The sequence below is a fragment of the Saimiri boliviensis genome, chromosome 8 (genome assembly GCF_048565385.1).
Source record: "Saimiri boliviensis isolate mSaiBol1 chromosome 8, mSaiBol1.pri, whole genome shotgun sequence".
NCBI classification, from domain to species: Eukaryota; Metazoa; Chordata; class Mammalia; order Primates; family Cebidae; genus Saimiri; species Saimiri boliviensis.
In genome coordinates, this window is record NC_133456.1 from 41,280,990 (window position 1) to 41,353,078 (window position 72,089).

General features: G+C 42.4%; 2 pseudogenes; one reads left to right on the forward strand and one right to left on the reverse strand.

Annotated features, from left to right (window-relative positions):
* Positions 1-10,662: 10,662 nt before the first annotated feature.
* Positions 10,663-31,494, forward strand: LOC120367150 (eukaryotic translation initiation factor 1 pseudogene; annotated as a pseudogene).
* An 864-nt stretch (positions 31,495-32,358) lies between these two features.
* Positions 32,359-52,115, reverse strand: LOC101034345 (RNA ligase 1-like; annotated as a pseudogene).
* Between the last annotated feature and the right edge of the window lie 19,974 nt (positions 52,116-72,089).

Here is a 72,089-nt window from a genome sequence, read left to right on the forward strand (position 1 = left end):
CCAAACAAGGAAGAGAAGCAAGAGGCAGGTGGCTGGTGCACAGGAATAAGCTGTGGAAGGAGCAGGGATCAGATAAAAATGATTTTATTTAAAAAATTGGTTCATTTCAGCCATCATCTCCTCATTAACAGAGGTGCAGCTCACCTTATAAGATTCCCAGTCTACAAAGCACAAAATAGAAATATAGTGTATAGGATAACTTGGTTGCTGGATAATTTGTTCTTATATGTGGCTTCCAAAAGAGATGCATTAAATAGCAACATAAGTACTGACCAATTTTCAAACTGCTGCTATTTCATTTAGTATATATTTCAATGTCACTCTGTATATTGAAGTGTAAGACTAATTAATAAATAAACTACAGTGGGATCCATTTGAAAATATTTATTTTCTCTCAATGAATACTCCATTAGAATTACTCCACCATATCAGAAACTTTCCTGGGATTCCAATTAAGGCATATTAGATAAGCATGAATTAACATTGGCATAATAAATGCCAAATAAATTAATAACTATTGACCACTAATTATATGAAGAGACAGCAGAAAAAATGAAAAAGATTAAAATACAATTTGGGAAGAGGCAGTTCCTACCTTGTTTATTCAACCATGAAGAGCTTGGCTGTTGTTTTTATTCCTATTTTTGAAATTCCCATAAATTTATATCGCCCTAATATTCAACATTTCACCATCATTTAGTTGTCTTTTGTTTCTTCTCTACTTGATTTTTCTTTATCCTTTTTGAAATTGAAGTTTGAGACATAGCTGAATTTATAAAGATATAACCCTTCAAAAATATTTTTTAAAGTATTACATTTCTCAGACTACAAATAACTTCCCCAGCCATGATTATTTACCACTGTATTTGTCACAAGTGGCATTAAAAACAAAAACAAAATCTACATAGGAAAGTTGTCTTAGTATGACATTCCTGGGGAGTGAGTAGAGGATATACAGTAAATATCTGACTATCAAATGAGGTTTTATGACAAATAGTATATGAATTTTATGCTTTAGAAGGCAATTAATTTTGCACTTAAGATTTCAACATACGCTTCAAAACTATTTTGTTCTTGGCTGGATACAATCTCCACATACGCAAAGTCCCATGCAATATCCTAAAATACGTTTGTCCAAGGAATAGCTTATATTTATTTTCACTTTAACATAAAAGCACCCGCCGGGCGCGGTGGCTCAAGCCTGTAATCCCAGCACTTTGGGAGGCTGAGGCGGGTGGATCACGAGGTCAAGAGATCTAGACCATCCTGGTCAACATAGTGAAACCCCGTCTCTACTAAAAATACAAAAAACTAGCTGGGCGTGGTGGCGCGTGCCTGTAATCCCAGCTACTTAGGAGGCTGAGGCAGGAGAATTGCCTGAACCCAGGAGGCGGAGGTTGCGGTGAGCTGAGATCGCGCCATTGCACTCCAGCCTGGGTAACGAGAGCGAAACTCCGTCTCAAAAATAAATAAATAAATAAATAAATAAATAAATAAATAAAAGCACCCACATTTTAAGATATATCATTTTATTGGAAAAAGTTTACCAATTGTAAGAATATGAATCTGCTTAAGCACCTATACTGGGTATGACTTTATACCAAAAATTTATACTAAAGAGATTTTTTTAGGCTGGGCGCAGTGGCTCACGCCTGTAATCCCAGCACTTTGGGAGGCCGAGGCGGGTGGATCACGAGGTCAAGAGATCCAGACCATCCTGGGTCAACATGGTGAAACCCCGTCTCTACTAAAAATACAAAAAAAAATTAGCTGGGCATGGTGGCGTGTGCCTGTAATCCCAGCTACTCAGGAGGCTGAGGCAGGAGAATTGCCTGAACCCAGGAGGCAGAGGTTGCGGTGAGCTGAGATCGTGCCATTGCACTCCAGCCTGGGTAACAAGAGCGAAACTCCGTCTCAAAAAAAAAAAAAAAAAAAAAAAGATTTTTTAAATATATTTTATTGCATTTTAGGTTTTGGGGTACATGTGGAGAACATGTAAGATTGTTGCATAGGTACACACATGGCAGTGTGGTTAAAGAGATATTTTTAAGCTTCAATCTCCTCAATCCCCTAATTGCATTTGTGATAAAGCTGATGCCATCCTTTTAAAGTTGTAATTATTGCTATAAAATATATACTAATTGATCAGACTTGATAATTAAGGAGCAATTAACCACCTACAGGACACTTACAAAGTTGATCTTGTTCACAAAGAGTTTTTAAAGTTGTTTTTCAATGGGCTGCACAAAAAACAGATGTACAAATATGCGCAACAAAAATAGGGTCACTATCAGCAATATATCAAACTTAACTAGCCTTATCCAAAGTAGCATAGTATCTTTCAGCACTATATAGCAAAATATCAGTTCATTTTAAACACCTACACATATATTTTATTATAAATATGAATGCTATTTCTTTTTCTTCTCAGGTGAAATGTTTATGAATCTAGTGATAGAATTTTGAAAGAGTCACACAGAGTTTTTCAGGGATAACTGCGAATTTTGGAATGTAAAGCATACTCTTAAGAGAGGGGGAACGGAATATTAGATTGGAATGAGACATTAGAGGGGTTTCTGGGTGCTTATTAATTTTTTATGGATAGATGGTTATAAATGTATTAGTTTGTGGTAACTTATTGAGTTATATGTATATGACTTGTGTACTTTTCTCTATTATAACTGACACCTGCTTCACGGATACGTAGTGAAATGGTTACTACAATTTACGTAAATGCAGTTTTCCATTCACATTGCTATTTTCTTTTTTTTTTTTTTTTTTTTTTTTTTGTTTTGTTTTGTTTTGTTTTGTTTTGAGACGGAGTCTCGCTCTTGTTATCCAGGCTGGAGAGCAATGGCGCGATCTCGGCTCACCGCAACCTCCGCCTCCTGGGTTCAGGCAATTCTCCTGCCTCAGCCTCCTGAGTAGCTGGGATTATAGGCACGCGCCACCATGCCCAGCTAATTTTTTGTATTTTTAGTAGAGACAGGGTTTCACCATGTTGACCAGGTTGGTCTTGATCTCTCGACCTCGTGATCCACCCGCCTCGGCCTCCCAAAGTGCTGGGATTACAGGCTTGAGCCACCGCGCCCGGCCCACATTGCTATTTTCTTTTTGCCTTGTCAGAGGGAGGACAAAGTTGGATTTTAATTGAGTCTATATCCTTGTGCACTTATCCTCTTCAACTGCCAGACAGTTTAGCTCTGGCAATAGGTACTGGAGAGTGAGGACTTTTGTAGCTGGAGGATTTGGGGGATAAAATACATTATTTCATCAAAAATTCATCCTCGGGACAAACTCAGTGGGGATATTCAGTTTGTAAATTTTCGCAATTTGTATAAATTACCAAATGGGTGACACATAGTTAATGTTACATGCTGGTAACTTAAATATTAATTGTTAAAACATAAGTATATAGCTACTCCAAGGCCAGGCGCGGTGGCTCACGCCTGTAATCCCAGCACTTTGGGAGGCCGAGGCGGGTGGATCACAAGGTCAATAGATCGAGACCATCCTGGTCAACATGGTGAAACCCCGTCTCTACTAAAAATACAAAAAATTAGCTGGGCATGGTAGTGCTTGCCTGTAATCCCAGCTACTCAGGAGGCTGAGGCAGGAGAATTGTCTGAACCCAGGAGGCGGAGGTTGCGGTGAGCCGAGATCGCGCCATTGCACTCCAGCCTGGGTAACAAGAGCGAAACTCCGTCTCAAAAAAAAAAAAAAAAAAAAAAAAGTATATAGCTACTCCAAATTGCACCTAATTCTAATAAAGTTGTTAACTCCCTGCCACTTTCAGCATTGCATTAATAAACTAACAGGCAGAATTTTCATCTGATCATGGTACCTGTTATTATATTAGTGCAAACTCATGCCAATAACAGGGAAGTTTGGTGAAATGTAACTTTCGTTTTCATCGAAAGAAGATGTATTGTAGGGGTTCTGAGGAATTATAGCACACTCCCTAGCATACACATACACACACACACACACACACACACACACACACACACACTCCCCTTTCTGAATGACTTGGAAAGCAAAACATATTTTTCCTTCTTCCTTTAATAAACCCTACTTATGGCTGAGAAGCTGTGAATCTCTAGAGCCCTCTTTTCACTTGGGACCTCATGCAGCAAGGGCCAATAAGAAGGTGGACCACCATTTGATTTAAGCCAGCTGGACCCTTAGGTTACACCACATCATTTCAGATGCTATTCAGCTACTTACTGGCTATGCAATCTTGGATATGGCACTCAATCTCTATGGATCTCAGTTTCCTTCTCCTCTCTACAGAAGGAGATAATTTTAGCTACCTAATAAATATGTTATTACAATTAAATAAACTTATACATGTAAAATACTTGGCAGTAGGTAAATGATGAATAAATGGTAATTATCTTTTCTGTGTGGATACATGTATATGTTAATCTACATTTATATACAATTGCAAAAGTATGTCAATAGTGTATATTTTTAATAGATATCTATGTATCTATATAATTTATAAATATAATATATAAAGGCATATAGATACATGTGTATCTTATGTCAGCGGTCAGCAAACTTTCCTGTGAAGAGCTAGACAGTAAACATTTTAGAATCTGAAAGCCATACAGTCTCTATCACATCTACTTTAATCTGTTATTGTAGTGCAAAGATGACTATAGACCATATGCAAACAAAGAAGTTTGGCTATATTCCAATAAAACTTTATTTATAAAAACAGTGGTAAACCACATTTAACCAGTAGTTTGTCAAATACTGGTACTGACATTACATATACTGCATGTGTATACATAGTCACACATACCCCCACAAACGTATATAACTTAGATATGATATTTTTTTCTAAAGTTCACCTTAGTATATTCTTATGGCTTGCTGCATGGTACTATATGCTAGATGTTGAATTATGACTTTGATGTACATTATATAAATACTAACACCTGCCGGGCGCGGTGGCTCAAGCCTGTAATCCCAGCACTTTGGGAGGCTGAGGCGGGCGGATCACGAGGTCAAGAGATCGAGACCATCCTGGTCAACATGGTGAAACCCCGTCTCTACTAAAGATACAAAAAAATTAGCTGGGCATGGTGGCACGTGCCTGTAATCCCAGCTACTCAGGAGGCTGAGGCAGGAGAATTGCTTGAACCCAGGAGGCGGAGGTTGCGGTGAGCCCAGATCGTCCCATTGCACTCCGGCCCGGGTAACAAGAGCGAAACTCCGTCTCAATCAATCAATCAATAAATAAATAAATAAATAAATAAATAAATAAATACTAACACCTACAGTGTAAATAGGCATTGTCTCAGTTTTACAAATGGAAAACATTAGCTTGCCTAATAGTTACCCAAACTGTGCAAGAATTGATGCATGAGGCAATTCTGCTTTCTATTTACACAGTATTTTGCAGCTCTAAAGTAACTGTCTTACTCCTTAGGCCCAAATTTGCTCACTCTTCCCTCTCACCCCATTATTCCATTTCACATATGAAGAAACTGCAGCTGAGAGAGGTAAAGTGACTTGTCCAAGATTCCTCAGTTAGTGAAAAGAAAAGGTGGAACTTCAAGTTTATTGCCAGTTTTTAAAGGTAATGGCAATAGTCAAATGCAATGAATGAGGCCGGATGCAGTGGCTCACCGCCTTTAATCCTAGCACTTAGGAAGGCTGAGTTGGGCTTGAGCTCAGGAGTTCAAGACCAGCCAAAGCAACATGTGAAACCACATTGCTACAAAAAAATAGAAAAAAAATTAGCTGGGCATTGGCAGTGCTTGCCTGTAGTCCCAGTTACTTGGAGCACTGAGTTGGGAGGATTGCTTGAATCCAGGAGGTGGAGGTTGCAAGGAGCCAAGATTGCACCACTGCACTCCAGCCTGGCTAAAGAAAAAAAAAGAAAATTAATGGGAATTTTTTATTTAATATAAAAACTCAAGGTTGAATGCCTAGCTTAATTTCACATATCTAATGTCATAGAAAGTTTTTTTGTTTCTTTTTGAGATGAAGTCTTACTGGTGCCCAGGCTTGAACGCAGTGGTGCCATCTCGGCTCACTGCAAACTCTGCCTCCTGGGTTCAAGCTGCTCTTCTGCCTCAGTAGCTGGGATTACAGGTACCTGCCACCACACCCAGCTAATTTTTATATTTTTTTAGGTGGAGACAGAGTTCCACCATGTTGGCCAGGTTGGTCTCGAACTCCTGACCTCAGGTGATCCATCCACCTAAGCCTTCCAGAGTGCTGGAATTAGGGGTGTGAGCCACCACACCTGACCTAATGTTACAGAAAGTTTTAAAATGTGCAAACATATAGAAAAAAATATATACTTTTTAAATTTTAATAATTCTTTGGAAGTCACAGCAACCATCTTAGACTAAATCTAAAAGGGAAATATCCTCGAGCCCTTTTTAATGTTCCTACTGTATTTATTTCCCCATTTCTGTTCAAGCAGCTAATCTCCTCATGATTGATTCCTTGTTTAGAAGTAACTTAGCCTTTTGGTCTGACTTTAGGCACTGGCCCCTATACCCTAGCCTGAGCTTTTCCTTTTAGTTCTTACTGTCTCCTCTGAGGACCTCCCTCCCCTTTCAGTGCCTGTGTCAGCATAATGACCCCAGACCCACTTAAACAAGGTCCCTGCTCTTTGTAGCTAACCAGCCCTTGGCTAAGCCATATATCCCAACAGTGGGCATGCTGCACCTTAAGACAGTGTCTTTAGAAAATAGTAGCAGAGAAAGAAACATCACCATGTTAAAGAAGTTGGAGGCCGGGCGCGGTGGCTCAAGCCTGTAATCCCAGCACTTTGGGAGGCCGAGGCGGGTGGATCACGAGGTCGAGAGATCGAGACCATCCTCGTCAACATAGTGAAACCCCGTCTCTACTAAAAATACAAAAAATTAGCTGGGCATGGTGGCGCGTGCCTGTGATCCCAGCTACTCAGGAGGCTGAGGCAGGAGAATTGCCTGAACCCAGGAGGCGGAGGTTGCGGCGAGCCGAGATCGCGCCATTGCACTCCAGCCTGGGTAACAAGAGCGAAACTCCGTCTCAAAAAAAAAAAAAAAAAAAAAAAAGAAGTTGGAATACTGACTTTGTTTATTCTTTCCTTGTCTAGTGATCAAGTTACTCATTACCTTGATTTTCATTGTACTATTATTAATTCAAGTATATACTAAATCATTTAAAATTGTTAGAGCCCATATGATACAATGAATGAACTAAGGCATTATTATTTAGTAGAAAATAAATATTTCGGCTGGTCCGAGTGCAGTGGTGTTTACAACTAATTGATCACAACCAGTTATAGATTTCTTTGTTCCTTCTCCACTCGCACTGCTTCACTTGACTATTAAAAAAAAAAACAAATTTTAAAAAAGAAAATAAATATTTCCATAAGAATTTCAACGGCCGGGCGTGGTGGCTCAAGCCTGTAATCCCAGCACTTTGGGAGGCCGAGGCGGGTGGATCACGAGGTCGAGAGATCGAGACCATCCTGGTCAACATGGTGAAACCCCGTCTCTACTAAAAATATAAAAAATTAGCTGGGCATGGTGGCGCGTGCCTATAATCCCAGCTACTCAGGAGGCTGAGGCAGGAGAATGGCCTGAGCCCAGGAGGCAGAGGTTGCGGTGAGCCGAGATCGCGCCATTGCACTCCAGCCTGGGTAACAAGAGCGAAACTCCGTCTCAAAAAAAAAAAAAAAAAAAAAAAAGAATTTCAAGATGTTTAGCTACTAATTGTACTACTGCATGAAGAAACACGCGAAAATCTTATAGTCTTGAACTTTAAAATAACTATTATTTGCAATTATATTTAACAATATTTGTAAAATTTTATGTTTCATGTATATTAAAAAACAAATTCAACTTTGTATTTTTCCCCTAAAATAGCTCTCTTTTTGTTAGATGTTCTTGCTGTAGAGAAGAGAAGAGAAGGTTAAGTTATCTGAGAGCTAGGGCCTGGAATGAGGAACCTCATAACTCTGCCTGATGACTTGTCCCACCGTGGCTGAACTGGTTTCTATGTTGCAGGACAAAGCCCTCTTCACTCTTCCCTCTCCTCTCCTTAAGTGAAAGGAAGGGGTCACTTTTGGAGCTGTGAGCTGTGCTGCCCGGGGCTGAGGGGAGGGGTGATGCAAGTACTCTCTTACCCACTCAAGTTTGTGACTCACAAGCTGGGTGTCCCCCAAGTCCACTGGCTCCAAGCCTAGCACAGCACTGAAGCTTGCCTAGGAATTTTAATCTTGCCTGGAATTACAGCCTAGACTGCCTTTAAAGTTTATTTGAGACCCCAGAGCCTCTTAGCCCAGTGGCAATGCTTGCTGAAACTCAAGTTCTAACTACTGGAATGGGCAATTCCCCTCTGGCTAGGGCTGGTCTAAATGCTTCCTCTGTGGGTTTTGGCAGAGTTCTGCCTGGCATTGGCAGCCCTGAGTTCCAATGCAATGTCCCACAATTTCTGCAGTCTTCCTCTACCAAGCACACCTCATGTGACACCCAGCTTTGTGCCACATTCTACTGCCAAGAGATGAGGAAGGGGTTATATAGGCAATTCAAGACTGTCTTTCCTTCCTTCTTCAGTGCCTTTCAGTGATATGATGTTAAAATCATTTGCCTGATTGTTGGTTCTTACAAAGGTGTTTTTTTGTGGAGACAGTTGTTAAATTTGGTGTTTTTGTCAGGAGGATAATCAGTGGAGGCTTCTGTGCAGCCATCTTGCTCCACCTCCTTGGCCAATAGTATGGTTTTTTATAAATAATTATCTTTATAATTAAATTTTTGTCTGAGATTTGTTTTAAAATTATTTAGTCATGAGTTGGTAAGTAATGAAATTGAAGAATAGATATATGAGTCATCTTGTAGGCCAGGTATGGTGGCTCATGCCTGTAATCCCAGCACTTTGGGAGGCTGAGGCGGGTGGATCACAAGGTCAGGAGTTTGAGACCAGTCTGGCAAGCATGGTAAAATCCCATCTCTACTAAAAATATAAAAAATTAGCCAGGCATGGTGGTGCATACCTATAATCCCAGCTACTCAGAAGGCTGAGGCAGAAAAATTGTTTGAACCTGGGAAGCGGAGGTTGCAGTGAGCTAAGATTGCACCACGGCACTCTAGCCTACGCAACAGAGCAAGACTCTGTCTCAAAAAAAAAAAAAGAGGGGATCATCTGTGTAGCTTATATGTGGGTTTGTATATGGTTAATATATTAGAAATAAAAATGTTTTAATAAATTATCTACTTGTCTAAAAGTATTTTTGACATCTTCCCAACCAAAGATAATTTAAAAAATTAGAAAAGTTGAACCTAGAGAGAAAAACTAAAAGAATTAGTATCAGCTTTGCCCAGATGCAAGTGAAAGTCAATCTGATCAAATACCTGAAATGGTTTCATAACAAACAAACTTTGTTTTCTTTGTCATTCCCCAAGTAACTGAAGACAAGAAAACTTTTCTTCATTGTAGGAATTTACGTAGTAGAATAGAATAGGTAATAGAATTAATTATAACTTCAATAGAAGATTGAATCGATTATAATAGAATTATTACTTCTAATTTTTCAGAATAAAATATAGAAGTAACAATAATACATTTTTGTTACTGTGAATAAAAAAAAAAAATCTTTTTTGAAGTAACCCTTCTCTTCTGAGCAATGCTTCATAGACAAGGCACAGAGAAATCCCCATGTTTAGCTATTTTCATCACTGCCTAGCAGGGAAATCTCAAAGCACCTAAATCATGTGTGCACCCTGATAATGATGATTGATAATGAATTAGTGCCTTTCACCCAGAGGAATCCATGCTGAGCCTTTCTAGAGGAATTAAATCAACTTTGTGAGCATGATAATGGAGTTTCTTGGGGCTTTAGTGTTCTGTGAATCATAGACCTTTCTAAGGAAACACACAGATTCCTGCATCCTCAGGAGTATGTGGTAAATGAATATTAGTTTTTCTACACAATATCCCATTTTCTCTTCTTCTGGAAAAACAGCTCAATTTTTCATTAGGCAAAACACTCTGTCTTCATAATTAAGTAAGGATAAACTTGCTCCCCTCCTCAACTCAGGCAGCCAAATACAGTCTGAGATTGCAGACTGACTACAGAAGAAGCTTAAAAATATAAACTCTGGGCCGGGCGCGGTGGCTCAAGCCTGTAATCCCAGCACTTTGGGAGGCCGAGGCGGGTGGATCACGAGGTCAAGAGATCGAGACCATCCTGGTCAACATGGTGAAACCCCGTCTCTACTAAAAATACAAAAAATTAGCTGGGCATGGTGGTGCGTGCCTGTAATCCCAGCTACTCAGGAGGCTGAGGCAGGAGAATTGCCTGAACCCAGGAGGCGGAGGTTGCGGTGAGCCGAGATCGCGCCACTGCACTCCAGCCTGGGTAACAAGAGCGAAACTCCGTCTCAAAAAAAAAAAAAAAAAAAAAAAATATAAACTCTGTCAAAGAGAGTCATCCCTGAAACTTTTGAGAGTGGAGCACTGATGGAATTTTAGGTCAATTTTTTTTTCACTTTGAAGGAAAATCTTGCCTGAAAAGGAGACCAACACAAAGGAATACAAAGCTGAGACAGAGGGAGCCCTAGTGGTGTCACTTGCGGCTCTAAACTAAATGTGCTCTTTTCTTGTTTAAATTATACTTGACGTGGCTAGGCATAACAATTGTCCTCAGAGATGCCCACTTCTGCATCCCCAGAACCTATGAAGGTTACTTTACATGGTAAAAGGAACTGTGCAGATGTGATTAAGCTAAGCATCATGGCAGGGAGAGGTTAGCGTGGATTATCCAGGCGGCCCAATGTAATCACAAGGATTCTTAAAAGACAGGAAAGAGGTCGAACTCTGAGATAAGAAGTGACACCAGAAATAGAGGTCAGAGTGATGCAGAGAAAGGGGCAGGAACCAAGGAATACGGGCAGCCAACAGAAGATGGAAAAGACAAGGAAAGAAATTCTCCCCCAGAGCCTCAAAAAGGAACATGGCCCTGCTGACTTTAGCCTACCCAGCTTGATTTTTGGACTTTTGACTTCCAGAATTCAAAGAGAATAAACTTGTGTTGCTGTTTTGTGTTGCACTGAGCAACTCAGTTCATGATATTTTGTTACAACAGCAGTAGGAAAGGAAGCAGTTGTCATTCTGGCACTTATAACTGCTTATGATTATTGGTCCTAATGATTGTGGTTCACATGAGCAATTCAAAACTAGTTATGAACACGAAGCTCAACCTCCTAAATGGATCTCCACACATAATAAAAAAATGCAAAGCTTCAGGAGTGAAGTTATTGAAAACATGAATCCAATCGCAGATTTGATTCTAAAGCAGAGCCAAAATTAACTTTTAATGGTGTAATTACTTTGAGTATATTTTACCACCAGAGAGCAATGGCTTATCCAGACAAAATAAAGGTGTTCTTACTGGAATAAACATAGATTTTCTGTAAATCTTGTTTAATGTCTACATTGACAATTACCCCAAAGCTGAAAAGTACAAAAGAAAATTCCTATAGGGACATTTCTCCAAAATGTCAAGTTGCTTAAAAGAATGTGACAAGAACATGATGTGAATAAAGCAGGACATACAGTTGACAACCCATGACATCAAGGTTGACTTTTAGTTTTCTTTTATGTTGACCTGCTCATCAAAGAAAAGTGAGCCAAAATTATAGAGTAGAAGGAGAAAGATAACGAGAGTTTGGAAATAACCTTAAAATGTAAGAAACACAAATAAAGGGGAAAGTCATCTGTGGATTCATAGCTTGATGGGAACAGAAAGGAAATTAAAGAAAAAAGAACTAAAATTATAAGCCTCAAAACACTAACCATCTATCTGTTTCCTTCCTTATCTCCTACCTCAAACTTAATGGGGAAAATAAGAAAAAAGACTGTGTCAGCCAGTTCAGCCCACTATAACAAAATACCTTAGACTTGGTAATTTGTAAACAATAGAAATTGATTTTTCCTAGTTCTGAAGCCAGGGAAGTCCAAGATCAAGTTGCCAAAGATTTGATGTCAGGTGAAAGAGTTAATAGGGAATTGTCTTGCCTTTTCTGCCATGTATAGACACCTCTTGCTGTGTCCATACATGGCAGAAAAGGCAAGGCAATTCCCTATTAACTCTTTTAAAAGGGTACCAATCCCATTCATGAGAGCTGAGGCTTTACTACTTCACCGTTTCCCAAAAGGACCCAACTCTTAAAACTATCACACTGGGTATTATGTTCCAATGTAGGAATTTCTGGAGGACACCAACATTCAGACCATAGCAAAGACCAAAAGGGGAAGAAAGAAGAAAATGGGATGATGAAAGGGCAGCTCTATTATAATTTTCAGCCACTCCAGTTTGGACACCTGAAGTACTCAATCGGTTGAAGGAAAAAAGGCAACAAAACAAAAATGACTGTAGAAGCATTTTAAAAATCTAGAAGCAATCTAAAAGGAAAAATTCAGAAAGATTTTATTTGGAGTTTTGTTTTTGTTTTATTTTAGTAATGCTCACTAGATGCTAGCTCAGGTGCTGAGGACACAGGCTACTGGAGGATTGTGAAAGGGAATAGGCTAATTCCTCCTGCAAGGGGTTTACATTCAAGTAAAATTATGGAGAACTAAAGAAGAAAGGTTATTCCTTTTTTCTCTCCCCCTGCTCCACCATTCATCTTTTCCCCTCTCCTATATACCTAATTTAAACTGAGGAGCCCCCCGCTACCAGGAGGCTGAGACAGGAATATCACCTGAGCCCAGATGTTCAAGGCTACAGTGATCTATAATCACAACACTACACTCCAGCCTGGGTGACAAAGCAAGACCTTGTCTCTAAAAAAATAAAATAAAATAAACTGAGAGCCCTTTTAAAGTAGTCAAGGTCAATGCCTGATAGAAACAGAATTTGTAGACAGTGATAATTCTTTTTTTTTTTTTTTTTTTTTTTTTGAGACGGAGTTTCGCTCTTGTTACCCAGGCTGGAGTGCAATGGCACGATCTCGGCTCACCGCAACCTCCGCCTCCTGGGTTCAGGCAATTCTCCTGCCTCAGCCTCCTGAGTAGCTGGGATTATAGGCACGCACCACCATGCCCAGCTAATTTTTTGCATTTTTTTAGTGGAGACAGGGTTTCACCATGTTGACCAGGTTGGTCTCGATCTCTCGACCTCGTGATCCACCCGCCTCGGCCTCCCAAAGTGCTGGGATTACAGGCTTGAGCCACCGTGCCCGGCCCACAGTGACAATTCTTAATCAACAATTTTTTAGTTATTTTTAGGTAAACACACTAAAACCTTACCATAATTGTTTTCAAGTGATTTTTACATAATTATGTATTAAGGTAATTTCAGTGAGATCAGTGTTATTCACTGCTGCATATCCACCACCAAGACACTGCCTGATACATAGCAGATGCTCAATAAACATGTGCTAAATCAAGGAGAAACACAAAGAAGCCATGGGCTATTAATTCTTGTCATGGAGAAAAGACAGAAAAAGAGCTGAAAAAACACGATACTAATCAAATTAGTAATGCAGCTACAGATCAGTGATATAGTTTACTTTGGTGTAAGAGAGGAGAGAATTCTGTGGTTTTACATCTGAAATACAAGTATTCAGTACCTACTGCTCTGCAATGCATGTCAAACTAGCAATTTTTTTTCACTTGTGCTTAGAAATGGAGCATTTATTGTACAACGACTAGAACTGCACTGGCCAATATAACAGCCATTTGCCACGTGTGGTTCTCTTCATTGAAATTAAATTAAAAATTATATAACTCATGGCCGGGTGCGGTGGCTCAAGCCTGTAATCCCAGCACTTTGGGAGGCCGAGGCGGGTGGATCACGAGGTCAAAAGATCGAGACCATCCTGGTCAACATGGTGAAACCCCGTCTCTACTAAAAATACAAAAAAAAAAAATTAGCTGGGCATGGTGGCGTGTGCCTGTAATCCCAGCTACTCAGGAGGCTGAGGCAGGAGAATTGCCTGAACCCAGGGGGCGGAGGTTGCGGTGAGCCGAGATCGTGCCATTGCACTCCAGCCTGGGTAACAAGAGCGAAACTCCGTCTCAAAAAAAAAAAAAAAAATTATATAACTCATTTGCATTAGCCACATTTCAAGTGCTCAACAGCTACATGAATCTACTGGCTATTATATTAGACAGTGCAGAGTAGAACATTTCCATTATCACAGAAAATCCTATTTTACAGCTCTGGTCCATACCATGATGTATTATAACATAAAAGTGGCCAGAATTTTACAAATTAGAGAAATAAGACACAAGGTCACACACACACAAAGTTATATGGAGTGTTGTTCTATACAACCCAGCATCGAGAGTAACGGAAGCAATATTTTCTCTCATCTCACTTTCTCTCAAATATTTGCATTTAAATAGTAGAGATAATTGTATTTAATGTCTAGCAACAATTGAGAAACCCCAGCACCATTTGACATAATCAGCCACTTTTGTTTATTCAATCCTTCAAAGACCAAGACTAATCTTTTCATTTATATCTGTGAACTCCTGGCATTTGTGGATTTGTGCATTCCTCTGGTGGGCACTGGTTGAAAGCCTTGCCTCTAGTTGACAATTCACCTTTAGAACTGTGTACTAGACATCAGTAACACATCTGCCAAGCCACAAAGCCAGATAAATATGCATCTTATTTCTAAAGACCCACAGAAGCATGTGTACCCAAACTGATAAGTCTCTGGTATTATGTTATTCCCTAGACTTTGCACTTCAGGAAGATGTCTAATAGATATAGACTGATTCACCAATTAAATAAAATCTGCATTTTCCTAAATCAAAAACAAGCTTACTGAGGCTATTTAGCTAGAAATCCCTTGTTAAATTATTTTTTAAAAGTAAGACATAAACAGGGCAAACACCATTGCATGATGAGTAATTAGAAAAATGAATGACTTTTTGACCAAATTAGAGGTTGAAGTGAAAACTCACCACTACCTGGGGATTAAAAATAAAACAAAGAGGTAGGGAGTTGGGGAGAGAGAGCATGGGGAGAAATACCAGATATAGGTGATGGGGAGGAAGGCAGCAAATCACACTGCCATGTGTGTATCTATGCAACAATCTTGCATGTTCTCCGTTTGTACCCCAAAACCTAAAATGCAATTTAAAAAAAGAAAAAGAAATAAAACAATGCTTAAATTAAAAGGAATATTATACATCAGTTTATATATGTGTTCCTAGGTGTGTTAGAACATCTAAGACTTCATGGCTATATTTTTTGAATACAAAAGGAAAAGATGATTAGATATGAATAAATTTGGAAATACTTGCATACATTTTTTGTCTTAACTTATTCCTACTGAATTAGAGATTTCCCTCTTCTAGATAGGAGTAATATAAAATGAAGAAAATAAACTTGGAAAAGAATATGACCTTTGGTAAAAACAGCACTAAATTATTTACAAACTGCCCAAGTTATAAAGAGTAAAAGAGAAAGAGTTCAATAATGGGACTGCCAAAATGCAAGAAGTCTATTGTTCCTTCAAAAACACAAACACTGCTTGGCATGATCGCTCACACCCATAATCCCGACACTTTGGGAAGCCAAGGTGGGCAGACTACTTGAGCCGAGGAGTCTAAACCCAGCCTGGGCAACATGGCGAAACCCCATCTCTATAAAAAACACAAAATTTAACCAGTGTGGTGGTGCACAGCCATAGTCCCAGCTACTCAAGAAACTGAGATGGGAGGACCACCTGAGCCCAGGAGGTAGAGGCTGCAGTGAGCCATGACAGCACAAATGCACTCCGGCCTGGGCAACAGAGTGAGACCCCATCTCAAACAAAACAAAAGAAAACAAAAAAATTAAATGACCTTCATAGGAATTAGCAAACCCTGGTCTGCGTAGCAACATCCTGAAAATCTGAAACCCTCAGTTTGCAGAGGGAGCACTCTTACAAAGGCACATGAGATCATATTTTCAAACAGGCAATGTAATGAATGATCTCATAAAAGTTTTTCATGCCCTACTAATTTTCATGATAGAAGTCACATTTGATTAGCCTGCTTAAACATCCATTGTCAAGAGCAGCTTAGGTAGATAGAAATGTCCTCTCTTACTACCAAACTGCCCCTTAGACTTATTTAGAATCTTATCCATGTTTAAGGTTTTTCTCTCAGGTTATAACTTATCTTTTTTATAACGGCAGTCCCAAAAATGCTTTATATACTTGAAGAGAGCTCCAATATATAGTTATTGGAGGAAAAAAGACAATTTTAGCATTTATTTTCCAAAAATCTGACTTTGCCTCTCTGTGGAGAGGAAGCAGCCAGAATTTTCCTTCAAAGATTTGTTAAAATAAGGAAGATGCCACTTTCTGGCAATGCACCTGGCTAGATGGCTAGGGAAAAAAAATAGCTAGTGGTCTCTCCATCCAATACTTGAGGCTGACTTACATAAACGTGACTGACATACAATAAAACAATTATTTTTATGCTCATGCACTAAAACAACTTAAAATTATAATCGCTACCATTCACTGAGCAATTTGTTTCTGGCAGGCACTGGCTTCAGCACATTAAAAATATAATTAACAACTCTATTAAATAGGTATTATTAATGTAATGTTCAGATGAAAAAATTGAAACTCAGATTGTTTAAAAGATATGTCAGGTTTAAATAGGAACCAGCAGAGATGGGATTTATACTACAGTCAAATCCTGACTGTAAAATTTTAGTGTTTCCGTAGTGCTTCTCAAATTGTCCACATTATAAATTTACACAGTTGCCGGGCGCGGTGGCTCAAGCCTGTAATCCCAGCACTTTGGGAAGCCGAGGCGGGTGGATCACGAGGTCAAGAGATCAAGACCATCCAGGCCAACATGGTGAAACCCCGTCTCTACCAAAAATACAAAAAATTAGCTGGCCATGGTGGCACGTGCCTGTAATCCCAGCTACTCAGGAGGCTGAGGCAGGAGAATTGCCTGAACCCAGGAGGCGGAGGTTGCGGTGAGCCGAGATCGCGCCATTGCACTCCAGCCTGGGTAACAAGAGCGAAACTCTGCCTAAAAAAAAAAAAAATTTACACAGTTTTCTTATTTAGAAGAAAAACAAATTTTTATTTCCCATTCTGCTTACTTTTAAAATGGCATTGGTACTGTCTTCTTCAATTGATTCATATTGTTGCTGTCAGATACAATTAAAGTAGAGGGTGCAGTGGCTCAAGCCTGTGAACCCAGCACTTTGGAAGGCTGAGGTTGAGAGGATCACTTGAGGCCAAGAATTCGAGACCAGCCTAAGCAACATAGCAAGACACCATCTCTACAGAAAAATTTTGTTAATTAGCCAGGCATGGTGCATGCACCTGAAGTGAGCTTCCTGGGAGGCTGGGGCAGGAGAACTGCTTGACCCCAGGAGTATGAAGCTGCAGTAAGTTAGGATCACAACACTTCACTCCAGCCTGGACAACAGAGTAAGACTCCATCTCTAAAAAAACAAAGACAGACGGTCTTCTCACCTCAATTCTCCAGTAGAAACTGATAATGCTAGCCAGCCTCAGAAGGCAACCAGTGTAGTTTCAGGAAGGGAAAGGGAGGGAAAATTTTCACTACATGCCCCTTTTACTTTTTTAGCCATGTAACTACATTAACTGATCAATGAAATAAATTTTTAAAAATAATTTTCTAAAGTCTACATATAAGTGAAATCATACAGTATTTGTTTTTCTTTTCTTTTTTTTTTTTTTTTTGAGACTGAGTTTCGCTCTTGTTACCCAGGCTGGAGTGCAATGGCACGATCTCGGCTCACCGCAACCTCCGCCTCCCGGGTTCAGACAATTCTTCTGCCTCAGTCTCCTGAGTAGCTAGGATTACAGGCACGTGCCACCATGCCCAGCTAATTTTTTGTATTTTTAGTAGAGACGGGGTTTCACCATGTTGACCAGGATGGTCTCGATCTCTTGACCTCGTGATCCACCCGCCTCGGCCTCCCAAAGTGCTGGGATTACAGGCTTGAGCCACTGCGCCTGGCCTAGTATTTGTTTTTCTGTGTCTGGCTTATTTCATTTAACATAAACTCCTCCAGCTTCATCCATGTTGTTACAAGTAGCAGAATTTTCTTGTTTTAGAGCTGAATGATACTTCATTGTATCCATACAGCACATTTTCTATAAAGACTCATCTGTTCATAGGCACTTAGGTTGTTTCCATATCTTGGCTATGGTGAATAACGCTGCAATGAAAGTGGGTGTGGAGAAGCTAAAGAGATGTTGGTCAAAGGGTACAAATTTTCAGTTATAAAGTGAATAAGTTCTGAGGATCTAATGTACAGGAAAGTTACTATGGTTAATAGTACCGTGTTGTTTACTTAAAATTTGATAAAAGTATAGGTTTTCAGTGTCTTCTCCATACAAACATACACACACAGCACTTACACAGAAAATAGTAACTATGGATGATGATAAATGTGTTAATTTGGCTGTAGTAATGATTATACAATGTATACACATATCATCATGTTGCAAATCTAGAATACATACATTTTTATTTGTAGTTATATTTCAATAAAACTAGAAAAAAATCAAGTATGACCTATGTAGTAATAATGAATTTGACTTCTATCTATCAATATAAATTAATGTTTAGCGTAATATAAATACAGACATGTATAGATACCTGTATATGCATGGGCTAGTATATGCATACACTTTTTGCTCTGCAGCTGAGAAGGCCTAATATCCCACAGCAACAAACACATTAGGGTCCAGAACTTGGGTGTTTTTTTTTTTTTTTTGAGATGGAGTCTTGCTTCCACTGCTCAGGCTGGAGTGCAATGGCTCAGTCTTGGCTCACTGCAACCTCTGCCTCCTGGGTTCAAGCGATTCTCCCGCCTCAGCTTCCCAAGCAGCTGGGATCACGGGCATGCATCAACCATTCTTCACCAAAAGGAATAAGGGATCTTTGAAGAAATGGCTGGCTTAAGTCTCAGGGAGGAAATATACAAGGTCAGCCTTCAGCATCTTGTGTCAAAAAGTAAGGAAGAGCAAAAAATAAAAACAAAAAGCCACATTACTATAGACACAGTAAGACAAGCAGGGGCTCCCTTTTTAGCAGCCTGCAAATCTCAAGCATGAAGATAAAGGAAAATCCTGAAATTCCTTCAAGGGAAATTCCAGCCATCTAGTTAGCCCCAGAAGTAAGTAAGTAACTTGTGAAGCAAGAAGCAAATCATAGCCTAAAATAGCCAAGGAAATTAAAGTTCCAGAAATGTTTGCCTTCCCTATAGAAACTAAGAAAAACAAATGTTACCAAGTTGTCTTTCAGAAGCTTGTACTCCCACTTAGAACCCCAATGAAATGGATCCACTGGCACATACACCCCTAGTAAAGAGGAATTGAAGACTAAATTTTATTCATCCTTTATTCTGTTTCTTTCAGAGGGGCTTGGAGAAAAAAAAGTCCCCCTGGCCAGCTACCATTTTTCCACTGTCCCCAAATTTTTAAACAAATCTTCTCTTCCTTACCCAATGGCTAATCAGAAGCTCTTGCATCTACCTACAACCTGCAAACCCCCAATGCAAAATATCCTGCCCTTTTAAGCTCAAACCAACATGTAACCACCACACAGATTTATGATTTTGCCTGTAACTTCTGCTTTTCTGAAATTTGCCCTTGCCTGTAAAAACTCATTGGGAAGTCTAGACTTGAGCATTTAGCTGTCTTCTCTTCCTTGTGTAGTACCATGCAATAAACGTCTTCCTTTCTAGCACTGCAAAAACCTCATTGTAGACATCTGTTTTTATTGTGCCAGGCAAGTAGACCCCAGTTCAGTTCTATAACAACAGGAGCCACTGAAAGAGCTCTCAGCAGCCAAAAGTGGAAGGAGTTAAGCAAAAAAAATAAAGTAGTATTGGATTATAACTCAAAGTATAAAATAAATATCCTAGTGCCTGCAAACACAAAGGAGATTTTGATGAACATCAGCAACCATAAACCGTGTTTATATTATGTATCCTTGATATGATGAGATGAAAATAGCAATTTGCCTCTGTGGTCTTCCTCCCAATAACTCACAAACCTCTCTTATCATGAGGAAAACATCAGTCGAATTCAGATAGCAGGGGCTAGAGAGGATCATGGCAGACAGGATGCAGGACTAGATTGCAGCTCCCACTCGGACAGACAGAGCACCAGGTGGAGGCTCACACCATGAACTTTTGCTCCAGAACTAATGCAGGAATAAATCAGGGAAGTCGAGAGAACCCACAGACCCACTGAAGGAAGTGAATTGCTCCTGCGGGACCCAGGAGACACCCCAAACACTGTGAACGCCCAAACTGTGGAAATAGGAAAGGGAGATTGTCTGCCTTCGAACAGACACCCTCACTGGGAACCCGAAGGTCTAGCACATGGGAGAAAAGTCTGAACTCACCTTGAGCTGAGTCGGCTTAGAGAGCTTAGTGAAACACAGGGGTACAAGAAGCAGCAGGAAATGTCCTGTGGGCTCTCTGGGTCTCCTAAGAAACCATTTCTGCTTTGCCTCATAGGGGTACTTGAAGCAGGCTGCGTGAGCTACCAGGGAAAAGGCCACGGGGAGAAGGAAACATCCAGCTGAACTTTGTAACAATTCCAACCTAATGAGAAGTCTCCTGGCCAGAACTCAGGGAAGGATGTGAATCTGGTGTGCACACTCCACAGGTGGGGAAGCAGGAAAGCCCTACTTGCTTTCACAACTGGGAGGCTGATAGCCTGGAGCAAGTTCTCGGCCTTGCTTCCCCACTGCCTGGAAACAGACTCAGTGTTGTTGTGGGGGGACAGGGGAATGGTGGAAGTTCGACTGGCCTTCTGGGTTGCAAGTGAACAGGTGAGGCCTGCGACTGCTGGCTTTCCCCCGACTTCCCTGACAACCTGCATGTCACAGCAGAGCCAGCCATAAGCCTCCTGAGAACATAACTCCATTGACCAGGGAACCACCTTAGCAGCTGAAGACAAAAGGCATATACTCTTGGAAGTTCTAGGGCCCTGCCCACCACCTGATCCTCCCCATACTACCACAGCTAATGCTCCATTGAATGCACCACCTCCTGGCAGGAGCCCCATCCAGCACAAAAATAGTGAATTTAAAACAAAACTAAGGACCCTCACAGAGTCCATTTCACCCCCCATGTCACCTCCACCAGAGCAGGTGCTGGTATCCACAGCTGAGAGACCCAAAGATGGGTCACATAACAGGACTCTATACAGGCAACCCCCAGTACCAGCCCAGAGCCTGGTAGACCTGCTGGGTGGCTAGATCCAGAAGAGAGATGACAGAATCTAAGAAGGCACATCCCTAGGAAAAGAAGGAGAGTACTATATCAAGGGAACACCCCGTGGAACAAAAGAATCTGAACAACAGCCTTCAGCCGTCTGACAGAACCTACCAAAATGAGAAGAAACCAGAAAACCAGCTCTGGTAATATGACAAAATAAGGTTCGTTAACACCCCAAGAAAATCACACTTGCTTACCAACAATGGATTCAAACCAATAAGAAATCCCTGATTTACCTAAAAAGAATTCCGGAGGGCAATTATCAAGCTAATCAAGGAGGCACCAGAGAAAGGCAAAGCCCAATGTAAGGAAATTTTTTTAATAATACAGGAAATGAGAGGAGAAATCTTCAATGACATAGATAGCATAAATTTAAAAAATCAAAACTTCAGAAAACAATGGACAAACTTATAGAAATGCAAAATGCTCGGTAAAGTCTCAGCAATAGAAAAACAAGCAGAAGAAAACTTCAGAACCTGAAGACAAGGTTTTTAAATTAATTCAATCCAACAATGACAAGGAAAAAAAGAAAACATGAATGAAGCCTATAAGAAGTCTGGGATTATGTTAAATAACCAAATCTAAGAAATCTAAAAGTTTGGAAAACTTATTTGGGGCAATAATCCAGGAGAACTTTCCCAGCCTTGCTAGAAACCTAGACATCCAAATACAAGAAGCACAAAGAACACCTGGGAAATTCATCTCAAAAAAATCATCACCTAGGCACATTGTCAAAGTTAAGAAAGAATCTTAAAAACTGTGAGACAATAGCACCAGATAAAGAAAAACCTATCAGATTAACAGCAGATTTCTCAGCAGAAACCCTGCAAGCTAGAAGGGATTGGGGCCCTATTCAGCCTCCTCCTCAAACAAAACAATTATCAGACAATAATTTTGTATCCAGCAAAACAAAGTTGAATAAATGAAAGAAAGATAGTCTTTTTCAGACAGACAAACGCTAACAGAATTTGCCACTACCAAGCCAACATTACAACAACTACTAAAAGGAACTCTAAATCTTAAAATGAATCCTGGAAACATACTGAAACAGAACCTCTTTAAAGCATAAACTTCCCAGGACCTATAAAACAAAAATACAATTAAAAAAAAAAAGTATACAGGCAACAAATAGTATGATGAATGGAATAGTACCTCACATCCTAATACTAACATTGAATGTAAATGGCCTAAATGCTCCACTTAAAAGATACAGAATTACAGAATGGGTAAGAATTCACCAACCATCTGCTGCCTTCAAGAGACTAACCTAACACATAAGGACTCACATAACTGAAGATAAGGGTGGGAAAAAATATTTCATGCAAATGGACACCAAAAGTAAGGAGGAGTAGCTATTCTTATATTAAACAGAACAAACTAAAGCAACAGCAGTTAAAAAAGACAAAGAGGGACATTATATAACAATAAAAGGCCTTGTCCAACAGGAAAATGTTACTATCCTAAATCTATATGCACCTAACACTGGAGCTCTCAAATTTATAAAACAATTCCTACTAGACCTAAGAAATGAGATAGATGGCAACACAATAATAGCTCAATACTTCACTGACAGCACTAGACAGGTCATCAAGACAGAAAGTCAACAAAGAAGCAATGGATTTAAGTTATATGCTAGAATAAATGGACTTAACATATTTACAGAACATCCTACCTCACAACCACAGAATATACATTCTATTCATCAGCTCATGGAACTTTCTCCAAGATAGACCGTATGACAGGCCACAAAACAAGCCTCAATAAATTTAAGAAAATTGAAATTATCTCAAGCATTCTCTCAGACCACAGTTGGAATAAAACTAGAAATCAACGCCAAAAGGAACCTTCAAAACCATGCAAATACATGGAAATTAAATAACATGCTTTTGAATGATCATTGGGTCAACAATGAAATCAAGATGGAAATTTAAAAATCTTTTTTTTTTTTTTTTTGAGATGGAGTCTTGCTCTGTTGCCCAAGCTGGAATGCAGTAGCATGCTCTTGGCTTACTGCAACCTCTGCCTCCCAGGAACAAGCAATTCTCCCTGCCTCAGTCTCCTGGGTAGCTGGGATTACAGGCACCTGCCACCATACCTGGCTAATTTTTGTAGTTTTAGCAGATACAGGGTTTCATCATGTTGGCCAGGCTAGTCTTGAACTCCTGACCTCAGGTGGTCTGCCTGCCTTGTCCTCCCAAAGTGCTAGGATTACAGGTGTAAGCCACTGCACCCCCGGAAAATTTAAAAATTCTTTGAAACTGAATGACAATAGTCACACAACCTTGCAAAGCTGGGATACCACGAAGGCAATGCTAAAAGAAAAGTTCATAGCCCTAAATGCCTGCATCAAAAATCTCAAAGACCACAGACAATCTAAAGTCACACCTCAAGGAACTAGAGAAACATGAACAAACCAAACCCAACCCAGCAGAAGAAAGGAAGTAACCAAGATCAGAGCAGAACTAAATGAAACTGAAACCAGAAAAAAAAAAAAAAAAAAAAAAAAAGCACAAGATAAATGAAACAAAAGCTGGTTCTTTGAAAAGATAAATAAAATTGATAGACCATTAGCAAAACTAACTAGCAAAACCAACAAAGAAGAGAGAAAATTCAAATAAGCTCAATTAGAAATGAAACAGGGGATATTACAACTGAGAGCACATAAATACAAAAGATTATTCAAAACTACTGTGAACACCTTTATGCCCACAAACAACAAAACATAGAGGAGATGGATAAATTCCAGGAAAGATACAACCCTTCTAGCTTAAATCAGGAAAATGACCATACTGCCAAAAGCAATCTACATATTCAGTGCAATTTCCATCAAAATACCACCATCATTCTTCACAGAACTAGAAAAAAGATCCTAAAATTCTTATGGAACCAAAAAAAAAAAAAAAAAAAAAAGCCTGCACAGCCAAATCAAGACTAAGCAAAAAGAACAAATCTGAAGGCATCACATTACCTGATTTCAAACTACACTATGAAGACATAGTCACCAAAACATCATAGTACTGGCATAAAATTAGGCACATAGACCAATGGAACAGAGTAGAGAACCCAGAAATAAAGCCAAACACTTACAGCTAACTGATTTTCAACAAAGTAAACAAAAACATAAAATGAGGAAAAGAGACCACATTCAACAAACGGTGCTGGGATAATTGGCAAGCCACATGAAGGAGAATGAAACCTATACATGTACCCTCTGAAAATAAAATAATAGTTGAAATGATTAAAAATATACATATGAAGAAAATTATAAGGCATATTCACTTTAAACCAGTGTATATGTTATCTATCACAGCATATCATTTTATCGAAAACTTAGTAGCTAAAAACAACAAATATTTATGATTCCACATAGTTTATGAGGGTCAGGAATCTAGGAGTGGCTTAGTTGGGTGGTTTTGGTTTAGGGTTTCTCATAGGGTTTCAGATAAACTGTTAGTCTGGGATGTAGTTATCTGGGATTGGAGGATCTATTTCCAAACTGACTTCACCAAAATCAAAAACCTTTGCTCTTCCAATAATACTATTAAAAAAATAAAAAGGCAGGAGTGAAGAAAATCTTTGCAAAACACACAATCTGACAAATTACTTACTTCTAGAATATACAAAAAATTCTTACAACTCAATTGACCCAGTAAAAACGGGTAGATCTGAAATGATTCTTTACTGAAGATGATGCATGAATGGTAAACAAGTACACTAAAAAATGTTTAACATCATTAGTTATTGGGAAAATGCAAATCAAAACCATAAAGTAGTACCACTATACCCACTGTATAATGGATAAAACTAAAGACAATGACCATACCAAATACTGGTGAAGACATCAAACAATGAACATAGCCAGGCACAGGTGCTCACATGTGGAATCCCAACACTTTGGCAGGCCAAGGAGGGTGGATCACCTAAGGTCAGAAGTTCAGGACCAGCCTGGCCAACATGGTGAAACCCTGTCTCTGCTAAAAAATACAAAAAATTAGCCAGGCATGGTGGCAGGCACCTGTAATCCCAGCTACTCAGGAGGCTGAGACAGGGGAATTGCTTGAACCCAGGGGTCAGAGGTTGCAGTGAGCCAAGACAACACCGTTGCACTCCAGTTCGAGTGACAAGAGCGAAACTCCATCTCAAAAAAAAAAAAAAAAATGAACGTGTTCATATATTGCTGGAGAGATTCTAAAGTGGTACAAACACTTTGATAATTTAGCAGTTTCATAAAAGTTCAACATAGATCTACTGTATAATCCAGTCATTCCAACTTTAGATATTTTACCAAGAGAATTAAAGAACATATCCATACAAAGACACAGACATAGACTTGTACAGAGACTTCTACTGGCTCATAGCAATTTCATTAGTAAGAGTCAAGAACCAAAAAAAACGTAAGTGCCCAATAAACTAGTGAATGGGTGAACACACTGCGGTAAATCAATACACAATGGAGTACTAGTCAGCAATAAAAATAAGAAGCTTTTCTTTTTTTTTTTTTTTTTTGAGACAAAGCTCACTCTGTAACCCACACTGGAGTACAATGGCATGATCTTGGCTCACTGCAACCTCCTCCTCCCAGGTTCAAGTGATTCTCCTGCCTCAGCCTCCTGAGTAGCTGGGATTACAGGCGCGTGCTACCACGCCAGCTAATTTTTGTATTTTTAGTAGAGACAAGCTTTCACCATGTTGGTCAGGCTGGTCTCAAACTTCTGACCTTGTGACTTGCCCACCTCATACTCCCTAAGTGCTGGAATTACAGGTGTAAGCCACCCCCCAGCTAAAAATAAGAAACTATTGATAGATTGAACAACATAGATTAATCTCAAAATAATTACATCAAGTGAAAGAAGCCAGAACCCTTGCTCCAAAAATGCACACTGTAGAATTCCACTGCTATAAAATTCTAGAGAAAATGAAAATTAATCTACAGTGTCAGAAATCACTTAGTGCTTTCCTGAGAATGGAGAGAGAGGAAGGAAGATTGGATTACTAAGAAGGAAAATGAAACTTTTGGGGATTGATGAAAATGTTTATTTCATTGATTACATGACAACTAACTACAATGCCAATCACTTGAGGTCAGGAGTTTGTCAGACCAGCCTGACAAACATGATGAAACCCTGTCTCTACTTAAAATACAAAAATTAGCCAGCCATGGTGGCACACACCTGCAGTCCCAGCTACTCCGGAGGCTAAGGCAGGAGAATTACTCGAACCAGGGAGGTGGAGGTTGCATGAAATAATATTGTACCACTGCAGTCCAGCCTGAAGGACAGAGAGACTCCATCTCAAAAAGAAAAAAGGGAGAGAGAGAGAGAGAGAACAATGAAAACAATCTCTCTCCCCCTCCACATGAACTGTGGGGGAAAGGCCATGTGAAGACACAATCAGAAGGCAGCCATCTGCATGCCAGGAGGAGCATCCTCACCAAAACCTAGCCATGCAGGTACCACAACCTCTAGAACTGTAAGAAAATACATTCCTGAGGCTGGGCACTGTGGCTCACACCTGTAATTCCAGCACTTTGGGAGGCTGAGGCAGGTGGATCACCTGAGGTCAGGAGTTCAAGACCAGTCTGACCAATACGGTGAAACCCCATCTCTACTGAAAACACAAAAATTAGCCAGGCATCGTGGTGTGCACCTATAATCCCAGCTATTCAGGAGGCTGAGGTAGGAGAATCTCCCTGGGAGGTGGAGGTAGCAGCAAGCCAAGATCATGCCACTGTACTCCAGCCTGGGCAATAGAGCAAGACTCCATCTCAAAAAAAAAAAAAAAATACACATCTGTTGTTTAAGCCACCCAGTGTTTGGTATTTTATTATTAGAGTTCAAGCTAAGACATTCCCTTTCCCTCATTTCCTTTCTTCTTCAAGTTCTAATTCAGGATCAAGTGTCATATTTATTTTTCATGTTTGTTGCAAGAATGTCTCTCTGTCACCATTATGAACACATAAATGAACTAGAGAGGAAGTGGCTATGACAGTTGTATTATTTTAAAAAGTGTTTTTCTTCCAACTACAACACAATGATAGTAATAAGAACAATACAAGGTGATTTTTTTTTAAAGCACTTAGCACTCAGGCCTGTAATCCTAGCTCTTTGAGAGGCCAAGTGGGGTGGATCACCTGAGGTCAGGAGTTTGAGACCAGCCTGACCAACATGGAGAAACCCCATCTCTACTAAAAATACAAAAAAATTAGCTGTGCGTGGTGGCACATGCCTGTAATCCCAGCTACTTTGGAGGCTGAGGCAGGAGAATCGCTTGAACCCGGGAGGCGGAGGTTGCAGTGAGCTGAGATAGTGCCATTTCACTCCAGCCTGGGCAACAAGAGTGAAACTCTGTCTCAAAATAAATAAATAAAAATGAAAATTACAAAGTAAAAAGCACTTAGCAGCTAGTATGTTAAGGGCTTTAGAAGGTTTGTCTCACTAAATCCTCCCAACAAATATGAGGTGAGTTCTACTATTATTCCCACACCATCCATTTGTTAATGACTTAGAGAAGTGAAGTTTGTTTCTCAATGTCATGGCAGTATTTAACTGGTAGAACTAAGGAGAATTCTGCAGAATACAGCTTCTTAAATGCACATATTCCATACAAATTTCACCACAGGATCTTGTTAAAATGCAGAAACTGATCCTCTATGTCTGGAGGAGGACTAAGACTCTGCATTTCTAATAAGCTCCCAGATGATGCGGAGACTGTGTTTCACTACTCTTTGAATAACAAGGCTGTAGACGTACATGACAGCTAAGTGTGCCCGGCACTAAGCCCTCACTAGGTATTTCCTGAATTATTTAACAATGGCAGAAATGAGGAGAGAGAAAAAAAAGATTTTTTTTAACCTGTTGTTGACCTTACTGAGGTTAGCAAGTCATGATTATTTTAACTTTTCTTCACATGAACCTTGTAAAATCAAATGTCCTATGGGAGAGTTGGAAGATTTCCAGGCAGAAGACACTGCACAATTACAGATGAGAATACAGTACTAGAAAGCTGAGAACAGATCATCAACAGGCAGTGAACGCTTTACTGCTATGTGTTTCTACTTAGAGCATAATTTCAGCAAGACTCCATTCCTTGTCCATACTTGTTTCCATTGACCCAGTTAGTGAGACTATGAGTTAATACTAAATGTCTTACCCTCTAAATGTCATATAAGGTTGTTGGGGCTGCAAAAATCCTGTCAGGAAGAGAAGAGTCACTCGAAGCAAAGCTGAAGGCAAATGCTAGCTAACATTCCTAAGGGTCTGTGGGTAGAACTACCCATCAAAGCAAGTTACTGACAGAACCACTGCATATTACTGTTTCCAAGTATAAAGTAAATTACAGGTCGGTGTGTGGCAACCTCCAGAAAAGATCAGTTTTGAGACAGATTTTTTTTTTTTTTTTTTTTTTTTTTTGAGACGGAGTTTCGCTCTTGTTACCCAGGCTGGAGTGCAATGGCACGATCTCGGCTCACCGCAACCTCCGCCTCCTGGGTTCAGGCAATTCTCCTGCCTCAGCCTCCTGAGTAGTTGGGATTACAGGCACGTGCCACCATGCCCAGCTAATTTTTTGTATTTATAGTAGAGACGGGGTTTCACCATGTTGACCAGGATGGTCTCGATCTCTCAACCTCGTGATCCACCCGCCTCGGCCTCCCAAAGTGCTGGGATTACAAGGTTGAGCCACCGCGCCCGGCCTGAGACAGATTTTAAATACTCCTTAAATACTCCTGTCAATCATTATTTAAAAAAAAAAAAAAACAGCTTTACTGATTGACATGCCATAAGCTGCACATCACATAAAGTGTACAATTTTATAAGTTTTGACAGATGTATGTATATACATGAAACCATCATCACAATCCAGATAATGAACAAATCCATCATCCTCTGAAAAGTTTCTCATAACCCCTTGTAATCCCTACCCACTCCTACCTCCAGGCAACTACTCATCTACTTTCTATCACTGTAGATGAATTGGCATTTTATGTTCTCCTTTTGCCTGGTTTCTTTCACTCAGCATACGACACACACTCATGTTGTGTGTCGACGGTTTGCCCCTTCTATTGCTGAGTAATATTTCACTGTACAGATATACCACAGTTTACCAGTCACCTGTTTGTGGTATATAGATTATTTTCTTTTTTTTTTTTTTTTCAATTACAAATAAAGCCGTTGTGAGGGCACTGCCACTTTTACCTGTAGAAACTCACTTTAGGTCTTTGCAAAAAAAAATCTTTTTGAGCATATGATACAGAGTTATAATAACTGGCTTTAATGTCCTTTACTTGTACTTCCAACATTTATATCACTTCTTTTTTTTTTTTTTGGACAGAGTTTCACTATTGTCACTAGGCTGGAGTGCAATGGATGTCACAATCTCTGCTCAATGCAACCTCCACCTTCCATGTTCAAGTGATCCTCCTGCCTCAGCTTCCTGAGTAGCTGGGATTACAGACACCCACCACCATGCCCAGTACTAATTTTTGTATTTTTAGTAGAGACAGTTTCACCATGTTGGCCAGAGTGCTCTCAGACAAACTCCTGACTTCAGGTGATTCGCCTACCTCAGCTTCCCAAAGCACTCGGATTATAGGCATGAGCCACTGCACCTGACCTCTGTATCACTTCTTGATCCAATTCAGTTGATCGATTTTCTCTTCATTATGCATCAGTTTTTTCTGCTTTTTTTCATGCCTAGTAAAAGTGTGAATTTCACCTTCATGAGTTCTGCATCTTTTTGTATCTCAATAAATATTCTTGAGCTTTGTTCTCAGATATAAAGTTACTTGGAAACGGCTGGATCCTCTTTTGGTCTTGCTTTTAAGACATTAGTAATGGGTGGGGCGTGGTGGCTCCCACCTGAAGGACAAGGCAGGGATATAGATCACTTGAAGTCAAGAGTTTGAGACCAGCCTGGCCAACATGGTGAAACTGCATGTCTACTAAAAAATACTAAAATTAGCCAGAGGTGGTGGCACATGCCTGTAATCCCAGCTATTCGGGAGGCTGAGGCACAAGAATCACTTGAACCCAGGAGGCAGAGGCTGCAGTGAGCTGAAATCATGCCACTACACAGCAGCCTGGGCAACAGAGTATGACTCTAAAAAGAAAAAAGAAGCCGGGCGCGGTGGCTCAAGCCTGTAATCCCAGCACTTTGGGAGGCCGAGGCGGGTGGATCATGAGGTCAAGAGATCGAGACCATCCTGGTCAACATGGTGAAACCCCGTCTCTACTAAAAATACTAAAAATTAGCTGGGCATAGTGGCGCGTGCCTGTAATCCCAGCTACTCAGGAGGCTGAGGCAGGAGAATTGCCTGAACCCAGGAGGCGGAGGTTGCGGTGAGCCGAGATCGCGCCATTGCACTCTAGCCTGGGTAACAAGAGTGAAACTCCGTCTCAAAAAAAAAAAAAAAAAAGAAAGAAAAAAAGAAAAAAGAAAAAAAAAAAAAAGGCATTAGGAAAGACCAGAGCCATAATTAGTCTTGGGTTAACTATTCCACACTACTGAGTCAAGGCCGTTCTCAGTCTTGTCCCCGTCGTCCCATGAACTGTGAGCTTCCCTAGTCGAGCAAGTAAGACAGCAGTTTCTCTCGCCTTGTGTGTTATATGCTCTTCTCTCTAATCCTCTCAGTGGTTTTTTCCCCAGCTTTGTGTCAGCTTTCCTCTCACAGATGTGCTGACCAGCTTTCTCCTCAACACTAAGGGACACCCTCTACAGATCTCCAGATCTTTCTGGGGCAGCTCCTTCCCTTCTGGCACTCTGTCCTGAGAACCCTAGCTGCCTCAGTTTCCCCAGACTTTCAACTCTGTCTTCTTAACATACAGAGTCTACCAGACCCTGCCTGGGTTCCCTAGAGCCCCCTCACTTCCCGACCTTCCCCCGGCCCGCCTTCTCCCGCCACCACTGCCTTCTGCAGGCCATTTCCACCCAGAAAAAGGAATCATATCGTGTGTCCACTATCCAGAACCTCCACTCTTTCTACCCCTTTGCTGATGCAGGTAAGGGTGATAACTGTTTCCTGCTGGCGCTGAGGATTATATCCACCTAAGAATTCAACAGAGAAACGGCAGGAAGACTCTTACTACTGTCCAAGGGATTACGATAAGTAGAAACTCGCGGAGGCCTTTAAGAAGTTTGCCTGCAATGAAGTAATTCAGCTACAGGGTGACCAACTCAAGAACATACACCAGTTCCTCGTAGAGATTGGACTGGCTAAGGACTATCAGCTGAAGGTTGATGGGTTTTAAGTGCTTGTGGCTCACCGAAGCACTTAAGGATTTCCTTGCAATGAGTAGAATTTCCCTTCTGTCCCTTGTCACAAGTTTAAAAATCTGACAGCTTGTATAATGTAACCATTTGGGGTCCCCTTTTAACTTGGACTAGTGTAACTTCTTCATGCAATAAACTGAAAACAGCCCAAAAAAAAACCACACAACACAACCTGGGGTCTCTCTCAGGTAAGCAGGCTGTGTGAGCACAGGGCTCAACCCATGTGTTTCCCATTTTCCAAGATTACGGCCCTTCATTGCTTGATGTCTTAAAAACTGGTTTTATAGATTTCTGTCTATTATTTGTGTTTTTTTCTTTGTTTTTTTCAGAGAAGACAGTAAACTCTAGTACCTCGTATTCCATCTTGGTAGTAAGCTATTTGTCTCTTAAATTTGTGCTGTGGTATTGGTTTCCGAGCTCGGAGGTACACGCACCAGACCAACTTCCCCTTTTTCTCAAAGGTCTGAGTATTAGATCCGCAGGGCCCTTATTGTAAGCCTTCAAGGCTTGGTCATTTCAAATTCTTCCCTTTGTTTCTCCACCCTTATGGCGCGTCATGGGCTGAGTTGTGCTCCTTCAAAATTCCTATGTTGAATCTCTAACCTCGAGTCCCTCACAAGGTGACTGTATTTGGAGACGGGGTCTTTAGGAAGTTAAAATAATGGCTTTAGAGTGGACCTTCATTCAATATGAATACACATTCTTCTCAGCACCACGTAGAACTTATTCTAAAATTGGCCACATAATTGGAAGTACAACACTCCTCAGCAAACGCCAAAACACAGAAAGCCTAAGTCTCCCAGAACACAGTGCAATCAAATTAGAACTCAAGATTAAGAAACTCACCGAAGGTTTTCCCAGCCACTCTTCGACGTCAGCACCTCCTCTCTCTCTCTCTCTCGAGCTCTCTCTCTCGAGCTCCACCCAAAATAAAGCGGGGTAAGTAAGGAGGTCTGGAGGTCTGCATGTCGTGGCTCCCACCAAGCACGCTGCGGCAGATTTACCTGACATAAAGCGCTCCGGAAGCAACTACCTAGAAAAGCCCCTCTAGCTAAAAAAGCCACTCCCAAGAGTGAGCCCCCTACTGGAGGGGTGGAAAAACTTCATGGTTGCCGGCCTGGTACTGCGGCTACCCTTCCACAGCATCCGGAGCGACAAAAAAAAAAAAAAAAACCAGGACAACAGATCGTTGTGCCTCAGTGCAGGCAGGTTTCTTTTTTTTGGACTCGGCTTCTCACTCTAAAACCCAGGCTGGAGTGTGCAGTACACTCATGCAACTCTGCTCTCTGCAGCCTCCACCTTCTGGGTTCAAAAAATTCTCCTGGCTCAGCCTACTGAGTAGCTAGGGTTACAGGTGCCCACCACCATGCCCAGCTAATTTTTGTATTTTTAGTAGAGATGGGGTTTTGCCCTGTTGGTCAAGTCAATCTCAAACTCCTGACCTCAGGTGATCCTCCGACCTCAGCCTCCCAAAGTACTGGGATTACAGGCATGAGCCGCCACACCTCGCCTGATGTAGGCAGGTTTCTTCTTTCAAACGGTCCACGTCGTATAAGATACCATGGGTGCTTCTTCCTTCCTAACCCATGTGGATTTCCACTGATATTTGTTCCTATAAGCTCCAGTATTTGTTCTAAGAGATCTAATAATGGCACTGCACTAATTTCCAAAAGCCTAGGATCCTCAGGATGATGCTTTAGTACCAGAGCAACTGCAAACTCATAAAGAAAAATGCCAGTAATGCTATTTGTTATTTTTCTCTACTGGTGCCCAACCAGAAATGTGTCCATGTTTCATCATGGACCAGATTCCTATTTAATTGTTCTGTTTCTTTTGCTGCTATCCAGCACTCTGGAGCATCTTTGAAGTACTCCTCACTATTCCAAGAAAATTCTTTGATGTTTTCTTTTGAATGTAGAACATTTTTAAATCTTTTGTCAGCTTGTTTGTTAGGTTTTCTATCTAATCAAGCCCAAAGGTATCTCTGTAAGTAGCAATGTAACATGTTCCATCCACTTTTTCTGTTGGAACTGCACTGTATATATTTCCATCTAATGCCTCATGACTTACAGTTCCCTTGCCAAAATTTTAAATGGCTGATGCTGCCTTTTGGTGGAGAGCTCCTCTTTCACCTATCTAGCAAACACACGGCATTTTCCACTACGGAGCCCAGGTGCCTCATGGCGAGCCCAGCAGGAGGAGATGCAAGGGGAGAACACGCTTGTGAGCAGAGCCAAGCACAGGCGAGAAGAAAGCCCTGCAGAAGTAAACCCGGTGGCATGCACTACCACACCCAGCTAATTTTGTATTTTTAGTAAAGACGGGGTTTCTCCATGTTGGTCACGCTGGTCTCAAACTTCCAGCCTCAGGTGATCTGCCTGCTTCAGCCTCCCAAGGTGCTGGAATTACAGGTGTGAGCCACCACACCTGGCTCAGCTTTGCTTTTTTATGTTAAAAAGAGGACTTTAGGCTGGGCGTGGTGATGTGAGGCAGGTGGATCACCTGAAGTCAAGAGTTGGATTAACACAGTGAAACCCCGTGTCTACTAAATACAGAAAAATTAGCCAGGTATGCTGGCACATGCCTGTAATACCAGCTACTTGGGAAGCTGAGGCAGAAGAATCGCTTGAACCTGGGAGGCAGAGGTTGCAATGAACCAAGATCGGGCGATTGCACTCCAGCCTGGGAAACAGGAGAGAAACTCCATCTCAAAAAACAAAAAAAAAGGCCTTAATAGAGACATCTTGTTTTATTGTCTGGGCCTTTTCCTACCAGCACAGACAGACTATGTAGTAAAGATGAACCAATCTGTGACTGTTTACTAGCTGGATAGCAGTGGGGAAGCTAGTTAACTTCTCTAAACTTCAGTTAACTCATTTTAATCCTTTAAAAATGAAGACAAGGGCCAGGCGTGGTAGCTCACACCTGTAATCCCAGCACTTTGGGAGGCTGAGGTGGGTGGATCACAAGGTCAAGAGATCGAGACCATCGTGGTCAACAAGGTGAAACCCCGTCTCTACTAAAAATACAAAAAATTAGCTGGGCATGGTGGCGCATGCCTGTAATCCCAGCTACTCAGGAGGCTGAGGCAGGAGAATTGCCTGAACCCAGGAGGCGGAGGTTGCGGTGAGCCGAGATCGCGCCATTGCACTCCAGCCTGGGTAACGAGCGAAACTCCGTCTCAAAATAAATAAATAAATAAATAAATCGTTCTGTTATAAAGACACATGTACACGTATGTTTATTGTGTCACTGTTCACAATAGCAAAGACTTGGAACCAACCCAAATGCCCATAAATGATAGAACAGATAAAGAAAATGTGGCACATATACACCATGGAATACTATGGAGCCATAAAAAAGGATGAATTCATGTCCTTTGCAGGGACATGAATGAAACTGGAAACCATCATTCTCGGCAAACTGACACAAGAACAGAAAACCGGCCGGGCGCGGTGGCTCACGCCTGTAATCCCAGCACTTTGGGAGGCCAAGACAGGTGGATCACGAGGTCAAGAGATCAAGACCACCCTGGTCAACATGGTGAAACCCGTCTCTACTAAAAATACAAAAAATTAGCTGGGCATGGTGGCGCGTGCCTGTAATCCCAGCTACTCAGGAGGCTGAGGCCGGAGAATTGCCTGAACCCAGGAGGCGGAGGTTGCGGTGAGCCGAGATCGCGCCATTGCACTCCAGCCTGGGTAACAAAAGCGAAACTCTGTCTCAAAAAAAAAAAAAAAAAAAGAACAGAAAACCAAACAGCACATGTTCTCACTCATAAGTGACAGTTGAACAATGAAAACACACAGACACATGGAGGGGAACATCACACACTAGAACCTGGGGGGTGGGGGGCTGGGGAGAAACAGCAGGGAATGGGAGGATTGGAGACAGAGAGCATTCGGAGAAATACCTAATGTAGATGACAGGGTGATAGATGCAGCAAACCACTACCATGGCACGTTTATTCCTATGTAAAAATCCTGCATGATCTGCACATGTACCCCAGAACTTAAGGTATAATAAATACATAAATACATAAATACATAAAAGATGAGCATAAGCTTGTGTTTAGAAAGAACGAAAACTAGTGGTTAGCCCTCACTGATAAAAGAATGGATCGATCATGATGGAAGTAGTTAATTCATTGATTTATTCATTTAGCAAATATTTGAGGGCTAGATAATAAATATCTAACTATGTATGAGACAAAATGTCATGGTTTTATCTCCGTACCTTTTTACACATTCATCCCCTTGCCTGGAATGTCAACACACACACATACATGTACACATACACATATACACACACATACATGCATACACACATAAACGCACATATATATACACACGTACACACATACACATGCACACATGCATACACATACACACACATACACATAAACACACACACCCTTCCATGATCTGGCCAGCCCCGCCACGCTTTGTCCTCACTCTGGTAGAAAGCAGCTACTCCTCAATCTGTTCTGGCTTTCCATCTTCTGCACACATCTTTGATTCCCCAGTTAAACTCAGAGAGGAATAAAGGAACAAAGGAAGAACATTTAAGAAGGAGAAAGAAAAGAAAAAGAGATATATCTGGAGAGGTGCCAAAGGAAACAAACCAAAAACAATTTTAAAAGTAGGGATGGGAACAGAAAATTAAAATAAAGAATGAAAAAGATGAGACCAAGCAGCAATTTAATAATACTTCTTAACACATGAAGGACCTTTACCTGGAGAATAATAAGTTTTCTCCTTAGGGGATTATAAGGAAGGAAATCATTTTCAGTGAAAGTGGCAGAGACAGAGTCAGCTAGCTTTACTGGGTATTTACCATAGGCGGGGTATGATCTCTACTATCAAGGGACTTACAGTTTAATGGAAAAGACAGCTGTGCATAGAAAAAAATGACTAATAATCAATTTAAATGAACAGATTACAAGAGTAATGATTTCAGAGGAGAGAGAGAGATCTCTATGAATTCATGAGCTGGGATAAAAAGGAAACACTTAACTGAAAAGATAAAATGGGAGTTTCAGCCTGACACGGTGGCTCACGCCTGTAATCTCAGCACTTTGGGAGGCTGAGGCGGGTGGATCACGAGGTCAGGAGATCGAGACCATCCTGGCTAACATGGTGAAATCCCGTCTCAACTAAAAATACAAAAAATTAGCTGGGCATGGTGGCGTGCGCCTGTAATCCCAACTTCCAGGAGGCTGAGGCAAGACAATTACTTGAACCTGGGAAGCAGAGGTTGCAGTGAGCTAAGACTGCACCATTGCACTCCAGCCTGGGTGACAAAGCGAGACTCCACCTCAAAAAAAAAAAAAAAAAGAGAGAGAGAAAAGGAAACGGGGATTTCTATCAATGAAAGACAGAATGGACTTGGGCAAAGATAAAAACAGGAGATAATGGCACAAAACATGACTGGAAAGTGCGAAAAATGCATTCTTAGTGGCTCCTTACAAAACCCAGCTTTTCCACTTGCCCACTACAACCTGCGCCAACAAATCTATCCTCTTTAAGTTTTTTCTCCTCTTTCAGCTGAACAATTTTTTTTTATTATTATTATTTTTGACACAGAGTCTTGCTCTGTTTCCCAGGCTGGAGTGCTGTGACACAATCTGGCTTACTGCAACCTCTGCCTCCTGGGTTCAAGTGACTCTCCTGTCTCAGCCTCCCGAATAGCTGGGATTACAGGTGCGCACCACCATACCGGGCTAATTTTTGTATTTTTAGTAGAGACAAGGTCTTGCCATGTTGGCCAGGCTGGTCTTGAACTCCTAACATCGGGTGATCCTCCTGCCTCAGCCTCCAGAAGTGCTGGGATTACAGGCGTGAACCACCATACCTGGCCTCAGTTGGACAATTTTATCAACACTCTCTTTTTCTATAAATACACAAAAACAAAACTACTTCTGTTCTAGTTATGTTCCCATTTCTATTTTTTAAACAGGAAAATCCTTGAAATAATTATCTATACTCCCAGCTATTCCTCTTCTAGAATTCTCTTTAGATCCCACTGCAATCAGGCTAACCCCACAGTTGTCACTCTCTTGGTGATCTCATGCCATCCCATGGCTTTAGATAACATCTATATGCATTCTTGTGCTCTTATTAAAAGGAAGATGTAAGTAAGAGAAATTGGTCAAGATATTTCTAATACTTCTTCACATTCACAGGCTGGCTTTTCTAAATTACTTTTCAACTCAGTATTGTTGGGGTTCAGGGATTCAGGGGAGCCCTCAGCTTCCCTGAGAGGACGTTTCTCCAGGTTCTTGGTCTATCACTCTCTCAAGAATGAGAGAGGAGACCACGGCACAGTGCGCTTGTGAAATAAATACCAGACCCCAAAAGTGTTGCAGAAAAGTCATTTATTTGGGCAGAGAAAAAGAAGGAGGGAGAAAGAAACAGGTAGCTCTCACACTGAATAAGAGAAAGAAAAGGTGCTCTCATGCTGAGTGCGAAGGGTTCCCAGAGGGAGAAAACCAGAGAAGGAAAACTACCCTGGCACTGAGTGAGAGAATCCAGAAAGATGGACTCCAGGAGAGGAAAAACAGCTTCCACACTGGCTGGAAGGAGACCCCAGAGGGGAAATCCAAGAGGGGAAAGAGAGCTCCCACTATGTGGGAGGGGATTCCAGAGAGCTGGAAATCCGGTGTCCGCGAAGGAGCAGGGGAATTTATCCTGGGAGAAATTCCCACCTTCCCAAGTTCCTCTGGCCAATTAAAGAAGTTCCTTTAAACTTCCGCTGGGGTGATTGAAATTTAAACATAAACCGTTAAATCTCCCAGATGGAGAGAGATGGAAGGGGGGGGGCATGCCGCTGGAAAGTTCTTGCTCTTAAAACTACGCCCCCTTGTGGAGCTGGAAAGAGAACACATTCCCACAGTATCACTGTTCCAAGCTTTTCCACCAACTTTGTCCATCACACCATCAGAGCAAAAGAACACTGATCTCTGGGGGCTTTACTGATCTCACTATACAGTGCCAATGTAAGATTTCTAATCCACGGCCGGTCGTGGTGGCTCACACCTGTAATTCCAGCACTTTAGGAGGTCGAGGTGAGTGGATCACAAGGTCAAGAGTTCGAGACCAGCCTGGCCAATACAGTGAAACCCCATCTATATAAAAAATACAACCCAACGTGGTGGCAGGTGCCTGTAGTCTCAGCTACTTGGAAGGCTGAGGCAGGAGAATTGCTTGAACCCGGGAGGCGGAGGTTGCAGTCAGCCGAAATCGCACCATTGTACTCCAACGTGGGTGACAGAACAAGACTCCGTCTCAAAAAAAAAAAAGATTGAGCTGGGCACGGTGGCGCGTACCTGTAATCCCAGCTACTCAGGAGGCTGAGGCAGGAGAATTGCCTGAGGCGGAGGTTGCGGTGAGCCGAGATCACGCCATTGCACTCCAGCCTGGGTAACAAGAGCGAAACTCTGTCTCAAAAAAAAAAAAAAAAAGATTTCTAATCTGTAACCAGGCTTTATAGTCTTTCTCAAAAGTTCCTGAAGTTCCTGAAATGATCCATTGGTTGCAATGCTGAGGAGTTGTAGTTTTCCAGTCATTCCTCCAGGAATAATAATGTAGGACTCTTATACCCAGGCAATGGCAACTAGTCACCTTTACCCCCGCTGACAATTAATGTAAGGTGCCCTAGATTGTAAGATCTTTCATATATGATGCCCCAGACACAACCCAATTTCAGAAACATTAAGTGTGTGTCTCAACGTGGTAACGTGGTAACAAGCGACACTTTTCTTCTGGTAAATGTGCACCAAAACTTCCCCTGCTAAGTTCTGTGACACACGGAATCTTACTGCTCCATAGCATGGAAAGATTTGATTTGAGGCAAGAGATCTTTATATTAGTATGGAGGCTACTACCAGAGGTTAATAGAAGAAAACTGATAGAAACTGGAGTCCTGCTCAGGCTGGGTCTCATACAGAATAATGTCACGAGTCAGTTAAGAGGGATACCTGTGTCAATTTGGTTTTGCTTGACCACTTGCAAATAAAAGATTTTGTAAATTTTTCACCTTTTTTTTTTTTTTTTTGGCTACACTAAGTTGTAATAATAAATGGCTTGGATAGAGAAACTTAAAGACTCATAGTTTAATACATTTGTGTTCAAAAAAAAAAGAAAGCTCACATTTGATGTCATTATTTAACATTTATTGAGTTCCTTCATTCTTATAACAGTTTATGAAATACAGTATAAGAGATAATCCTATAATCCTCAGGAAAAAAATGTTGACTTTCAACCCTATGATGAAAAGAAGGAGCTTCCTTTATTATAAGCCAATTCACAGTCTTAGAAAACCTATTAAAATCGCTGGATATTATGCTCAAATCTCTTAGACTCCTTTGGTACAAGACAAGGATTAGAAACTTGGCTGTACAGAAATGTTTGAGACCTCTGCAGCATTAAATCTACTCCTGTATTTGCGATGGCTGGAGTTTCCTCTGTGTAAGAAAACATTGTGATTTTTTTTTTTTTTTTTTGTCTTCTAGCATTACAGCAATGTTAAAATAAAGAAAAAACAAAAAACAAAAAAACACTTAAATAAGTTTATCCCAAAAATAAATGTCTCAGTATTCATGGGAAGGGAAGAAGTTAAAGGGGTTAAGCATCCGCACCACACTAGGCTCTTGATGGGGATCATCGTATTCAATTCCCACAGCATATTTATAAGGTGGGGATTTTTGGAAACTAAGGCTTGGGAAGCCTAAGTAACATCACGAGGCTGGTGGAAGCAGGGTTGAGATAAGCTCAGTCTGCTCAACCTTCTCGGTTTATGCTCTTGACACCTTCACATTTGCTAACAGATGATTTGGTCTACCAAAAGCCATGATTTCTGCTTCATATATTTCTAGATTTATGAAAGAGGGAGAATTAAGGAAGAAGCCAATTCACATGAGACAGAGGCAGAGAATCTGTTTCTCTCTGCCCCATAATAAGTTTAATAGTCTATCTATTAAGCAGAATTTTTAGAATACCCTCTGGCTATAGGTTACTTTGCTGACACCACTAATTAGATCCTCACCCAGGGCCTAGTCAAGGCTATTTTGTAACCCTCTACCTCCCTTCTTTGTTCTACTCTCTCTGCCTTATCTAAAATTGGATAATTGGGAATGGAAATCCAAATAGAGGAGGCAGTGCTCCTGCACCCTAATTCTATAACTTAGAGTCTCGGGGCTCTAAATCAAGCTTAATATTGGAACGATTAAGCAGCTTGCTGCAACATCACCCATCATTACGACGAGTCCAGCAAATCCAACCAGAATTCAGGATGTTTAAACTACAATATATTCTGCTAAAGCCCATAGCAGGTGCATTTTTTAGTTGAATGGGCCCCTGATTTTTTTCCAGATGTGATTTTTCTTCTTCTTTCTTTAAAGACTTCATTTTATGGATCGAGACAGCAACAGGAAATCTCTTTGGTTTTCTTTCCCCTCCCTGCTACTCTATTTATAGTTCCAAATGTTGCCAGGTGTCAGCAACAAAATTAAAGAGGGACCATTAGAGTCTCTCCAAGCTGTTGTTGTTACTTAGGGTGCATCTAATATTTTGTATTAGCAAGTTGCAGTGCAGCTGCATTTATTCAAATATTCTGAACATTTTAAAGATGCCTAATGATTTACTGTTTTTCAAGCCCCAAAGAAAGCTCCTCTCTATACTGTGTACATTTTAGCTGCTAATACCTAAAGAATTGAGCCCGAGGGAATTACGATCCAAGCGGAAACCGTTCACTAAAAGTGGCTGTGCTAGCTGGAGTGTACTCAACTTCATGTTGTGATAAAGCAGATAAGTAGCTATGTTTTAACATGGAAGAAATGGAGCAAGTGCTCTAAGTTTAAAGGCATTCCCCATGCCTTTAAAAGCAGCCGTACCATTTGTCAACAGGTTCAATTTATTCATCTAGAAAATGGGAATAGTTATAATTAAGTGATAACTTATGGAGGTGGGGGCAGAATGCTTTCTCTATTGCTCTGTCTATTGAATGTAAGGCTGGTTGCTGCGCCGGGAGTTCGAACACGCCCATCTTCCTCCCCGCTTGAAAATTACGTTATCAGGCCGGGCGCGGTGGCTCACGCCTGTAATCCCAGCACTTTGGGAGGCTGAGGCGGGTGGATCACGAAGTCAAGAGATCAAGACCATCCTGGTCAACATGGTGAAACCCCCGTCTCTACTAAAAATACAAAAAATTAGGCCGGGCGCAGTGGCTCAAGCCTGTAATCCCAGCACTTTGGGAGGCCGAGGCGGGTGGATCACAAGGTCAAGAGATCGAGACCATCCTGGTCAACATGGTGAAACCCCGTCTCTACTAAAAATACAAAAAATTAGCTGGGCATGGTGGCGCGTGCCTGTAATCCCAGCTACTCAGGAGGCTGAGGCAGGATAATTGCCTGAACCCAGGAGGCGGAGGTTGCGGTGAGCCGAGATCGCGCCATTGCACTCCAGCCTGGGTAACAAGAGCGAAACTCCATCTCAAAAAAAAAAAAAAAAAATTAGCTGGGCATGGTGGTGCGTGCCTGTAATCCCAGCTACTCAGGAGGCTGAGGCAGGAGAATTGCCTGAACCCAGGAGGCAGAGGTTGCAGTGAGCCTAGATCGCGCCATTGCACTCCAGCCTGGGTAACAAGAGCCAAACTCAAAAAAAAAAAAAAAAAAAAAATGCTTGGTGTGGTGGCTCTGACCTAGAATCTCAACACTTTGGGAGGCCGAGGTTGGTGGATAGCTTAAGCCCAAGAGTTCAAGATTAGCCTGGAGGACATAGTGAGATCTTATCTCCACAGAAAAACAAAGAATTCGCTGGGTGCATTGGGGTGCACCTATAGTCCCAGCTACTCAGGAGGTTGAGTTAGAAGGATTGCTTGAGACCCAGAGATATAGGCTGCAGTGAGTCGAGGTCACACCACCGCACTCTACCCTGGGCAACAGACCAAAACAACTCTCTCTCTCTCTCTCTCTCTCTCTCAGACCAAAACTCTCTCACTCTCTCTCTTTTCTCTCTCTCTCTCTCCCTCAGACCAAAACACTCTCTCTCTCTCAGACCAAAACTCTCTCTCTCTCTCTCTCTCTCTCACACACACACACACACGTGAAAATAAGGTGTACACAGGCTCTGAACTTGGTCACATGCCAACATAGAGCTGACTCACCCCAAAATCGTAAATAATCATATATGCAGATGGAGTGGAGAATCAAACTCAAGTCTGTCTGGCTACAAAATCAATGCTCTTCTCACTTTACTTTTTGAGTTTGTTTTTTTAATTACTATTCTAGGAGAAAAAAAATTCACCTACATGAATAATATTTTACACATGGTTAGTTATACTTAAATGTATTTCCGTTCTAAAAAACAGTAGTACTAATAACAAAGGAGCTATGACTGGACGTCTAGGAATGAAAGCAAATCAGAAGCCTTTGGAAATTAGCAGAGATTCACAAGGTCATTTTGTGGCTTTCTACAAAAATTATCCATGTACCAAATTATCAGTCTCTTTTACAGCACACACTCCCATCACCACCACCACCACTGAAAGGGAAAAGAAAGTTAGCTTTCTTTTTTCACATCCCAGGTTAGGGAAGGCTGGAGCATTCCCAGACAGAACTATCACCAGTTACTCTAAATCACGCCTCAGGTTCTCACCACTGAAGTAGGGACTTAATTATAAAATAAAATATAATAACTGTGATGTATTCCAGCACTCACCATGGCCCCCAGCCCCAACTTCTGCTCCAGGGTCCAAGTCCAATTGCAATAGGCCACTGCAGAATAGTTGAGGGCAAGGCTTGATTCTCAAATCTCATTGTGTTGATCATTAGCATAAACATTAATCTGTCTAATATCTAATGACATTTTAATTGCTCTAGCCTTAGTTAAGCTGGGACACTTACTCTATTCAATTTTTGGTGGTGGTAGGGTGTGCGCATGTGGTGGGGGGAGGATAGGGGAGCTCTTGACAAAGGACTCTTCAAATTTAAAACTTTCCAAAATTTCTGAAAGCCTTCCTTCCGCCCACCCCCACCTTCCCCCAGGAGACGGAGTCTCGCTCTGTCACCCGAGCTGACTTAGTGGAGCGATCCTGGCTCACTACAACCTCTGCTTCCCAGGTTCAAGCGATTTTCCCACCTCAGCCTCCTGAGTAGCTGGGATTACAGGCATGTGTCACTATGCCTGAAGCCTTCTTTTTTAACAACAAAAAAAGATCTTTAGACAAAACACTTGGTTTTCATAGTCCCAAGCTTTTTATACTTGAGTTTTCTCATTCTTTTCAAGTAAAATCAGTGTGTAAATACTTGTATTAAAATGCAGAGGATTTGTGCTGTTTGCAGGTGTCCTACAGCTTAGAGAATAGTTGGTTTATCTGCAGCTATCTCATATTGATCTTTCAGTCATCTTCAGGATTAATTGATTTGCTTCAAGTAAGATTTTTGTACTACTAGCATCAGGGAGAATTTCAAAACTCCAATAGGGAATTCAAATAAGCAGAAAACATATAGAAAGTATCATAACAAGCCGGGTGCGGTGGCTCACGCCTGTAATCCCAGCACTTTGGGAGGCCGAGACAGGTGGATCACGAGGTCAAGAGATCGAGACCATCCTGGTCAACATGGTGAAACCCCGTCTCTACTAAAAATACAAAAAACTAGCTGGGCATGGTGGTGCGTGCCTGTAATCCCAGCTACTCAGGAGGCTGAGGCAGGAGAATTGCCTGAACCCAGGAGGCGGAGGTTGCGGTGAGCCGAGATCGCGCCATTGCACTCCAGCCTGGGTAACAAGAGCGAAACTCCGTCTCAAAAAAAAAAAAGAAAGTATCATAACAAATAAATCTTTTTTCATTTACTCTGCAAGTTATTCCAAAGAAACTACTGAATTGCATGAATGAAACACAAGGTTATAGAAATAAATGAAGACCAATCAAATGAGAAATGCAAATGCTATTTTTTCACAGCCTGCTGTATAGCAAGTCAGCTACTGTCACTGCGTTTTGGCAGTGATTCAAAGGCAGAGAAATGAGAAAGCTTTATAGCAGGGGTAAAAAGGGAAGGGTTCAGGTGTATCCTGACGGGCGGCTGTTGCCATGGGGAAGCCGTAGGCGGGCCAAGCAGAAGTAGGGCATACTGCATGGGGTTGGGATACATGTTTCACTTTCTCCGGTCTCAGGTTGGTCTTAAATTGGAAGTAGACACAAAGATTAGGGTAGATGTCAGTTACAATCAAGTCCTGGTGGTGTGGGACCAGTTGTTACAGAAGTTATCCTTCAGCTTCCTGGATCATTACTAGAAATAGCAACTTGGCTTCCAGCAACTCTGACTGTCAGAAGAAAAACTTCTCCATAGTCTTATCTTCAGTACCTGGGGCTTGTACTGATGAAAGAAAGAAAAAAAAGTTTTCTTCAAAGAAGTAGCTTGCTGTAATCCCAGCACTTTGGGAGGCCGAGGCGGGTGGATCACGAGGTCCAGAGATCGAGACCATCCCGGTCAATACGGTGAAACCCCGTCTCTACTAAAAATACTAAAAATTAGCTGGGCATGGTGGCGCGTGCCTGTAATCCCAGCTACTCAGGAGGCTGAGGCAGGAGAATTGCCTGAGCCCAGGAGGCGGAGGTTGCGGTGAGCCAAGATCGCGCCATTGCACTCCAGCCTGGGTAACAAGAGCGAAACTCCGTCTCAAAAAAAAAAAAAAAAAGAAAGAAAGAAAAGAAAAGAAGCAGTTTGCCCGTTGAAGTTAGAGGTTCATATACCTAATTTAGTAGAGAAAAGGGAGAGGGCAGAAAAGGTCCTCATAGAACAAATAGGTTTCTTTAGGAAAAAACAAAGCGGTTTTTAGGAGAACAAACAGGAGTTAAGAAAATTTGTTATAATGTTTGTTTATACAGGTGTGATGATATTTTCATCTTCTTCATGGCCATGAAAATCCCCAGGAGAGGGGATTTATGGTAGCCTCATTTTTCAGAAGTTGCTGCTGTTAGTCAGATAAGACAAACTCCAAGGATGCTATGCTCTGCATCTGTTGAATCTCAGATATCTTCAGTTTAAAATAATCTTCATATCAACTCTCACATTTCAAGTGGGTTCCCGCAACTTATAGCAGGCTGGTGTCCTGAACTATTTATTGTAGATAAAGAAGTTAGTTTCCTAAGCAGGTTGCTGCAGGTCATAATTCAGAATTCTGTTTTTATATATGATCCAACCATTGTTCATTTATACACTCAGTCTCTCATGGTCATGTGTGATGACATTTTGCAGGGAAGGAAGGCAGACCTTTTTTCTCTTCCTTTTCTTACAAATTCGTATTGTCATGAGCATAAGCATATGTGCCTGTAGTTTACAGGAATTCAGAACGAATATGGCATATTTTCAGCAAAGTCAGCTTTTCCTTTTCTTTTCAGTTGTAATTGTACTGCAATTATACTCTGTAGTGGAAGAAGATCTATATCCCTTAGTCAATAGATACAAAGAAAATGCAATGGAGATGGATATAGAGGTCTAAAATCCAGAGGCAAATGAAGGGTAGAATCAAGGGAGGGGTTGGGTGCTCTTGCAGTGACTGGTTGTCTGGCTTTCACCCAAGAAAAGCCATGGGGAATGCATGACAAGGTGGTGGAGAGAGACAAGGGAGGAGAGAAATAGCACAAATAGAAAAAAGACACTGATACTCAATAATTCTAATTATCACGTAACTTTCATCCATCCAGAATGATTAGGAAGACTAACCCTCTTCATCCGTATGAGCCAGCGTCCTTTTCTGTCTTCTCCTTTAACAACTCTAAATTGGGTTTTTCTACAATTCTGAGGCTAACACAATGGTCTCATCCTCACTAAAAGAGAGTACAGACACTTATAGGACAAAATTAGTTGCCCAAAGCAAAACAGAAATTGCAAGGGAAAAACAAAAGGTAGGAATCATATATTGGCCAGGTGCAGTGGGTCAAGCCTGTAATCCAGCACTTAGGGAGGAAGAGGCAGGCAGATCACTTGAGGTCAGGAGTTTTGAGACCAGCCTGGCCAACATGTGAAACCCCATCTCTAGTAAAATTACAGGCTGGGCATGGGGGCTCATGCCTGTAACCCCAGCACTTTGGGAGGCCAAGGCAGGCAGATCACCTGAGGTCAGGAGTTCAAGACCAGCCTGGCCAAAATGGCAAAACCCCGTCTTTATTAAAAACACAAAAAAAATCAGCCAGGCATAATGGCACATGCCTGTAGTCCCAGTTACTCAGGAGGCTGAGCCAGGAGAATAGTTTGAACCCAGGAGGCAGAGGTTGCAGTGAGCTGATATCGTGCCATTGCACTCCAGCCTGGGTTAGAAGCTAATTTTGTATTTTTGGTAGGGATAGGGTTTCTCCACGTTGGTCAGGCTGGTCTCGAACTCCCAACCTCAGGTGATCCGCCTGCCTTGGCCTCCCCAAGTGCTGGGATTGCAGGCATGAGCCACCACGCCCAGCCAGTAGACTATGTTTATAAGAGTGATAAACGTAGACTATGTGTTCAAACTTTTATCTCAATTTTTTAAAGTAATTGTAATTTAATTCATGTAATACACACTATCTGTACCAAGAAAGGGGCAGAAAGTGAAGACTGGCTTGTCTTGGGAAGAAAAATACCAAAATGAAAAAGCCGGGCGCGGTGGCTCAAGCCTGTAATCCCAGCACTTTGGGAGGCCGAGGCGGGTGGATCACGAGGTCAAGAGAGCGAGACCATCCTGGTCAACATGGTGAAACCCCGTCTCTACTAAAAATACAAAAAAATTAGCTGGGCATGGTGGCACGTGCCTGTAATCCCAGCTACTCAGGAGGCTGAGGCAGGAGAATTGCCTGAACCCAGGAGGCGGAGGTTGCCGTGATCCGAGATCGTGCCATTGCACTCCAGCCTGGGTAACAAGAGCAAAACTCCATCTCAAAAAATAATAATAATAATAATACATACAGAAATAGTACACACAGAAAGATACTGTGCATAGGTTATACAGCCTGAAAGTTATGCTGGTGCAACAACCACCAAAATCAAGAGATAAAATATTACAATCTAACTACTTTCCTTTTGCTCTTGCAGCCGCTATTCTTTTCCTCCTTCCCAGTTAATCACTAACCAACTTCCGCAATTTACAATCTACTTGTATCCAGGGTTGACTTACATGAGCCCCTGTTGACGTGTCATTAGTGTGCCAACTAACAGCAGAGCTGAGATTCAAATTCGACTCTGTCTGTTTGTAAAGTTTATGCTTTGGGAATGTTCTTAATGGTCGTTTCCATTCCCTACTGACACAGCAGAATTGCTAAGAAAAAGAAAGCCTAATTATTACTTCAAATCACCGATGTTCCCACACTGCACCTTGACAGAAGAGAAAAATGCCCTTCACAGCCAAACAAAACATGTGAATGAAAAAGAGCATTAAATTCAATTGTTTATTAAATTATAAAGCTACTGGCCAGGCACGGTGGCTCATGCCTCTAATTCCAGCACTTTGGGAGGCCGGGGAGGGTGGATCACCTGAGGTCTGGAGTTCAAGACCAGCCTGGCCAACATGGTGAAACCCCATCTCTACTACAAATACAAAAATTAGCTGGGTATGGGGGAGCACGCCTATAATCCCAGCTACTCAGGAGGCTGAGGAAGGAGAATTGCTTCAACCCAGGAGGTGGAGGTTGCAGTGAGCCGAGATTGTGCCACTGCACTCCAGCCTGGGCGGGCGACAGAGTGAGACTCCATCTCAATAATATTAATAAGCCGGGCGCGGTGGCTCAAGCCTGTAATCCCAGCACTTTGGGAGGCTGAGGCGGGTGGATCATGAGGTCAGGAGATCGAGACCATCCTGGTCAACACGGTGAAACCCTGTCTCTACTAAAAATACAAAAAATTAGCTGGGCATGGTGGCGCATGCCTGTAATCCCAGCTACTCAGGAGGCTGAGGCAGGAGAATTGCCTGAACCCAGGAGGTGGAGGTTGCGGTGAGGCGGAGGTTGTGGTGAGCCGAGATCGCGCCATTGCACTCCAGCCTGGGTAACAAGAGCGAAACTCCATCTCAAAAAAAAAATAATAATAATAAAAATAATAATAATAATAAAGCTACTGACTCTAACACCTTTAGATGGGCATAAGAACCATATGTAGTATATATGAACTGTACGTAAGTGTATCTGTATGTTTATATATACATATGTATATGATATATAAATATAATATACAAACACACACAGATTTATGTGTATTAGAGAGAATGAGAGAGTCCACAACGAAATGTCTGTAATAAAATATCTTTCTGTAAGTTTGGCATAAACTCATTTGGTAGCACAACCTGCCCTGAACCGATATTGAAAATAAATATAGTATGTTTATTATGACAATATAATTATATAAGTATACATAAACATCTTTATCATCAAATGTGAGTGTGTTTAGACAAGTTATACCATCCCAAACTTCACTAGGTGTGTCATGTAACATGGCATATGTATTATATTACCTGATTTTTAGTGTCATTAGTATGACAAGTACGCATTCTCTTCCACTACCACCCACCACAATTTAAAAAAAAGAAAAGAGAAATCTGGTAGTGTACACATAGATTGTTATGTACTTAAAAACAAATCGGTTGAGGCTGGGCACGGTGGCTCACATCTGTAATCTCAGCACTTTGAGAGGCCAAGGTAGGCAGATCACCTGAGGTCGGGAGTTCGAGACCAGCCTGACCAACATGAAGAAACCCTTTCTCTACAAAAAAAATTAGCTGGACGTGGTGGCACAGGCCTGCAATCCCAGCCACTAGGGAAGCTGAGACAGGAGAATCACTTAAACCCAGGAGGTGCCATTGCACTCCAGCCTGGAAGACAGAGTGAGACTCTGTCTCAAAAAAAGAAAAAAAAACTGAAAAAAATTGAGACTGTTGAATTACTGTAGCCAAAAGAAAGTAATGCAAACAGCCAGGCATGGTGGGTCACGCCTGTAATCCCAGCACTTTGGGAGGCTGAAGCAGGTGGATCATCTGAGGTCAGGGGTGCAAGACCAGCCTGACCAACATAGTGAAATCCTAACAAAATAAGCGGAAATGTTATTTAAATATCAGTATTCTTGACTTCAGGATTTTTTCCATTTGATCATTTCTGAAATCCAAATGTATCATTCAATTAATGTATGTTTTTGGTGTACAAATAAAACATCTATGACTAAATCAGAGCCTTATAGTCATTGATATCTCAGGATATATATTATGTCTCATCACACTAAGCCATTAACCTAGCTGTTTCTACTAGAAGGCTATAACAATAAAATTACAAGGTCTTCAGAGGAAAGACAGTCTTAGAATTCTAAGCAATGTGTTAGTGTGTAAGGCTTTAAGATTGGAGCCATACAGACCTATTCAGCAATCCTTTCACTATGACTAAATTACTTTTGGGAGTAACTCCCTCAAGTTAGCAGACCAGAAAATCCATTTATTCATTAAGTAAACTTTTAAATCGTTAAGATATAAATATAAAAAGGTAAGCTAGATTGTAAAAACACCCAAAGTGCACCTAATTCTTAATAATTAGATATTATTATTAATATAAAATTATATTCTGCATGTTGCATTTTTGTGTTTGTTTAAAAGGAAGATATGGCCGGGCGTGGTGGCTCAACCTTGTAATCCCAGCACTTTGGGAGGCCGAGACGGGTGGATCACAAGGTCAAGAGATCGAGACCATCCTGGTCAACATGGTGAAACCCTGTCTCTACTAAAAATACAAAAAAATTAGCTGGGCATGGTGGTGCGTGCCTGTAATCCCAGCTACTCAGGAGGCTGAGGCAGGAGAATTGCCTGAACCCAGGAGGCGGAGGTTGCAGTGAGCCGAGATCGCGCCATTGCACTCCAGCCTGGGTAACAAGAGCAAAACTCCGTCTCAAAAAAAAAAAAAGGAAGATATGGCTGAGCGTGGTGGCTCATGCCTGTAATCCCAGCACTTTGGGAGGCCGAGGCGGGTGGATCATGAAGTCAAGAGATCAAGACCATCCTGGCCAACATAGTGAAACCCCGTCTCCAGTAAAATACAAAAATTAGCTGGGCGTGGTGGTGCACGCCTGTAGTCCCAGCTACTCAGGAGGCTGAGGCAGGAGAATTGCTTGAACCCGGGAGGTGGAGGTTGTAGTGAGCCAAAATCACACCACTGCACTCAAGCCTGGGGCCTGGTGACAGAGTGAGACTGTCTCAAAAAAAAAAAAAAGGAAGATATGACAATGAACATATATTTTGCCGTCCTGCTTTTTTTAATTGCCACATAGTAACCAAAGGGTGGCTATTCCACAGACATTTCCCAAAGTAATGAACATTTTTATTGTTTCTAATTTTTTGCTGTATCAAATGTACTTCAGAATATCTCCAGAGCACATGTTAAAAATGGGTATATCCTGGTTGCCTGTAGGAAGAACAAATCGTAGAACAGACACAAGGATTTGAGAAAGATCTTTACTTTTCCCTGAATACCCTATTATACAATTTAATTTTTTTATGTGAAAATAATAATTACTTTTTGGAAAAAAAAATTTAAATACAATATAAGTTCTGTATAGCCATGAAAATTGAAAAACACAAAAACTGCAATGAACTTGTCTTGTTGGGTGTATTTTTTGGTTGCAATCTACTAAGCACTGTGTTAAGAGCTGTATGTGTGTTGTCTCATTTTGCCTCACTTAATCTTCATAGTAGGGCCGGGCGCGGTGGCTCAAGCCTGTAATCCCAGCACTTTGGGAGGCCGAGGTGGGTGGATCACGAGGTCGAGAGATCGAGACCAACCTGGTCAACATGGTGAAACCCCGTCTCTACTAAAAATACAAAAAATTAGCTGGGCACGGTGGAGCTTGCCTGTAATCCCAGCTACTCAGGAGGCTGAGGCAGGAGAATTGTCTGAACCCAGGAGGCGGAGGTTGCGGTGAGCCGAGATCGCGCCATTGCACTCCAGCCTGGGTAACAAGAGCGAAACTCTGTCTCAAAAAAAAAAAAAAAAAAACTTCATAGTAATCTTATAAGACAGCTATTGTCCCTACTTTACAGATAAGAAAATTGAGTGTGAACAAGTTATTTTTTCAAGTCACAGAAACAGGCAGTGTGTGACAAAACCAGAATTTATTTATTTATTTATTCTTATTTTTTTATTTTTTTTGAGACAGAGTTTCACTCTTGTTACCCAGGCTGGAGTGCAATGGCGCGATCTCGGCTCACCGCAACCTCCGCCTCCTGGGTTCAGGCAATTCTCCTGCCTCAGCCTCCTGAGTAGCTGGGATTACAGGCACGAGCCACCGTGCCCAGCTAATTTTTTGTATTTTTAGTAGAGACGGGGTTTCACCATGTTGACCAGGATGGTCTCGATCTCTTGACCTCGTGATCCACCCGCCTCGGCCACCCAAAGTGCTGGGATTACAGGCTTCAGCCACCGTGCCCAGCAAAAACCAGAATTTAAACCAGATTTTTCTGGCTCAAAAATCCTTGCTCTCAGCCACTGAATTGTAATAATTGCTCTGTCTCCAGAAAATGCTAAACTCTCCTACCTCTGGCTGTGCCACAACTTTACTAAATCGTTTGCATGACTCTGGTGAGCTAGATTTTCCCATGTCCATGGACTTTTGCACATTTTGTCTTTTCTTTTCATATTTTGTCTTTTCCCCACTTTTTTTTTTTTTTTTTTGTAATAGTCTCTCTCTCACCCAGGCTGGTGTGCAGTGGCACAGTCTCGACTCACTGCAACCTCCCTCTCCCGGGTTCAAGCGATTCTCCTCCCTCAGCCTCCTCTCTCAGTAGCTGGGATCACAGGTGCGTGCCACCACAGTCAGCTAATTTTTGGTAGTTTTAGTAGAGACGAGGTTTCACCATGTTAGCCAGGATGGTCTCTATCTCCTGCTCTCGTGATCCACCTGCCTCGGCCTTCCAAAGTGCTAGGTTTACAAGTTTAAGACACCATGCCCAGCCAAGCCTTCCCCTTTTGTTTAATCCTTACTTTTCCTTTAATGGTCAAGTTTGATCTCCTCTTGCAATCTTTCCCTAAGCATCGGACTTAGTTGAAAGACTTCTGTCTGCCTTTTCAGCATGCTGTGCTACCAGTGTGTTCATTAACATATCAGATCACTTGTCTGTCTTCCAGTCAGACGGCACATTCTTAGTGTCAGAAAAATCAGGCCGGGCCGGGCGCGGTGGCTCAAGCCTGTAATCCCAGCACTTTGGGAGGCCGAGGCGGGTGGATCACAAGGTCGAGAGACCGAGACCATCCTGGTCAACATGGTGAAACCCCGTCTCTACTAAAAATACAAAAAATTAGCTGGGCACGGTGGTGCGTGCCTGTAATCCCAGCTACTCGGGAGGCTGAGGCAGGAGAATTGCCTGAACCCAGGAGGCGGAGGTGGCGGTGAGCCGAGATCGCGCCATTGCACTCCAGCCTGGGTAACAAGAGCGAAACTCCGTCTCAAAAAAAAAAAAAAAAAAAAAAAAGAAAAGAAAAATCAGGCCGGGCGCTGTGGCTCAAGCCTGTAATCCCAGCACTTTGGGAGGCCGAGGTGGGTGGATCACGAGGTCAAGAGATCGAGACCATCCTGGTTAACATGGTGAAACCCCGTCTCTACTAAAAATACAAAAAATTAGCTGGGCATGGTGGCGCGTGCCTGTAATCCCAGCTACTCAGGAGGCTGAGGCAGGATAATTGCCTGAACCCAGGAGGCGGAGGTTGCGGTGAGCCGAGATCGCGCCATTGCACTCCAGCCTGGGTAACAAGAGTGAAACTCCGTCTCAAAAAAAAAAAAGAAAAAGAAAAAAAGAAAAATCTAAATATTCCTCATATTACTAGTCCCAATGCTAGTAATATTTAGCACATGTATTTAGCTAGTAATATTCAGCCTCAATTACTATAGGCTGAATTCAAGTTAAGGACTAATATATACAAAGAATCATAGAATGCTACTGAAGTGGTTTTCAACCCCAGCTGCACACTGTAACCGCAGGAGCTTTTAAAAACAGATTATTTCACTTACCTGAGACTTAATAAATCAGAGCATCTACAGGTGGAAAGCTACAATCTATATTGTTTAAATGTCCTTCCAGTGGATGCCGAGTTTGGGAATCTCTGCTTACTCTTCTTGTCCCATTTTCTGGAATATGAAGATTGAGATCTAGAGGATAAATCACTGGCCAACGTCACATGCAGAAGTAAAGATAGGACTTATACTCCAGTCTCTTGATTTATAGCTGCTTCACTTAGTTACTCGAAAACTATTTTTTTATTTTTTTTCAAACACTATTTATGAAGTATATCTGGCAGAGTGTAGTGACTCACATCTGTAATCCCATCTCTACTAAAAATACGAAAATTAGCCAGCTGTGGTGGTGCATGCCTTTAATCACAGCTACTCGGGAGGCTGAGGCAGGAGAATTGCCTGAACCCAGGAGGCGGAGGTTGCAGTGAGCCGAGATCACGCCACTGTACTTCAGCTTGCGTGACAGAGCAAGACTCTGTCTCAGAAATTTAAAAAAAAAAAAAAAAAAAGAAAAAGAAAACGAAAGGAAAGAAGAGATCAACTTAATATGTATGTGTTGCATTCCTGCCAAGTGAAGATCAAATGTGATCATGAATGCTGAAAGAAAGAGGGTTTCAGGGCTGGGCGCGGTGGCTCACGCCTGTAATCCCAGCACTCTGGGAGGCCAAGGTGGGTGGATCACAAGGTCGAGAGATCGAGACCAACCTGGTCAACATGGTGAAACCCCGTCTCTACTAAAAATACAAAAAATTAACTGGGCATGGTGGCGCGTGCCTGTAATCCCAGCTACTCAGGAGGCTGAGGCAGGAGAATTGCCTGAACCCGGGAGGCAGAGGTTGCGGTGAGCCGAGATCGCGCCATTGCACTCCAGCCTGGGTAACAAGAGCGAAACTCCGTCTCAAAAAAAAAAGAAAGAAAGAAAGAAAGAGGGTTTCAGCCGGGCGTAGTGCCTCACGCCTATAATCCCAGCACTTTGGGAGGCTGAGGTGGGCGGATCACCTGAGGTCAGGAGTTCGAGACCAGCATGACCAATCGCGCCATTGCACTCCAGCCTGGGTAACAAGAGTAAAACTCCGTCTCAAAAAAAAAAAAAAAAAAAGAGCGTTCACAGTAGTTCACACAGATGAGTGTAGTGAATGGTATGTGTCATAACGCAGCACCTGCAGACCAGTCATATTGAGCTCATAAAGACCTGGGCTGTGAGAGTCAGTAGCAGAAGCACTTCGCAAGTTGTGATTTCAACAAAACAACATCATCTATCCCACTAAGGTAATAACAAAAATTTTTTGGGAAAGGCAAAAAGCAAATCTGTGTAAAAATAAAATATAAATAACCTATATATCTCTAGAAGAATACACAAAATATTAGTAATAGCGTTTACCTTTGGGAAAGGGAACTAGAAAGTTTGAGACAATTGGGTGGGAGGGAGAATTATGTTTTACTGTACACCCTTTTGCACATTTTTTATATGGTTTCTTCCTAGTTAATAGCCATTAACTAGGCCGGGCGCGGTGGCTCAAGCCTGTAATCCCAGCACTTTGGGAGGCCGAGGCAGGCGGATCACGAGGTCAAGAGATCGAGACCATCCTGGTCAACATGGTGAAACCCTGTCTCTACTAAAAATACAAAAAATTAGCTGGGCATGGTGGCACGTGCCTGTAATCCCAGCTACTCAGGAGGCTGAGGCAGGAGAATTGCCTGAACCCAGGAGGCGGAGGTTGCGGTGAGCCTGAGATGGCGCCATTGCACTCCAGCCTGGGTAACAAGAGCGAAACTCCGTCTCAAAAAAAAAAAAAAAAAATAGCCATTAACTAAAATTTATTTTGGATGTGATGTTGTATATGAACTGTGAACACAGGAGTTATAATTTTATGTTTGTATATAGCCAGCCACGGTGGCTCACGCCTGTAATCCCAGCACTTTGCCAGGCCAAGGAAGGTGGATCACCTGAGGTCAGGAGTTCGAGATCAGCCTGGCCAACATGGAGAAACCCCATCTCTACTAAAAATATAAAAATTACCCAGGCATGGTGGCACTCACCTGTAATCCCAGCTACTCAGGAGGCTGAGACAGGAGAATCACTTGAACCGGGGAGACAGAGGTGGCAGTAAGCTGAGATCGCACCACTGCACTCCAGCCTGAGCAACAGAGTGAGACTGTCTCAAAACAAAAAATAAATCAATCTTATGTTTGTATATATTTTATATATTAATAAAATAAATCAATATTTGGACCCAAAAAGACATATATATTTTTCTTTAAACTAATTCAAGCTGGGTGCTTACGTCTGTAATCTCAGTGTTTGGAAGGCCAAGATAGGAGGATCACTTAAAGCCAAGAGCCAGAGTTCAAGAATGGAAGAATGGGCCTGGACAACATAGCAAGACTCCAACTCTAAAAAAAAAAAAAAAAAAAAAAAACAAAACACTGTTAGCTGGGGGTCATGATGTGCACCTGTAGTCGTTTTTTTTCTTCTTCTTTTTTTTTTTTTTTTTTTAAGACAGAGTTTTGCTCTTGTTACCCAGGCTGGAGTGCAATGGCGCGATCTCGGCTCACCGCAACCTCCGCCGCCTGGGTTCAGGCAATTCTCCTGCCTCAGCCTCCTGAGTAGCTGGGATTACAGGCACATGCCACCATGCCCACCTAATTTTCTGTATTTTTAGTAGAGACGGGGTTTCACCATGTTGACCAGGATGGTCTCGATCTCTTGACCTCGTGATCCACCCGCCTCGGCCTCCCAAAGTGCTGGGATTACAGGCTTGAGCCACCGCGCCCGGCCGGTGCACCTATGGTCTTAATGACTGAGGCAGGAGGATCATGGTTGCATTGAGCCATGATCACACCATTGCACTCCAGACTGGGCAATAGAGTAAAACTCTGTCTCCAAAATTAATGAATAAGTAAATAATAAACTGATTACTCACCAGGCAAGGGGGCAGGTGTGTGCACATGTATTGGAGGGTCAGTAGGAGGAAGCATCCAGCAGAATTGAAAAAGTTCACAGGGGACCTAGGAAGAACTCCGTAAGCCTCCCTGAGCATGGTTGTTGAAGAACCAGCAGAGGGCAGACGGGGCAAGCCAGTTGCTGAAATAGGCCGCTGAGACGAATTTAGCCTTTTCCCTAAGAACATTGAGAAGCCCTTGTTCTTTACATTACATTAACCACTTTTTTTTTTTTTTTTTTTTTTTTGAGACGGAGTTTCGCTCTTGTTGCCCAGGCTGGAGTGCAATGGCGCAATCTCGGCTCACCGCAACCTCCGCCTCCTGGGTTCAGGCAATTCTCCTGCCTCAGCCTCCTGAGTAGCTGGGATTACAGGCACGCGCCACCATGCCCAGGTAATGTTTTGTATTTTTAGTAGAGACGGGGTTTCACCATGTTGACCAGGATGGTCTTGATCTCTTGACCTCGTGATCCGCCTGCCTCGGCCTCCCAAAGTGCTGGGATTACAGGCTTGAGCTACCATGCCCGGCCCTACATTAACCATTATAGAAATCTATTTTTGTTGCGGAATTTAACATTCTAAAATGACATTATTTTAAAATATCATTTGTTTCTCTCCAAATTAGGTCAAAGGATTATACATCATGATCAAGTGGAATTTACCCTGGGATGCAAGCGAGACTCCATCTCAAAATAAACAAAAAATAAAAGATGAAAATCACATCATCATTTCGATAGATGCAGAAAAAACATTTGACAAAATGTAACATAATTCATGATAAAAACTCTCAACAAATTAGCTATAGAGGAAACAGACTTCAGCAGCGCATGGTGGTTCATGCTTGTAATCCCAGCACTTTGGGAGGCCAAGGCAGGCAGATCACTTGAGCTCAGGAGTACGAGACCAGTCCAGGCAATATGGTGAAACCCCATCCCTACCGAAATACAAAAAATGTTAGCTGGGCATGATGGCACTTGCCTGTAGTCCTCGCTACTCTGGAGGCTGAGGTGGGAGGATCACTTGAGCCTGGGAGCCAGAGGTTGCAGTGAGCCGAGATTGTGTCACTGCACTCCAAAATGGGTGACAGAATGAAATTCTGTCTGGGAAAAAAAAAAAAAAAACAGAAGAAGAAGAAAAAGAAAAAAGAAAAAAAAGAAAGAAATATACTTCAACATAATAAAGGCCATAGATGCCAGGCACATCCTAGCACTTTGGGAGGCCGAGGCAGGTGGATTGCCTGAGCTCAGGAGTTCAAGACCAGCCTGAGCAACATGGTGAAACTCCATCTTTACTAAAATACAAAAAATTAAGCCGGGCACGGTGGCTCACGCCTATAATCCCAGCACTTTGGGAGGCCGAGGATGGTCTTGATCTCTTGACCTCGTGATCCACCCGCCTCGGCCTCCCAAAGTGCTGGGATTACAGGCTTGAGCCACCGCGCCCGGCCTAATTTTTGCATTTTTTGTAGAGACAGGGTTTCACCATGTTGCTCAGACTGGTCTCGAACCCCTGACTTCAGGTGACCTGCCTGCTTCAGCCTTCCAATGTGCTGGATTTAACATGCATGAGCCACTGCGCTGGGCCTTGCAATACAGTTTAAATATCAGACAGATACAGAAAAACAAACACTGTATGATCTCATTTACATGCGGAAATCTAAAAAAGTCAAACTCACAGAAGCAGGAGGTACACTGGGACTGCCAGGGGTTGAGCGGTGTCTGAAATGGAGACATGCTGGTCAAAGGATACAAACGTTCAGTAACAAGATGAATACATTCTGGGGATATAATGTACAAGATGGTGACTAAAGTTGACATCACTGTGGTAGTATACTCGAAATTTGCTCAAAGAGTAGATCTTAAGTGTTCCCCAACATGGTGAAACCCTGTCTCTACTAAAAATACAAAATTAGCCAGGCGTGGTGGTGCAGGCCCATAATCTCAGCTACTCCAAAGACTGAGGCAGAAGAACCACTCGAACCTGGGAGGCAGAGGTTGCAGTGAGCAGAGATCGCACCATTGTACTCCAGCCTGGGTGAAGAGCAAGACTCCATCTCAAAAATAAATAAATAAATAAGATTATAGGGCCGGGTGCGGTGGCTCAAGCCTGTAATCCCAGCACTTTGGGAGGCCGAGGCGGGTGGATCACAAGGTCAAGAGATCGAGACCATCCTGGTCAACATGGTGAAACCCCGTCTCTACTCAAAATACTAAAAATTAGCTGGGCATGGTGGCGTGTGCCTGTAATCCCAGCTACTCAGGAGGCTGAGGTAGGAGAATTGCCTGAACCCAGGAGGCGGAGGTTGCGGTGAGCCGAGATCGCGCCATTGCACTCCAGCCTGGGCAACAAGAGCGAAACTCCGTCTCAAAAAATAAATAAATAAATAAATAAATAAATAAATAAATAAGATTATAAAGGAGCCGAAAAATTCCTATAGCCTATAACATTGTAGCCATCATAATGTTGTAGTGCATGTGTTTCTGGTGATGCTGGTATAAACAAACCTACTGCACTGCTAGTCATGTAAAAATATAGCACATAGGGCAGGGCGTGGTGGCTCACGCCTGTAATCCCAGCTACTCAGGAGGCTGAGGCAGGAGAATTGCCTGAACCCGGGAGGCGGAGGTTGTGGTGAGCCGAGATCACGCCATTGCACTCCAGCCTGGGTAACAAGAGCGAAACTCTGTCTCAAAAAAAAAAAAAAAAAAAAAAAAGAGCAGAATGTCTTACCCTTACACTTTATTTATTTATTTGTTTTTGTAGAAACAGGGTCTCGCTATGCTGCCTAGGATGTTCTCAGACTCTGGCCTCAAGCTATCCTCTTGACTTGGCCTCCTTAAATTCTGGGATTAAAGGGCCTGAGCCACTGTGCTTGGCCTTAAACGTTATTTTTAAAACTGCAATAAAGGACATTACTGGGACAATTTACAAAATTGAAATACGGACTGTAGATAAGACAAAAAATTGTATCAATATTTGAATTAGATATAACTATACCATACGTGGTTGATACGTGGTTACATGAGAGAACATCCTTGTCCTTAGGAAATCCTGAAGTACTGAGGAAGAAAGAAACACGATCTATGCATCCTACTCTCAAATGATTAGAAAATTTGTGGTGGAGCTCAGTGGCTCATGCCTGTAATCCCAGCAATTTGGGAGGCCAAGATGAGTGGACTGCTTGAGCTCAGGAGTTTGAGACCAGCCTGGGCAACATGGCAGAACCCAATCTCTACAAAAAATTAGCCTGGCATGCTGGTGAGTGCCTATAGTCCCAGCTACACTGGAAGCTGAAGTGAGAGAATCACCTGAGTCCAGAAAATCAAGGCTGCAGTGAGCTATGGTCATGCCATTGTATTACAGCCAGGCAACAGAGTAAGATCCTGTTTAAAAAAAAGAAAGAAAGAAAGAAAATTGTATGTGTGTGTGTGTGTGTGTGTGTGTGTACATGTAAAAAAGAGAGAGAAAAAGCAAATATAGCAAAATGTTAAATATTAGTCAATCTGACTAAAGAGTACACAGTGGTTATTTGTACTATTCTTGCAATATTTCTGTAAGCTTGAAATTATCCTGAAATAAAGTTAAAAATACACCCTTGGCTGAGTGTGATGGCTCACACCTGTAATCCCAGCACTTTGGGAGGACGAGGTAGGTAGGTCACCTGAGGTCAGGAGTTCAAGACCAGCCTGGCTAACATGGAGAAACCCTGTCTCTACTAAAAATACAAGAAATTAGCCAGGCATTGTGGCTGTCACCTGTAATGCCAGCTACTTGGGAGGCTGAGGTAAGAGAGTAGCTTGAACCTGGGAGTCAGAGGTTACAGTGAGCCAAGATTACACCATTGCACTTCAGCCTGGCAGGCAAGAAGGTCAAGGCTGCAGTAAGCAATGTTTGTGCCACTGTACTCCAGCCTGGGCAACAGGATGAGATCTTATCTTAAAAACAAACAAACAAAAAACTGAAGTTTTCCAAAGGAGAAAGAATTCAGCCTGAGTTTCCAAACTGTTGGCCTGACCCATAGATTCTGGACATGCCAGTATCCACAAGAATGTGAGATAATTCCTGAACCTCTCGCTATCTCTCTTTCTTTGGAAAATCCTGACTGATACTCTTAGCATTCATTCTCTTTTTTTTTTTTTCTTTTGTGTCCATCAATGGGTTCAATTGTGTTCTAGGATCTGGAAATGCAGCAGAGACCTAGACAGAGCCTTTCTCTCATGGCTAATTTTTTTTTTTTTTTTTTTTTTTTTTTTTTTTTGAGATGGAGTTTCGCTCTTGTTACCCAGGCTGGACTGCAATGGCGCGATCTCGGCTCACCGCAACCTCCGCCTCCTGGGCTCAGGCAATTCTCCTGCCTCAGCCTCCTGAGTAGCTGGGATTACAGGCACCTGCCACCATGCCCAGCTAATTTTTTGTATCTTTAGTAGAGACGGGGTTTCACCATGTTGACCAGGATGGTCTCGATCTCTCGACCTCGTGATCCACCCGCCTCAGCCTCCCACAGTGCTGGGATTACAGGCTTGAGCCACCGCGCCCGGCTGACTTTTTTTTTTTTTTTTGAGATGGAGGTTTTGATTGTCGCCCAGGCTGGATTGCAATGTCACGATCTCCACTCACTGCAACCTCTGCTTCCTGGGTTTAAGTGATTCTCCTGCCTCAGCCTCCCAAGTAGCTGGGATTACAGGCACCTGCCACCATCCCTGGCTAATTTTTTTGTATTTTTAGTGGAGACAGGGTTTCACCATGTTGGTCAGGCTGGTCTTGAACTCGTAACCTCAGGTGATCCACCCACCTCAGCCTCCCAAAGTGCCTGGGTTACAGGCGTGAGCCACTGCGCGTGGCCTCTCATGGCTAATATTCTTAGAGAGGGACACAGAAAGTTGTAGGAGCCAAGAGAAAACTTCTTTGCCTTCTGAAGCTTCACTAGATATCAACTGACAAAGGTTGATTAATAGGAGGAAGGCAAACAAAACTTACTAATGTAATAATGCATGCATGGGAGGAACACAGATTTTTTTTTTTTTTTTTTTTGAGACGGAGTTTTGCTCTTGTTACCCAGGCTGGAGTGCAATGGCGCGATCTCGGCTTACCGCAACCTCCGCCTCCTGGGTTCAGGCAATTCTCCTGCCTCAGCCTCCTGAGTAGCTGGGATTACAGGCACGCGCCACCACGCCCAGCTAATTTTTTGTATTTTTAGTAGAGACGGGGTTTCACCATGTTGACCAGTATGGTCTCGATCTCTCGACCTCGTGATCCACCCGCCTCGGCCTCCCAAAGTGCTGGGATTACAGGCTTGAGCCACCGCGCCCGGCCAGGAACACAGATTTTAAAAACTCAAAGAAAGGGCCAGATAATTGATGCTTTTGTGTGTGTGTGTGTGTGTTTTTTTTTTTTTTTTTTTTTTTGAGACGGAGTTTCGCTCTTGTTACCCAGGCTGGAGTGCAATGGCGCGATCTCGGCTCACCGCAACCTCCGCATCCTGGGTTCAGGCAATTCTCCTGCCTCAGCCTCCTGAGTAGCTGGGATTACAGGCACGTGCCACCATGCCCAGCTAATTTTTTGTATTTTTAGTAGAGGCGGGGTTTCACCATGTTGACCAGGATGGTCTCGATCTCTCGACCTCGTGATCCACCCGCCTTGGCCTCCCAAAGTGCTGGGATTACAGGCTTGAGCCACCGTGCCCGGCCTAATTGATGCTTTTTTACTACCTAGGGGTTACAGAAAGAAGAGGAGCTTGGAGCATGGCAAGACAGGTTAGGAGAGGGACAGAAGAGGAGAAAGTCTTTTTCGCTGTTCTTATGTTTTCAGGCTCTCTAAATAGCCATCTTGTAATATGTCCAATAATACATTTGGTGTCAAATATTTTTGTTTGTTTGTTTCCTTTAGTCAATAAGCAAACAAATAAGCGACCAATTTCAAATAGTTATCAGTGCCATACAGGGACAGGGCTACGAGACAGAGAAGCAGACAGAAGGTGGTCTCTCCAGGTGGGTGCTCCGGGAAGGGCTAAACAGGTGACATTTGAGCTGAATGAAAAAGGAGCAAGCCATGAGGTTATGGAGGGTAAGGTATTCTAAACAAGAATTCCAAGGAGGAGTAGGGTGTTTTGGGGGTTTTTTTGTTTGTTTTTTGTTTGTTGTTTGTTGTTTTGTTTTTTGTTTTTTGTTTTTTGTTTTTCTCTGATTTTTGAGACAGAGTTTCACTCCTGTTCCCCAGGCTGGAGTACAATGGCAAGATCTCGGCTCACTGCAACCTTCGCCTCCCAGGTTCAAGTGACTCTCCTGCCTCAGCTTCCTGAGTAGCTGGGATTACAGTTGCCCGCCACCACACTCGGCTAATTTTTGTGTTTTTAGTAGAGATGGGGTTTCATTATGTTGGATAGGCTGGTCTCGAACTCCTGACTTCAGGTGATCCGCCCATCTTAACCTTGCAAAGTGCTGGGATTACAGGTGTGAGCCACCACGCCCGGCCCCCCATTTTTAAATTTTTTTGAGAGAGTCTAACTTTGTCACCCAGGCTGAAGTGCAGTTGTGCCATCTAAGCTCACTGTAACCACCACCTCCCAGGTTCAAGTGAGTATCCTGTCTCAGCCTCCTGAGTAGCTGGGATAACAGGCACCCACCACCACACTGGGCTAATATTTGTATTTTTAGTAGAGACAGGGTTTCACCATCTTGGCCAGGCTGGTCTCGAACTCCCGACCTCAGGTGATCCATCCACCTCGGCCTTCCAAAGTGCTAGGATTACAGGCTTGAGCCAACGCACCTGGCCGGAGCAGTAGGTTTGATGGGAAGACGAGTCTGGCATGTATGAGAAGCAGAAGGAATACTGTGCCCTGAAGAAGAGTGAGCCAGAGAAAAGCTGTCGGGGAGAGTTCAGAGACCCTGTCAAATTGAAAGACTTGTACACAGTAGTAATGCATTTAGATTAATACTCTAAACTTAACAGGATTTTCAAGATTTATATTTTTAAATGTCTGGCACTTAAATGTCAAGCACTGGCTTAATGGTAGGCACGGAAATCACTATGCTGAATCCGCTTGTGTCAGAGTTAATATCTGTCTGTCCAAGGGTTTGGACTGCTCAGTTTCCACTTTTACCCCCCCACCCCAGCAGAGTAAGTAACTTCTGGGAGCTGAGTTGAAAATGCAGAACTCAGTCCCCGCTCCAGACCTACTGAATCAGAATTTGCATTCTAATAAATTCCCCAGGTGGTTCATGAGCACCTGAAAGTTTGAAGGGAATCAACCTTGACTGCATTACGGAAACACCTGGGAACCTAATTTAAAAAAAAAAAAAAAAAAAAAAAATTGCGGCCGGGCGCGGTGGCTCAAGCTTGTAATCCCAGCACTTTGGGAGGCCGAGGCGGGTGGATCACGAGGTCGAGAGATTGAAACCATCCTGGTCAACATGGTGAAACCCTGTCTCTACTAAAAATACAAAACATGCGGCCGGGCGCGGTGGCTCAAGCCTGTAATCCCAGCACTTTGGGAGGCCGAGGCGGGTGGATCACAAGGTCAAGAGATCGAGACCATCTTGGTCAACATGGTGAAACCCCGTCTCTACTAAAAATACAAAAAAAAAAATAGCTGGGCATGGTGGTGCGTGCCTGTAATCCCAGCTACTCAGGAGGCTGAGGCAGGAGAATTGCCTGAACCCAGGAGGCGGAGGTTGCGGTGAGCCGAGATCGCGCCATTGCAGTCCAGCCTGGGTAACAAGAGCGAAACTCCGTCTCAAAAAAAAAAAAAAAAAAAAAAACATTAGCTGGGCATGGTGGCACGTGCCTGTAATCCCAGCTACTCAAGAGGCTGAGGCAGGAGAATTGCCTGAACCCAGGAGGCGGAGGTTGCGGTGAGCCGAGATCGCACCATTGCACTCCAGCCTGGGTAACAAGAGCGAAACTCCGTCTCAAAAAAAAAAATAAAAAATAAAAAAAAATAAAAAAAAATTGTTACCTAGGTCACCTTAGAGTAACGGCATAATTGGTCTGAGGTGCAGCCTGTGCCGTCAGAAATTCTGGAAGCCACCTATCTTCCGAAGTTCAAAAAACGCTGCCCTAAAGCCACAGTGGGTGATGGGCTGCTGTTTTTCATGCTCAGCTAATTGCCCAGGCTCCTTTTTCCTTTATGTCTTCTTGTAGCAGTACCCAGGGACTCACCTTGTTTTCCTTAGTTTGGTCACTAGAAAAAGAATTTCTATCTCCAGGGATTCTCAGGGCTGAGAAAGGCATTCTGGTTGACCCTGAATACACACATACTGGCTTTTAATGTCGAGTTAACTGCTCTCACTAGTAGGCAGTAAAATGTCAAATAAAACAACCCTGAAGAAGTTGCAAAACACAGTGTTCTTCCAAGTGTGATCCTGAGTCTAAAATTCCTAATTCCCTTCATATGGAAAGCCCAGAATGAAGAACTCAACTTCTCTGTCAGTCACAGCATTCTGAAAGTCCATTTTGTCTGGCATTCAGGAAAGCCTTTTCTTTAAGCTGAATCTATAGAACAATAGCTTGTATTCTGCAATTAATTTGCATCTCTGAAGACTTGATTTCTTCCAGGTCTCACCAAGCATCGAGTGAGAGACCCCCCTGCGTTTCCTGCCAGCTTTTCAAGTCACTTCCTTGGCTAACTTAATGGAGGAAATGAGAGTTCCACAGGTCCCATGATTTCTAAGTTGCAGGAAGGGGTCTGTGACAGCTATCCTTTGCTTAATAAAGTTAATTCTTTTATGTTAAACTTCTGACATTAGGATAGAATGGATGCAAGGGAAAAGGGAAGAATATTGCTGCAAAATGTTTGGCTTAAATTGCCTTTCTATAATTTATCATTACTCATTTAAGAGAAGAACTATAAAAATACTATCTCATTCTCTTTAGGTTTTCTGAACTTTGAGCCTCAACAAGTAGTTACCATTTTAAATCTGCAGCTTGATAGCTTGTAAGCAAAAGCATTGAAACTACTCATGAAGGGCCAAAGTAGAATAATTTCACGGAAATGCAAATTTTGTTTAAAACTAGTTTAAAACCGATTAAATTGAAAGGAGATGGAAATCTAAGATTTATTTCCCTTACTGATGATAGTCACATATCCTGGCCAATACTGCAAAAGAACTAAAAGATTGCATACAATATTTTTACAGTGCTTTTAAAAGAGAGATTTAAAAGTGCAGGTGAGAGTGAGGATTGGGTTTGTTACAGGCCATTGCCTTTTACAATGGAAATGTTATAGTCTGACTTCTTCCTAAAGTTCAAACTGTGGGAAAAATATTCTACTCTTTGAGTCCATACTGATGATGTTCTTTTTTTTTTTTCTTTTCTTTTCTTTTCTTTTTTTTTTTTTTTCAGACAGTCTCCCTCTGTCACCCAGGCTGCAGTGCAGTGTCGTGATCTCAGCTCACTGCAATCTCCACCTCCCGGGTTGAAGCGATTCTCCTGCCTCAAGCTCCGAGCAGCTCGGACTACAGGCACCCACCACCACACCTGGCTAGTTTTTTGTATTTTTTTTTTTAGTAGATAGAGACGGAGAGTTTCACTGTGTTAGCCAGGATGGTCTCAATCTCCTGAAACTCGTGATCTGCCTGCCTCGGCCTCCCAAAAGGCTGGGATTGCAAGCGTGAGCCACCACGCCCGGCTCAGTTGATGCTCTTATGATGGCTTTGAATCTAGGCCATCAACAAGGTGAAACCCCGTCTCTACTAAAAATACAAAACATTAGCTGGGCATGGTGGCGCATGCCTGTAATCCCAGCTACTCAGGAGGCTGAGGCAGGAGAATTGCCTGAACCCAGGAGGCGGAGGTTGCAGTGAGCCGAGATCACGCCATTGCACTCCAGCCTGGGTAACAAGAGCGAAACTCCGTCTCAAAAAAAAAAAAAAAATAGCCGGGCGCGGTGGCTCAAGCCTGTAATCCCAGCACTTTGGGAGGCCGAGGCGGGTGGATCACGAGGTCGAGAGATCAAGACCATCCTGGTCAACATGGTGAAACCCCGTCTCTACTAAAAATACAAAACATTAGCTGGGCATGGTGGCGCGTGCCTGTAATCCCAGCTACTCAGGAGGCTGAGGCAGGAGAATTGCCTGAACCCAGGAGGCAGAGGTTGCGGTGAGCCGAGATCGAGCCATTGCACTCCAGCCTGGGTAACAAGAGTGAAACTCCGTCTCAAAAAAAAAAAAAAAAGAAAAAGAAAAGCTTTATTAGAGTCATGGACCTGTAATTGATTATTAATATATATCTCTGCTTTATTTCTGAAAAAAATTGTTTGTTTTGCTTTATAAGCACTGCTGATAACCTGATAAATGAAAACAACCTTGAGAGGAAGACAAATTTGCTGTATTTTATATAGTAACTCACTGCAATGGAGTAAACAGTTTATAGGTTTTCTATAAACTGCCTTCTCACATTCCTGATTGCTACAATTCCAGCTGCATATTCCACATCTGTTTAAAGGAGGATTTTGTTTTTTAAACTGTTATCTCTGAATTCCACATCTGACATGACTCATTTTTGGCTGCTATGTTCCCGATCCTTGCAGAAAGATAAAGAGATCATCTGCTACTTGAACTTTCATTTAGCTTGTTAGGTATTTAGGTTGACTCCAATGTACCAGATGTTATCCAGTTGGCAAAACAGTGCTTTCTTACCCATCTGTGTGCTGATCTCTCCACTTAATTCTCCAGCTGTACTGTTCTCTGCATCCTTGTATAAATAACAATACCAAAATGTTTCCTAAGAAATGTGCCACTTCGCCGCGCGCGGTGGCTCATGCCTGTAATCCCAGCACTTTGGGAGGCCGAGGCGGGTGGATCACGAGGTCAAGAGATTGAGACCATCCTGGTCAACATGGTGAAACCCCATCTCTACTAAAAATACAAAAAATTAGCTGGGCATGGTGGCGCGTGCCTGTAATCCCAGCTACTCAGGAGGCTGAGGCAGGAGAATTGCTTGAACCCAGAAGGCGGAGGTTGCGGTGAGCCGAGATCGCGCCATTGCACTCCAGCCTGGGTAACAAGAGTGAAACTCCGTCTCAAAAAAAAAAAAAAGAAAAAAAAGAAATGTGCCACTTCTTCTTAGCTTTTACGTCCTTATCCACAAGGACCTTGAGGTCGTCTGCACTTGCCTCCCAGGACACCATTGTTCTTCTCACACGATATAAAAACATCGTAGTTGCAGTATTGACATTCCATCTGTAAGTGTAAGACAGTTCTGAAACTGACTATATCAATTGAGATTATAGTTTCTAAATTCAGCGAGGCACCATGAAGCGCTTTAGCAAAAATGGTTACCTTTTCTAAAGAATGCACATCAATTATTTATGAAAACTAAGAGCAAGTCATGCTGTACTGGCATTAATGAATGATGAAAGTATTTTCATTATAAAAATAATTTCCCTCGCCGGGCGCAGTGGCTCAAGCCTGTAATCCCAGCACTTTGGGAGGCCAAGGCGGGTGGATCACGAAGTCGAGAGATCGAGACCATCCTGGTCAACATGGTGAAACCCCGTCTCTACTCAAAATACTAAAAATTAGCTGGGCATGGTGGCGTGTGCCTGTAATCCCAGCTACTCAGGAGGCTGAGGCAGGAGAATTGCCTGAACCCGGGAGGCGGAGGTTGCGGTGAGCCGAGATCGCGCCATTGCACTCCAGCCTGGGTAACAAGAGCGAAACTCCGTCTCAAAAAAAAAAAAAAAAAAAAAAAAAGTGATACAGAAATACATAAAGTTAATATTGGACTCTTTTGTCTCCACCCTTCTTTTTTTTCCCCCGTTTCTCTCTTCTTTGCTGCTGGGTTTACATTCCTCCTCCAAACTCTTGCACTCTGTGCTTCTTTTCTTTTCCCGTTCTGTATCTTTGTGTTACTCCTGTTCATCCCTTTCTCAAATTTCCCCACTGGTTCTCCTTTGATTTATCACAATATACTATGAAGGCATGTTTTTCCTGGGTAAAGAGGCACGTGCTTGTGGTCCCAGCTACCTGGGAGGCTGAGGTGTAAGAATCACTTGTGCCCAGGAAGTCAAAGCTGCAGTGAGCCGTGATTGCACCATCGCACTAGAGCCTGGGGGAGAAAGCGAGACTCTGACTCAAAAAAACAAAAACAAACAAACAAAAAAAACCCAGAAAGGAATCCTTACATGCTGAGAAAGGCCCAAGACACTTCCATGTTTTCAGACTCCATGTATACAAACAAAAATGCAAAATGACAACACAAATTTACGAAAGTTGTTGTATATAGAATATATTTACTTCTAACAATTAAAATTGCATAGCTAGCACATTTCTCTTAATTCTGATAGGGTCTCTCTGGCTATATAAATAACATCATTTGGAGATGTTTATTTTATTTTATTTTTGTTGTTGTTGTCCCAGGTTTATTGAAAATAATACCGCATTGCAGAAAGGATTCAAACAGCTCCCTCATGCATTTTGAAATTCAACTGTAAGCTGAGTGACCTGCAGGTTGGACAGACTGCTGAAATCCAAAAGCTTCAGCATTTTGTCAGGATCTGCTTCAATGATCTGATCCAGGGCTGAGACCTCAGGAACATAATGGTCTCTCCTTTCTCTCTTTTTCTCCTGCAGCTTGATGGAGATACCTCTTACTGAGCCTCTCTGAATCTGCCTCATCAGACGCGTGACAGAACCTGCTGTCTTGTTACACAGCTTCTTGCTAGGGATAATGGTGCTTGTTCGTGTGGAAGTTGTTGCCCAGGAGCCTGTAGTACTTTTCTATGATGACCCGAGCCACCTTCTTCACGGTTTTGGTGCGAACGCGACCCATGTTGGAGGGTCCCTGGTAAAACAGCTATTTTATTTTATTTTTTGGGACAGACTCTCACTTTATTGTCCAAGCCGGAGTGCAGGGGCAGCAAGATGTCAGCTCCCTGCAAACTCCGCCTCCCTGGCTCAAGGGATTCTCCTGCCTCAGCCTCTCCAGCAGCAGGGATTATGGCACCAACCACCACGTCAAGCTACTTTTTTGTATTTTTAGTAGAGATGGGGTTTCACTATGTTGGCTAGGCTGGTCTCGAACTCCTGACCTCAGGTGATCCTCCTGCCCAGCCTGGAGATGATTTGAAATATCTCAATATGAGGCAATTTGAGAATGTGAAGCCCAGCCGGGCATGATGGCTCACGCCTGTAATCCCAGCACTTTGGGAGGCCGGAAGCGAGCAGATCACGAGATCAGGAGTTTGAGACCAGCCTGGCCAAAACGGTGAAAACCCGTCTCTACTAAAAATACAAAAAAAATTAGCCAGGTGTGATGGCATGCACCTGTAGTCTCAGCTAATTGGTAGGCTGAGGCAGAAGAATTGCCTGAACCCAGGAGGCAGAGGTTGCAGTGAGCCAAGATGGCGCTACTGCACTCCAACTTGGGCGACAGAGTGAGACTCCGTCTCTTTTTTTCTTTTTCTTTTTTTTGAGACAGTCTCCATCTGGCGCCAGGCGCCAGGCTGGAGTGCAGTGGCGCGATCTCAGCTCACCGCAACCTCCGCCTCCCTGGTTCAAGCAATTCTCCTGCGTCAGCCTCCTGAGTAGCTGGGACTACAGGGGCGCGACACCACACCCAACTAATTATTGTATTTTTAGTAGAGATAGGGTTTCACTATGTTGGCCGGGATGGTCTCGATCTCTTGACCTCGTGATCCGCCCGCCTCAGCCTCACAAAGTGCTGGGACTACAGGTGTGAGCAACCGCACTCGGCAAGACCAAGACTCCATCTCAAAAAAAAAAAAAGAAAAGAAAAAGGGAATGTGAAGCCTGGATCTCATGAATCTCTTTGTGGCAGGCTTTGGTCTTATTTTTGTTGATAATTTTATTCACCTTGTCTATCTTTTGCCTAGGTGCATTTTTTCTGTGAGTGAAGAACCATCAAAAAAAAGGTTGGGGCCCGGCGTGGTGGCTCACGCTTGTAATCCCAGCACTTTGAGAGGCCGAGGCGGGTGGATTACCTGAGATCAGCAGTTCAAGACCAACCTGGCCAACACAGTGAAACTCCGTCTCTAAAAGGGTTGGGGTTTTTTTTGTTGTTGTTTTTCCTATCTATTTAAACATACACAGGCTAGGTATTTAACTTCCCATTTGTTAAGGGTCAAAAATGTATGTGCTGCCTGTGTGCCGTGGCTAAATACAAAACTTAGCCAGATATGTTGGTGCATGCCTGTAATCCCAGCTACTCTGGAGGCTGAGGCTGGAGAATCACTGAATCTGTGAGGTGGATGTTGTTGCAGTGAGCCAAGATCTTGCCACTACACTCCAGCCTGGGCAACAAAGTGAGACTCTGTCTCAAAAGAAAAAAAGATGTGCCTCTAAAGAGATATGATATGCCCATTTTACTTGTTTATTTTATCTTTTAGTAGCCCTGCACAGGGCCTCAAAAAAAATTAGGTTATAACATAGAATCATTCTCCAAGAAAATTTTTAGTTTTAGTAAAAGATGAAAGATGTATATGACCTGAAGAGAAACCAGAGTATTATATGTGACCATTTTTTAATTTTGAGACTGAGTCTTGCTCTATTGCCCAGGCTGGAGTGCAGTGGTGAGATCTCGGCTTACTGCAACCTCTGCCTCTCAGGTTCAAGTGATTATCCTGCCTCAGCCTCCCAAGTAGCTGGGATTACAGGCGCACACCACCACCCCTGGCTAATTTTTGTGTATTTAGTAGAGACAGGGTTTCACCATGTTTGCAAGGCTGGTCTTGAACTCCTGACCTAAGGTGATCCACCCACGTCAGCCTCCCAAAGTGCTGGGATTACAGGTGTGAGCTACCATGCCAGCCTATATGACCATTTTAAAGCCACCAGAAAACAAATTTACAACCTCACAAGAGGAAGTATGTAAAGAGGGTCCCTACCAATGTACTGCTGGGATTTCTAGATCTACTATCAATATTCAGAACATTCACAGTATTGTAATTCAGGGCCTTAATGGAAATAGTTACCATTTATACTACTAAGCACACTTTGTGAATCTTGTGTTTCAGTAGAGTGAATCAGTGAATCATGCCAGTTCTCCGGCGCATTCTTTTTTTTTTTTTTTTTTTGAGACGGAGTTTCGCCCTTGTTACCCAGCTAATTTTTTGTATTTTTAGTAGAGACGGGGTTTCACCATGTTGACCAGGATGGTCTCGATCTCTTGACCTCATGATCCACCCGCCTCGGCCTCCAAAAGTGCTGGGATTACAGGCTTGAGCCACCGCGCCCGGCCGAAAATATTCTGTCTTTAACTTCATGTCTTTATTTTTCCACAGTAAGTTCAGAACAGCTGAGTAAGAACTTTGTCTCTCCTTTATCTTTTTTTTTTTTTTTTTTTTTTTTGAGACGGAGTTTCGCCCTTGTTACCCAGGCTGGAGTGCCATGGCGCGATCTCGGCTCACCGCAACCTCCGCCTCCTGGGCTCAGGCAATTCTCCTGCCTCAGCCTCCTGAGTAGCTGGGATTACAGGCACGTGCCACCATGCCCAGCTAATTTTTTGCACTTTTAGTAGAGACGGGGTTTCACCATGTTGACCAGGATGGTCTCGATCTCTCGACCTCGTGATCCACCCGCCTCGGCCTCCCAAAGTGCTGGGATTACAGGCTTGAGCCACCGCGCCCTCTCCTTTATCATTATATTTTTCTCCAATGAGAGCAAATGCTTCA